We start from the raw sequence: 72,089 nt of genomic DNA, 5'->3' as shown, positions 1-72,089 counted from the left end.
ATGGACTTGCTCATGCCCAACCCACTAACCAATGGAATACATCCGATCACTCCCATTTTAGAGCTAACCGAGCCCCCTTACAGGAGATATATAACATTGTGTTTGACTAATAAATCCCTTCTTGGAGCTGAGCCACACATTGATCAAGGAGAGTTACAGCTGACTGTGTCTGGTGTATTTCTTTAGTGCACATAATCAATATCCATTAGGCCAGGAGTAGGCAACTAGAGAATTGAACATTATATTAATTGTTCAACCCTAATATATATATATATATATATATATATATATATATATATATATATATATATATATATATATATATATACATATATATATATATATATATATATATACATATATATATATATATATATACATATATATACATATATATATATATATATACATATATATACATATATATATATATACATATATATTAGGAAAAAATTGGAACAGCATCCGATATTACCTCAAGTATCATGCAAAGCTTTCCCAACCAGTAGTCCAATGGTTTCCAACAATAAGAACAAAAAATGGAAAACAGCACAAAAAAACTGAAGAAAAAAAGTGGACTTTATTGCCCAAACGGCGTGGCAACGTTTCGGATGTATTATCCTTTTTCAAGGCTTGAAAAAGGATAATACATCCGAAACATTTGGGCAATAAAGTCCACTTTTTTTCTTCAGTTTTTTTGTGCTGTTTTCCTTTTTTTGTGTGTATGTATGTATGTATGTATGTGTATATGTATATATATATGTATGTGTATATATATATATATATATATATATATATAAAAAAATGTAAAAAGAAAAAAGATTTTAAATGCAGCAGCTGATTACTTAATACAGCACCACCCTCGTCATGCCCTCGGAATGTCATGCAGTGTATTGTGATATCGCAGCCATGTCGTCATCACATCAGATTGTGTTGTCACGGGTCACTACTTACTGTATAGTTCTGTGTTCTACCTGAACTGCTCTGAGGGTTTTGTAGGAGAGAGGAGAGAGGAGAGCGTATACTGCTGAGAGACAAATTTAATTTCTGTGCCGATTTTCTGCAATTCAACATGTCCTTTTACCATCTATCTGCTCCATCCTATGCTTTAGCAAAGATGGATGGGAAATGGAACCTGTTCGGATGTTTCATGCTCAGAGATGACCTGGCTGGGTCATTTGATTCCATCCCTGACTCTTCAGGAAAAGAGACTAAAATCCCAGTAAGGTCATGGAATCCGTTCTGGAAACGGGATAAGAGGAGCAAGGCTTATGATGTTCCACCAGATGCTGCTCCTGAAATAGTGGAGGAAAAACCAAGCAAAGAGTCACCAAATTAGAACAAATAGAAGCGGGTCTTATTGAAATGCTGACCCTGTCAGTTAGGGAGGTAAATCCCATAAAAATATCAACACAACTTCCTAAGACTAAGAAAAGGAAGTTATTTGATTTTTTTTCAACAAAAAGTCTAGATCAGCAAAGGTTCATCCACTGGTCCCCAAATACAACACTGTTGGGACACAAGTAAGTGAGGAGGACCTCAATGACATCCAAATGGCTTCAAAGTGTACAAACCCTGATCCAGTCACTAAAGTCTCAGTATCAACACAGGTAGAGACCAGTGACCTAGAGATCGTCTCAAGGATGTCATCTTCACTTGTCACCAGAAAAAATATTTCCATCCTGCCATTAGTTGAAGCACCAACAATTAAACAAGAGCTCTGCGTATTTAAGCTGCTGCCACCAATCAGAAGTTGTTTCACTGTCATCAAAAAAGCTGAAGGCTGTAACAAAACAGTTGTAAAAATCTAGAACGGAAGACCATTACCAGCAAAAGTGACACCATAACAACTAAGCTTCATAATCTCAGTGCTGATGTGCTACTTCATGCACACGGTTAGTGTTATCTGCCTGATGAATCATCTATAACTTCGTTAACATCTTCTATAAATATGTTATATTTTTAATTATATTTCTAATAAATGTCTTTTTTTCTACTGCACTAGCGCAAACTTTATAGTATTGTGTTTAGGATTTGACAATGTTGTGGTATTGTCCTGTTTGCAGCTAATACCGTCCTCTTATTAATTGCACTTGCGCCTATAGATGTAAATTGTGCATTTCATATTATATATTGAATGCTATATGAGAGTTTATAGTGTATTTAGGAGGCTATATAGAGGCTCATACTGTATATAGTGTATATAGGAGACTGTGAAGGTTCAAAATGTATACAAGAGGCTATGTGAGGGCTCATCCTGTATAAAGGAGGTTGTGTAAAGGTTCATCCTGAATATAAGAGGCGATGCAGGGATCATACTGTATATAGGATGCTATGTGGGGGATTTTCCTGTATGTAGGAGGCTATGTGAGGGTTCATACTGTATAAAGAGGGCTATATGGGGGCTCATACTGTATACAGGGTTATGTAGGTGCTCATTCTGTATATAGAGAGGTTATGTGAGGGCTCATACTGCATATAGAGAGGTTATGTGAGCGCTCATACTGTATTGTATATATAGAGTTATGTTAGGGCTCATGCTGTATATAAGGAGCTATGTGAGGTCTCATTCTGTATATTGGAGGCTATGGGGGGCTCATACTGTTAGGAGGCTGTGTAGGGCTCATAATGTATATAAGAAGCTATTTAGGGGCTCATCCTGTATGTAGGAGGCTATGTGGGGTTCATACTGTACAGTGACATGTAAACGTTTGGACACCCCTGGTCAAAATGACACAAGTAAGTTGAAGATGAAATGATCTTTTAAAAGGCGTAAAGATAAAGATTACACATTCCCTTTGTATTTTATAAATGGTATGAGCTTCCACATAGCCTCCTATATACAGGGTGAGCCCCCACACAGCCCCCTATATACAGCATGAACCATAACATAGCCCCCTATATACTGTCAGTGCCCTCAAATAGCCACTATATACAATATGAGTCCCACATAGCCGCTCTATATACAGGATAAGCATCAACATTGCACCCTATATACAATATGAGCCCCCACAACGCCCCCTATATACAGTATGAGCCCCACATAGCCTCCTGTATACAATATGAGCTCTAACATAGCCACTATATATAGTATGAGCCCCCACATAGCCTATATACAGTATTAGCCCCGACATAGCCTCCCATATACAGTATGAACCCTCACACAAACTTCCTATATACACGATGACCCTCCATATAGCCTCTCTATATACAGGATGCGCCACCGCATAGACTCTCCATATACTGGACGAGCTTCCACATAGCCTCCTATATACAGCAGGAGCCCTTAAATAGCCTCCTATACACAGTATGAGCTCCCCCATAGCTTATCTATATACAGTATGAGCCCCTATATATCTTCCTACATACAGTATGACCTGCATATAGCCTTCAATATACAGGATGAAACCCCTGTATACAGAATAAGCTTTCACATAGCTTTCTATATACAGTATGAGCCTCCATATAGCCCCTATATATACAGTTTGAGCCACCATATAGTTCACTATATAATGTATGAACCTTCACATTGGCTCCTATATGCAGTGGCATTTAAAAGTTTGGGCACCCCTGGTCAAAATTACTGTTAGGCTGGGGTCACACATGGCGTAAGACAATACGCCACGTATTATACGTCCGTACTACGGCCGTAATACGGAGAAATGTTCCCAAAATAGTGATCCGTAGTCAGGGTGTGTCAGCGTATTTTGCGCATGGCATCCTCCGTATGTAATCCGTATGGCATCCGTACTGCGAGATTTTCGCGCAGGCTTGCAAAACCGACATCTAATGGATTTATGTGCTCAAATGTTCGGGAAAACATATATACAGTATATATATATATATATATATGTCATTGTGACACATATATATATATTCTGTATTTAGATTTCAATCAGCGCGATATCTGTGAACAGCCGGTAATTCAATTGCCGGCTTTTCATTTCTCCTGCACAAACCCGACAGGATATGAGACATGGTTTACATACAGTAAACCATCTCATATCCCCCTTTTTTTTGCATATTCCACACTACTAATGTTAGTAGTGTGTATGTGCAAAATTTCTGCGCTGTAGCTGCTAAAATAAAGGGTTAAATGGCGGAAAAAATTGGCGTGGGCTCCCGCGCAATTTTCTCCGCCAGAGCGGTAAAGCCAGTGACTGAGGGCAGATATTCATAGCCAGGAGAGGGTCCATGGTTATTGGCCCCCCCGTGGCTACAAACATCTGCCCCCAGCCACCCCAGAAAAGGCACATCTGGAAGATGCGCCTATTCTGGCACTTGGCCACTCTCTTCCCACTCCCTGTAGCGGTGGGATATGGGGTAATGAAGGGTTAATGCCACCTTGCTATTGAAAGGTGACATTAAGCCAGATTAATAATGGAGAGGCGTCAATTATGACACCTCTCCATTATTAATCCAATTGTAGGAAAGGGTTAAAAAACACACACACATGATTGAAAAGTATTTTAATGAAATAAACACAGCGGTTGTTGTAATAATTTATTGTTCTCTCAAATCCATTTGCAGTCCCTCGCTTGGCAACATAATAAACGCACAAGATACATACCTTCTGATGTACTGTCAGGTCCAACGAGGTAATCCATCTGAAGGGGTTAACTAATATTACAGGCAGGAGCCCTGCTAATGCAGCTGTGCTCCGTGCCTGTAATCCCCGGCGAATGAATGAAATGTAGGTCATTGACCTACATTTCATTCATTCGCGGTGAGGCGCCCTCTGGTGGATGTTCTCATGAACTGCAGCCTGGGAACTTTTTCCCACGCTCCAGGTCATATGAGGACATCCACCAGGGGGCGCATCACCGCGAATGAATGAAATGTAGGTCAATGACCTACATTTCATTCATTCGCCGGGGATTACAGGCACGGAGCACAGCTGCATTAGCAGGGCTCCTGCCTGTAATATTAGCTAACCCCTTCAGATGGATTACCTCGTTGGACCTGACAGTACATCAGAAGGTATGTATCTTGTGCGTTTATTATGTTGCCAAGCGAGGGACTGCAAATGGATTTGAGAGAACAATAAATTATTACAACAACCGCTGTGTTTATTTCATTAAAATACTTTTCAATCATGTGTGTGTGTGTTTTTTAACCCTTTCCTACAATTGGATTAATAATGGATAGGTGTCATAATTGACGCCTCTCCATCATTAATCTGGCTTAATGTCACCTTCCAATAGCAAGGTGACATTAACCCTTCATTACCCCATATCCCACCGCTACAGGGAGTGGGAAGAGAGTGGCCAAGTGCCAGAATAGGCGCATCTTCCAGATGTGCCTTTTCTGGGGTGGCTGGGGGCAGATGTTTGTAGCCACGGGGGGACCAATAACCATGGACCCTCTCCTGGCTATTAATATCTGCCCTCAGTCACTGGCTTTACCGCTCTGGCGGAGAAAATTGCGCGGGAGCCCACGCCAATTTTTTCCGCCATTTAACCCTTTATTTCAGCAGCTACAGCGCTGAAATTTTGCACATACACACTACTAACATTAGTAGTGTGGAATATGCAAAAAAAAAGGGGATATGAGATGGTTTACTGTATGTAAACCACGTCTCATATCCTGTCGGGTTTGTGCAGGAGAAATGAAAAGCCGGCAATTGAATTACCGACTTTTCACTAACAGCGCTGCGTATTTCTCGCAAATCACACTGCTGGTCCGTGTGGAATCCGTATTTTTCTCGCCCCCATAGACTTTCATTGGCGTATTATTTGCGCAATACGCTGACAAACGCAGCATGCTGCGATTTTGGACGGCCGTAGAACGCCGTATAATACTGAACCGTAATATACGGCTAATAGGAGCAGCCCCATTGAGAAGCATTGTGCCGTATGTAATGCGAGTTTTACGTACGTAGTTTTTGCGCTCTTACGTACGTAAAACACGCATGTGTGACCCCAGCCTTACTGTGAACAGTTAAGCAAGTTGAAGATGAAATGATCTCCAAAAGGTCTAAAGTTAAAGATGACACATTTCCTTTGAGGGCTCATACTATATATAGAGAGGCTAAGTGAGGGCTCAATATTGTATATGGAGAGCTATATGAGGGCTCATGCTGTATATAGAGGGCTATGTGAGGGCTCAAACTGTATGTAGGAGGCTATGTGGGGCTCAAACTGTATATAGGTAGGCTATGTGGTGGATCATACGGTATATAGGAAGCTATCTGGGGGCTTATACTATATATTGGGTTCATACTGTATATAAGTGCTATGTGGGGGCTCATTGTATATAGGAGGCTATGTAGGGCTCATACTATGTATAGGAGGCCATATGGGGGCCCATCATGTACATAGAGAGGCTATGTGGGGGCTCATACTGTATATAGGAGGCTATGTAAGGGCTAATGCTGTATATGGGAGGCTATGTGGGGGCTTATACTATATATGGGGGCTAATTGTATATAGGAGGCTATGTGGGGCTCATACTATGTATAGGAGGCCATATGGGGGCCCATCATGTACATAGAGAGGCTATGTGGGGGCTCATACTGTATATAGGAGGCTATGTAAGGGCTAATGCTGTATATGGGAGGCTATGTGGGGGCTTATACTATATATGGGGGCTAATTGTATATAGGAGGCTATGTGGGGCTCAAACTGTGTATAGGTAGGCTATGTGGTGGATCATACTGTATATAGGAAGCTATCTGGGGGCTTATACTATATATTGGAGGCTATGTGGGGTTCATACTGTTATAGGTGCTATGTGGGGGCTCATTGTATATAGGAGGCTATTTAGGGTTCATACTATGTATAGGAGGCCATATGGGGGCTCATCCTGTACATAGAGAGGCTATGTGGGGCTCGTAATGTATATAGGAGGCTATGTAAGGGCTAATGCTGTATATGAGAGGCTATGTGGGGGCTTATACTATATTTGGGGGCTAATTGTATATAGGAGGCTATGTAGGGCTCATTCTGTATATAGGAGGCTATGTGAGGGCCCATGCTGTATGTAGGGTTGGCTTTGTAGGGGTTCATCCTATACATAAAGAGGCTTTGTGAAGGTACATACTGTATATTGAGAGGCTATATGAGTGTTCATACTGTATATAGGGGGCTATGTGAGGGCTCATTGTAAATGGAGAGGTATGTTCGGGCTCACACTGTATATAGAGAGGCTATGTGGGGGCTCATACTGTATACAGCAGTGTTTCTCAACTCCAGTCCTCAAGACTCCACAACAGGTCATGTTTTCAGGATTTCCTTAGTATTGCACAGGTGATAATTTCATCACCTGCTCAAGCATTAATTCCATCGCCTATGCAATACTAAGGAAATCCTGAAAACATGACCTGTTGTAGGGTCTTGAGGACTGGAGTTGAGAAACACTGGTATACAGAGAGGCTATGTATGAGGTCTCATACTCTATATAGCAGGCTATGTGGAGGTTTATGCTGTATATAGGAGGCCACATGAGGGCTCTTTCTCTGTGTAGGGGGCTGTATGAGGGCTCCTACTGTATAAATAGAAGCTATGTGAGAGCTTATATTGTATATACAGAGGCTATATGGAGGCTTACACTATATAGAAAGGCTAAGTGGGGCTCATACTGTATATAGGGGGTCATGTGGGGGCTCATGCTGAATACAGAAGGCTATGTGGGGGCTCACACTGTATACAGGGGGATATGTGAGGGCTCATACTGTATACAGAAAGGCTATGTGAAGGCTCATATGGTATATACAGGGCTAAGTGGGAGCTCATACTGTATATAGAGGGGTTATGTGGAGGCTCACACTGTATAAAGTGGGCTATGCGGGGGCTCATACTGTATATAGAGGGGCTATATGGGTCTAAAACTGTATATAGAGACTATGTGAGGACCAATGTTGTATGTATGGTGGCCTTTGTGGGGGTTCATCCTGTATATCGCAAAGCTTTGTGAGGGTTCATGTTGTATATGGAGAGGCTATGTGGGGGCTAATACTGTGTATAGAGGCTATGTGAGGGCTCATATTGCAAATGGAGAGGTATGTTGGGGCTCACACTATATATAAAGAGGCTATCTGGGGGCTCATGCTGTATATAGGCAGCCACTTGGGTGCTCATACTGTATATAGGGGGCTATATGAGGCCTCATTGTGTATATATAGAGGTTATGCTAGAGCTGAGAGCTTATATTGTATATAGAAAGGCTATGTGTAGGCTCACACTATATAGGAAGGCTAAGTGGGGTTCATATTGTATATAGGAGGCTGTGTGGGGGCTCATTCTGAATATAGGAGGCTATGTGAGGGCTCATATTGTATGTAGAAAGACTGAGGGCTAAAATGGTATATAGGGGCTAAGTGGGAGCTCATACTATATATAGATGGGTTATGTGGGGGCTCACACTATAAAGTTGGCTATGTGAGGGCTCACACTGTATATAGAGGGGCTATATGGGGCTTATACTGTATATAGGTGGCTGTGTGTGGTGTCATACAGTATATAGGGCATGTCAGTATACTTAATTCTGCTCAATATTAAGTGATGATATTAATTTTAATTAATATGTTAATATTAATAAGCAGAATTAGTTCTGCTTATTAGTTCAGCCCTTCACAACAGTCCAGGTATCTCATGTGGCCCCTCAAAAAAATTTAATTGCGCACCTCTGGTCTAGTATGATGGCCATCCTGTGTCTAAACTTCACAAGAGTGTCAAAATGGCAGTGAAGGAGGCCTTCATCAGGCTCCTGACTGCCATAGCAATCCATGGATACACTGCAACTGGGTCCTGGGTGTCCACTCTATTTAAATGCTACTGTCAAGCACTGGCATCTAAATGGTTAAAGATCAGAGAGCATAATAATAATCTTTATTTTTATATAGCGCTAACATATTCCGCAGCGCTTTACAGTTTGCACACATTATCATCGCTGTCCCCGATGGGGCTCACAATCTAAATTCCCTATCAGTATGTCTGCATCTCCTGATAGTGACAGAAGCCAGCTACAGTGGGTACAGAAAGTATTCAGACCCCTTTAAATTTTTCACTCTTTGTTTCATTGCAGCCATTTGGTAATTTCATTAATGTATAACCTCCCCCCCCCCCCCCCCCAGAAATGTAGAAATTTTTGCAAATTTATCAAAAAAGTAAAACTGAAATATCACGTGGTCATAAGTATTCAGACCCTTTGCTCAGACACTCATATTTAAGTCACATGCTGTCCATTTCCTTGTCATCCTCCTTGAAATGGTTCTACTTCTTCATTGATGTCCAGCTGTGTTTAATTAAACTGATAGGACTTGATTTGCAAAGACACAAACCTGTCTATATAAAAGACCTCACAGCTCACAGTGCATGTCAGACCACAGGAGAATCATGAGGTCAAAGGAATTGGCCAAGGAGCTCAGAGACAGAATTGTGGCAAGGCACAGATCTGGCCAAGGTTACAAAAGAATTTCTGAGGTACTCAAGGTTCCAAAGAGCACAGTGGCCTCCATAATCCTTAAATGGAAGAAGTTTGGGACCACCAGAAGTCTTCCTAGACCTGACCATCCAGCCAAACTGAGCAATCATGGGAGAAGAGCCTTGGTGAGAGAGGTAAAGAAGAACTCCAAGATCACTGTGGCTGAGCTCCAGAGATGCAGTGGGGAGATGGGAGAAAGTTCCACAAAGTCAACTATCACTGTAGCCCAGGGCCGGACTGGCCATAGGGCACTTCTGGCAAATGCCAGAAGGGCCGGTGCCAGTGGTGGGCCGCTCAATCCGCCGCCCCCGCCGTCGCATTCAACTATACCGGCGTTACAGTTGAATGCAATGATGGAGGAGAGAGCGTCTACAGACGCTCCTCTCCCATCATTCCCCGCTCTGCCTCTGACACTGCGGGTGCGCGATGATGTCATATCATCGCGCACCTGCTGTGTCCCGGGCAGACTGCAGCTGCTGAGACAGGAGCAGGAACCAGGAAGCAACGCTGGGCACGAGGAGAGGTGAGGAGAGTTTTTTTTTTTTCTGGACTGTGGGGCCATTCTCGGAGGAGGTGAGGGGAGGAAGAGAAGAGATGTGGGCTGTATATAGTTCTCTGTGGGCTGTGCTCTGTGCTGTATACTGTACTGCTGTGGGCTGTATATAGTTCTCTGTGGGCTGTGCTCTGTGCTGTATACTACTGTGGGCTGTATATAGTTCTCTGTGGGCTGTGCTCTGTGCTGTATACTACTGTGGGCTGTATATAGTTCTCTGTGGGCTGTGCTCTGTGCTGTATACTACTGTGGGCTGTATATAGTCCTCTGTGGGCTGTGCTCTGTGCTGTATACTGCTGTGGGCTGTATATAGTTCTCTGTGGGCTGTGCTCTGTGCTGTATACTACTGTGGGCTGTATATAGTTCTCTGTGGGCTGTGCTCTGTGCTGTATACTGCTGTGGGCTGTATATAGCTCTCTGTGGGCTGTGCTCTGTGCTGTATACTACTGTGGGCTGTATATAGTTCTCTGTGGGCTGTGCTCTGTGCTGTATACTACTGTGGGCTGTATATAGTTCTCTGTGGGCTGTGCTCTGTGCTGTATACTGCTGTGGGCTGTATATAGTTCTCTGTGGGCTGTGCTCTGTGCTGTATACTGCTGTGGGCTGTATATAGTTCTCTGTGGGCTGTGCTCTGTGCTGTATACTGCTGTGGGCTGTATATAGCTCTCTGTGGGCTGTGCTCTGTGCTGTATACTACTGTGTGCTCTGTGCTATATATAGTTCTCTGTGGGCTGTGCTCTGTGCTGTATACTGCTGTGGGCTGTATATAGTTCTCTGTGGGCTGTGCTCTGTGCTGTATACTGCTGTGGGCTGTATATAGTTCTCTGTGGGCTGTGCTCTGTGCTGTATACTACTGTGGGCTGTATATAGCTCTCTGTGGGCTGTGCTCTGTGCTGTATACTACTGTGGGCTGTATATAGTTCTCTGTGGGCTGTGCTCTGTGCTGTATACTGCTGTGGGCTGTATATAGCTCTCTGTGGGCTGTGCTCTGTGCTGTATACTGTGTGCTCTGTGCTATATATAGTTCTCTGTGGGCTGTGCTCTGTGCTGTATACTGCTGTGGGCTGTATATAGTTCTCTGTGGGCTGTGCTCTGTGCTGTATACTGCTGTGGGCTGTATATAGCTCTCTGTGGGCTGTGCTCTGTGCTGTATACTACTGTGTGCTCTGTGCTGTATATAGTTCTCTGTGGGCTGTGCTCTGTGCTGTATACTACTGTGGGCTGTATATAGTTATCTGTGGGCTGTGCTCTGCTGTATGCTACTGTGGGCTGTATATAGTTCTCTGGGCTGTGCTCTGTGCTGTATATAGTTCTCTGTGGGCTGTGCTCTGTGCTGTATACTACTGTGGGCTGTATATAGTTATCTGTGGGCTGTGCTCTGTGCTGTATGCTACTGTGGGCTGTATATAGTTCTCTGTGGGCTGTGCTCTGTGCTGTATATAGTTCTCAGTGGGCTGTGCTCTGTGCTGTATACTACTGTGGGCTGTATATAGTTATCTGTGGGCTGTGCTCTGCTGTATGCTACTGTGGGCTGTATATAGTTCTCTGTGGGCTGTGCTCTGTGCTGTATATAGTTCTCTGTGGGCTGTGCTCTGTGCTGTATACTACTGTGGGCTGTATATAGTTCTCTGTGGGCTGTGCTCTGTGCTGTATACTACTGTGTGCTGTATATAGTTCTCTGGGCTGTGCTGTATATAGTACTCTGTGGGCTGTGCTGTATATAGTACTCTCTGGGCTGTGCTGTATATAGTACTCTCTGGGCTGTGCTTTATATAGTACTCTGGGCTGTGCTGTATATAGTACTCTGGGCTGTGCTTTATATAGTTCTCTGTGGGCTGTGCTGTATATAGTTCTCTGTGGGCTGTGCTGTATATAGTTCTCTGTGGGCTGTGCTGTATATATTACTTTGTGGGCTGTGCTGTATATATTACTTTGTGGGCTGTGCTGTATATATTACTCTGTGGGCTGTGCTGTATACTACTGTGTGGACTGTGCTGTATACTTCTACGTGGGCTGTGCTGTATACTACTGTGTGGTCTGTGCTGTATACTACTGTGTGGTCTGTGCTGAATACTGCTGTGTGGGCTGTGTTATCTACTACGCGAGCTGTGCTATAGTATGCAGGCTGTGCTGTATACTATGCGGTTTGTGCTATATAATATGCGGGCTTTGCTATATACTATGGGGAGTATATTATATTCTATGGGGGAGGCCATGTTATGTACTATGTGGCTGTGTTATATACTATTGTGGGGGTATATTATATTCTATGGGGGAGGCTGCGTTATATACTATGGGGGGCTGCATTATATTCTATGGGGGGCTACATTATATATTATGGGGAGGTGGGCTGTATTATATTCTATGGGGGTTACATACTCTGGGGTGGCTGCATTATACTCTGGGGTGGCTGCATTATACTCTGGGGTGGCTGCATTATACTCTGGGGTGGCTGCATTATACTCTGGGGTGGCTGCATTATACTATATGTGGGCTGCATTATACTGTATCGAGGACTATGGGGAATACGTTATACTATATGAAGAACTATGGGGTGCATTATACTATGGGAAGTGAATTGTACTACATGGATGACTGTGGCGGTGCATTATACTATATGGAGCACTATGAGGATTGTATTATGCTATATGGAGGACTATGAGGAGTGTATTATACTATGTGGAGGACTGAGCAGTGTATTTTAATATATGGAGGACTATAGGGAGTGTATTATACTATATGGAGGACTATGGAGCACATTATAATATATGGAGGACTATGGGGTGTATTTTACTAAACAAGTAAAATGCTGCATATTCGGATTGTTTTTGCTGGAACAAAAAGCCTTGTTGTCAGCAGCACATTGCCAGTGTAAACTGTAGATGTGCTGCTGAAAACATGATACTGTATGGTGATCTATTAGTGATCGTTCTGTCTCATCATTATTCCTCAGCTGGTGGAAAGAGGCCGGGAAACAAGCGTTGAACAACTTCAGTATTGTCGATCAAACTCGTTTAGCGGCCTAAACTCAGCGCACGTAAATACAACAGAAAGGCTTCTGTGTGATGTGCAATATGTTAGCATTTGGGGACCCATTTTAAACTTTACCTAGGGCCCCACTTTGCCTAAAACCGGCCCTGCCTACAAGTGTACAAAGATATTATACAGTCACCATGTGACAAGTGGGCCTGTGTAACTTCAAATGCCAGGGCTGAATTTTAGTCCCAGTCCGGCCCTGCTGTAGCCCTCCACCAGTCAGGCCTTTATGGCAGAGTGGCCCGATGGAAGCCTCTCCTCAGTGCAAGACATATGAAAGCCTCCATAGAAATTGCTAAAAACACATGAAGGACTCCCAGACTATAAGAAATAAGATTCTCTGTTCTGATGAGACGAAAATAAACCTTTTTGGTGATAATTCTAAGCGGAATGTGTAGAGAAAAGCAGGCACTGCTCATCACCTGCCCAATACAATCCTAAGAGTGAAACCTGGTGGTGGCAGCATCATGCTATGGGGGTGTTTTTCAGATGCAGTGACAGGACGACTGGTTACCATTGAAGGAAACATGAATGTGGCAAAGTACATAGATATCCTGGATGAAAATCTCTTCCAGAGTGCTCTGGACCTCAGACTTGGCCGAAGGTTCACCTTCCAACAAGACAAGGACCCTAAGCACACAGCAAAAATAACAAAGGAGTGGTTTCAGAACAACTCTGTGACCATTCTTGACTGACCCAGCCAGAGCCCTGACCTAAACCCAATTGAGCATCTCTGGAGAGATCTGAAAATGACTGTCCACCAATGTTCACCATCCAACCTGATGGAACTGGAGAGGATCTGCAAGGAAGAATGGCAGAGGATCCCCAAATCCAGGTGTAAAAAACTTGTTGCATCATTCCCAAGAAGACTCATGGCTGTACTAGCTCAAAAGGGTCTGAATACTTATGACGATGTGATATTTCAGTTTTTCTTTTAAAAAAAAAAAAAAATTCAAAAATTTCTACATTTGTTTTCTTTCAGTCAAGATGTTTTTTCAATTTACCAAATGGCTGCAATGAATCAAAGAGTGAAAAATTGAAAGGGGCCTGAATACTTTCCGTACCCACTATATATATATATATATATATATATATATATATATATATATATATATATATATATATATATATATATATATATATATACACACTACCATTCAAAACTTTAGTGTCACCCAGACAATTTTGTGTTTTCCATACTTTTATTAATCAAATGAGTTGCCAGATAAATTGAAAATCTAGTACAGACATTGACAAGGTTCGAAAAAAAGATTTTTATTTGGCCGGGGTCACACCAGAGCATAATACGGACGATTGCTATGCGATAACAAAAAAACGCATAGCACTCGGACCAATGTTAATCTATGGGGCAGCTCCTTTCATCCGATATTTTCTCGGCCGTATTCAGTGTGCGAGTGAAATATATACATACATACAGTACAGATTAAAAGTTTGGACACACCTTCTCATTTAAAGATTTTTCTGTATTTTCACGACTAAAAAAATTCTAAATTCACACGGAAGGCATCAAAACTATGAATTAACACATGTGGAATTATATACTTAACAAAAAAGTGTGAAACAACTGAAATTATGTCTTATATTCTAGGTTCTTCAAAGTAGCTACCTTTTGCTTTGATGACTGCTTTGCACACTCTTGGCATTGTCTTTATGAGCTTCAAGAGGTAGTCACCGGAAATGGTCTTGCAACAATCTTGAAGGAGTTCCCAGCGATGCTTAGCACTTGTTGGCCCTTTTGCCTTCACTCTGCGGTCCAGCTCACCTCAAACCATCTCAATTGGGTTCAGGTCTGGTGACTGTGGAGGCCAGGTCATCTGGCATAGCACCCCATCGCTCTCCTTCTTGGTCAAATAGCTCTTACACAGCCTGGAGGTGTGTTTGGGGTCATTGTCCTGTTGAAAAATAAATGACGGTCCAACTAAACGCAAACCGGATGGAATAGCATGCCGCTGCAAGATGCTGTGGTAGCCATGCTGGTTCAGTATGCCTTCAATTTTGAATAAATCCCCAATAGTGTCACCAGCAAAGCACCCCACACCATCACATCTCCTCCTCCATGCTTCACGGTGGGAACCAGTCGTGTAGAGTCCATCCGTTCACCATTTCTGCGTCGCACAAAGACACGGTGGTTGGAACCAAAGATCTCAAATTTAGACTCATCAGACCAAAGAACAAATTTCCACTGGTCTAATGTCCATTCCTTGTGTTCTTTAGCCCAAACAAGTCTCTTCTGCTTGTTGCCTGTCCTTAGCAGTGGTTTCCTAGCAGCTATTTTACCATGAAGGCCTGCTGCACAAAGTCTCCTCTTAACAGTTGTTGTAGAGATGTGTCTGCTGCTAGAACTCTGTGTGGCATTGACCTGGTCTCTAATCTGAGCTGCTTTTAACCTGCGATTTCTGAGGCTGGTGACTCGGATAAACTTATCCTCAGAAGCAGAGGGGACTCTTGGTCTTCCTTCCCTGTGGCGGTCCTCATGTGAGCCAGTTTCTTTGTAGCCCTTGATGGTTTTTGCCACTGCACTTGAGGACACTTTCAAAGTTTTCCCAATTTTTCAGACTGACTGACCTTCATTTCTTAAAGTAATGATGGCCACTCGTTTTTCTTTTCTTAGCTGCTTTTTTCGAGCCATAATACAAATTCTAACAGTCTATTCAGTAGGACTATCAGCTGTGTATCCACCAGACTTCTGCACAACACAACTGATGGTCCCAACCCCATTTATAAGGCAAGAAATCCCACTTATTAAACCTGACAGGGCACACCTGTGAAGTGAAAACCATTCCTGGTGACTACCTCTTGAAGCTCATCAAGAGAATGCCAAGAGTGTGCAAAGCAGTCATCAAAGCAAAAGGTGGCTACTTTGAAGAACCTAGAATATAAGACAATTTTAGTTGTTTCACACTTTTTTGTAAAGTATATAATTCCACACGTGATAATCCATAGTTTTGATGCCTTCAGTGTGAATGTACAATTTTCATAGTCATGAAAATACAGAAAAATCTTTAAATGAGGTGTGAAAACTTTTGGTCTGTACTGTATGTGTGTGTATATTATATATTTATTTAATAAAGGGCTAGATAGCATAAAAGCCGGTAATTCTATTGCCGGCTTTTGCCAAGTCCTACCAAACCTGACCGGATATGAGACGTGGTTTACATACAGTAAACTATTTCATATTTGTTATATTTTTACATATCCCTCACTAATTATGTTAGTAGTGTGTGTGTGTGTAAAATTTGGGAGCTCTAGGTGTTGAAATAAAGGCTTAATTCACGGAAAAAACTGGCGTAGACTCCCGCGCAATTTTCTCCGCCAGAATGGGAAAGCCAGTGACTGAGGGCAGATATTAATAGTCTAGAGAGGGACCATGGTTATTACCCCCTTTCCCGGCTATAACATCTGCCCCCAGCCACCCCAGAAAAGGCACATCTGTAAGATGTGCCTATTCTGGCACTTAGCCACTCTCTTCCCACTCACCTGTAGTAGTGGGATATGGGGTAATAAGGGGTTAATGTCACCTTGCTATTGTAAGGTGACATTAAGCCTGATTAATAATGAAGAGATGTCAATAAGACACCTATCCATTATTAAAGGGAACCTGTCACCCCCAAAATCGATGGTGAGGTAAGCTCACCGTCATCAGGGGCTTATCTACAGCATTCTGTAATGCTGTAGATAAGCCGCCAATGTTACCTGAAAGAGGAGAAAAAGACGTTAGATTATACTCACCCAGGGGCGGTCCCGCTCCGATGGGTGTTTCAGGTCCGGTACAGCGCCTCCCATCTTCATTCCATGACATCCTCTTCTAGGCTTCATGCCGCGGCTCCGGCGCAGGCGTACTTTGTCTGTCCTGTTGAGGGCAGAGCAAAGTACTGCAGTGCGCAGGCGCCGGAAAGGTGAGAGAGGCCCAGCGCCTGTGCACTGCAGTACTTTGCTCTGCCCTCAACAGGGTAGACAAAGTACGCCTGCGCCAAAGCCACAGCGTGAAGACCAGAAGAGGACGTCATCTGATGAAGATGGGAGGCACCGGACCGAACCTGAGACACCCATTTGACTGGACCGCAGCGGGACCGCCCCTGGGTGAGTATAATCTAACCTCTTTTTCTCCTCTTTCAGGTAACATCGGGGGCTTATCTACAGTATTACAGAATGCTGTAGATAAGCCCCTGATGACGGGAATTTTCCGTGTGGGGAATTTTCCGTGTGGGCATTTTTCCTGTGTGCAATTTTCCTGTGGGCAATTTTCCTGTGGGCAATTTTCAGGGAACCATTATAATCTTTATGGTGGTATTATTCGATCACTATTGGGTGGTTTTATATAGTCATGGTGTGGCGGTATTATTTGCCTATTGCATATGGTGTTTCTGTGATATTGGTCTTGTTACAGTGGTCTTTGTTCAGTAACAGGATGGTGATAATAATCAGACACTATGTGACGGTAATATGAGGTCCGGTCGTGATCGGGCGGTATTTGTCTCTTGCATGTGATATTATTGGTATATTGGTTTTAGTGCTGTGTTTTTCTGCCAGTTTTATATATTGTATGTGCTTTATTTTCTTCTTGGTGGCTAATACAGAATCAATCATCTCTATTGGGGACCACACATCTGAGCAACATGCTGTTATGGGGGCCCGGTCCGAATTTTGCCCTGGGGCCCATAGGACTCTAGTGACACCACTGGTAACATCTATAATGCACACAGTGCTGCTTAATACATTTTTTGAAGGATCCAGTTTATATAGGTTGATCAATATATAGCAATACAAACATAAGCAATTTGGGTCTGTGTTTCCATCATTCACGCTAAGGAATAACAAAAGAATTAAAAAAAAAATCTTAGTTTAAAACAAAACATTGTAAAAATTATTCTACTAATCTGAATACATAAGCAGAAAACATTACTCTCTAAATGAGTCATTGAAAGGATGTCCATGATTGTACAGCTCATAAGTTTCCACTTCACAAATTCCATGAATTCTTTCATTATTTATTGTTACTCTGTCCATAGATAAAACCTTAGAGAATAATCCACAAGAATTTCATCTACACAGTTTAGACAAAGGGGCTTTACAAAAAGATTGAGGATTTACTCCTGCCTCCTTATTCAACTATAGATTCACCATTAGAATCAGGCTGTTGTCTTTCTCAGCATCTGTATCTCTTTACACTCTAACCATGTACATTCTGGATGATTTTCCTTTCATCTGCATATATGTAAGATGCCCAAGCGAGATAGTCGTGGGCGAGCTTCTGTTCCCACTCGCTTTGGCATCCTACAGACAACTCATATCCCGGTGTGCTGCTGTGTGTGAGGGGCATCACACTTACTTTAGGGCTGCAGGCCTCTTCTGACTCCAGGAATCCCTCTTCTGGAACCAGGGCAGCAATTAATCCAGGAGACATGAGTTTCATAAAAGCAACCAAACTTTTACTTGGTGAATGCAGTATTTGAATGCAGATATTGAGGATAAGGCCCAAGGGGTTGTCATTGTCATCTTTCCCAAAGGTACCAGATACAACTTCCCTGGTTCTTGGTATAGGTAGAACATCCCTTTTACCATCTCTTCTAGTTCTAGGGATCTTCTTTTCTAGCAATATATCTGGATTCCATCTAACTCCGCTTCTCACTGAGTCCCATTTCTCTTGCAGCTTCACAGAAGGAGTGTGCCCCGACATCTATCTTAAGGTTCCCAGGCCGGCAAAGGAGGGACTCTTATGGAGGGGTTCTCTGGCAATCCACTGGCCCGAGGTTCTAGGCTCACGTTGTCCCTAGCAGCCCCAGTTCTGAGCCTATCAATTCTCACTGCTCAGCACTCACTGACTGTCTCTTCCTGTCTTTGACACTGACACACAGTTCTCCCTCCCAAACTGGGCCGGCCATTACAGTTAACCCTGTCTAAACTAACTGCAGCACCAGTGTCACCCTTTTAAAACATGCATAAACATCAATACAATTAACCCTTTAGAGTGTCACAGAGCAGACCATCAGCCTCACCACTCCTACATTCCCCACACTTTAATCATAGTCATCCCCGACCACGTCAGACCTTAAAAGAAAAGATAGAGTTTTATAATGCCTTATCTCTGCATCAAACATTATAAAACATCATACTGCAGGCTAGTACCAACGTCTTCTTCCTTGTGTAAATCTGGCCCTTCTCAGTTAAGGGTCCTGAAATGGCAAACGTTACAGTCCATAACCATGAAATGTTTTAGTAGTGCTGGTCCTTCTCGGTAAGGACTCTGAAAACAAAGTGTCGATGTCCATTTTATCAATAGGGCCCGTAGGCCAACACAGCAGTAGTCTTCCATTGAAACAGTCCAGGAACGTACTGTCTCTGTTGTTGAGGATCTCAAAACCATCCAAGAGTACCAGCGTCTGCTATTCCAGCAGAAAAAGAAGCAACAGGTGCAAAAAAGAAACCCAAAACAAAACTCAGCAGCAATAAAATTCAAACTCAGCCACAAGACCTTCCTGGCCTTCAAGGCAAAAGAACAACAGTGCCTCTGATTTCCTTAACCAGCACTTAACGTTGTACTCCATAAAATAAACCAGGGCAGTATGCCCCCAACAGGAAATTTTCTGTAGTCGTCTCACCGGCTTGATCTGAGACTGTTCCCTGTAAAAAGAAAAACTTTCACTTTAGCACGCTAAGTCCAGATCACTTCTCCTCAAGTTTTCTTCCAGCCAATACGCCTCTCCTTCATGAAGGCGGTCCAGACAGTGGGAGAAGGTCATCTTCTCCACTTCCACATCTGATCCAGAAACTTGGTAGGCCTAGGGTCCTCTTCGGGTGTAACACTTCCGCAGCCCACTTGGGTAAGGTCGTAACTCGTGACTCGCTGTGGCTCGGGTACCCTCTGTAAACTCTGACAAGCTAGGTGCCTGCTAGGAGATTCGGCTGAGCTATGGCCCTCGGAGAGATCCTAACACCACCCTTCGACTCCTGCTGCCGACTCCCCAAGAGTTGCCTTCTCTGTACTGGAACCCACGGTCCTTGGCATCATCAGGAAACCCTTAGAAGCCTCCGCCACCTTGTCCCATTGAGCCTCTCTTTCAGCCCTCCATTTGAAGACCTCCTGGTCCCGCTCTTGGATGCCTTCCCATGTATGAGGGTGCACCAAGGCTGCTGCATACTAGCCCTGCTGGTACCTGCATTTTACAAATTCCACAATCTCACCAAGACGTAGGCTGTGTAGCCGTGAGGGCAGGCATCTTCTCTTCACCATGTAATGTAGACCTCGTCGTCGGTTCTTTCATCCTCTAGGAATCCATACCCTCCCTTGATGTCGAAGTCGACAACCTGTCCACGGGTCTGGGACGGTTCTCTTGAGCGGCATTAGACCCTTCGAGCCACCCTCATAGGAACAGGTCAGTCCACTTCCTGTGTTCTAGTAGACTCATTGCGGGAGAATGCCCTGGCAGCAACCACGACTGGTAGTTAGGGTGACTCTCGACCGGTGGGGTACTCATTATGTCCCACTATTCCCCCAGTCAATAAATGAGGTCTTCCTCTTGCCTGACCACACCTCAGGCTTAACCGCTGCAACTCCATTCCGAGATCTACTTTATGAGAGCCAAAACTGGGACTGACCATGATGGGGTGCACTCATCCTTCTCCTCTAGACGTGCCGCTCCTGCACCCTCTGGTGTCTTCTCTCCCTCAGCTGAGGAAGTCTCACCCATTGGCATCCAGCTCCAACACATCACCCGCAGTTCGTGAGCCAAGAGGCCTATGTCCAGTTGCAGCACCATTGTCCACTGGACCAGCATCGGCGGCGAAAACAGCGGTCCCTGCTGCAACCCCAGGGGTGATGATCTCTACCATCTCCTTCTCATCGTCAGTGTCTATCTCGTGCGTTTTGTGCGATTTCCACTGGAGTCTCACCGCCACACTTCTTACTCCTCATGTGCGTTAAGGAAAACAGCGCCGTGCACTTCCCAGTGATGCGCTTCCTGCGCATCTGGCTCCACCTCATGCTCATCTCTTCCATCGCAATCTTCCATTCAGTGGGACACGCCTCACGGAATATACCTCCAATTCCTGGCTGAACTCTGGCTACTGGACCCATCCTTCTTCAGGCCATCATTCATGGGAACTGGACACATTTTTGCACTCTCAGGCGCCATCCACGCCCACGATAGGCGTTTGTTCTTTTCTTCACTACCACAGTCGCCATTCTGGAGTCCATGCTTCTGACCGCCATCTTGAGCTGCATGTCTTCCAATACGCTTCCGTCTGTATCATAAGCCATATCTTCCCTGCGTTCTTGCGAGGCACTCGCATCCTGCCAGCTGTGCCAAATGTAAGGTGCCCGAGTGAGGTAATCGTGGGCGAGCTTCTGTTCCCACTGTGAAGTGCATCAAACTTACTTTAGGGCTGCAGGCCTCTTCTGACTCAAGGAAACCCTCTTCTGGAAACAGGGCAACAATTAATCCAGGAGACACGATGTTCATAAAAACAACCAAATTTTTATTTGGTGAATGGCAGTATTTCTAGACAGATATTGAGGACTAGATGGTCGCCCGATTCTAACGCATCGGGTATTCTAGAATATGCATGTCCACGTAGTATATTGCCCAGTCACGTAGTATCTTGCCCAGCCACGTAGTATATTGTCCAGGCACGTAGTATATTGCCAAGTCAGGTAGTATATTGCCCAGCGACATAGTATATTGCCCAGCGACGTAGTATATTGTTCAGCGCCGTAGTATATTGGCCAATTACGTAGTATATTGCCCAGCGACGTAGTATATTGCCCAGTGACGTAGTATACAGCACAGAGCCACGTAGTATATTGCACAGCGAAGTAGTATACAGCACAGAGCCACGTAGTATATTGCCCAGCCACGTTTGTCACAGGTAAAAAAATAAAAAATAAACATATACTCACCTTTCCGAGGGCCGCTTGTAGTCCACGACAGCTTCCGGTCCCAGGGTTGGTCTGAGCGCAGGACCTGTGATGACGTCGCGGTCACATGACCGTGACGTCACGTCAGGTCCTTTCCGCGCAGGACTTGTGATGACGTCGCGGTCCTTCTGCCATACGATCTTTGCCACCGCAACCTGCAACGGAAGATGGCGGGCGGCGCGAGCGGCTCAGCGGACTACAGAGGGTGAGTATAGCAGGTTTTTTTTAAAATTATTTTTAACATTACATTTTGTACTATTGATGCCGCATAGGCAGCGTCAATAGTACAAAGTTGGGGACACACAGGGTTAATAGCGGCGGTAACGGAGTGCGTTACCCGCGGCATAACGCGGTCCCTTACCGCCGGCATTAACCCTGTGTGAGCGGTGACCGGAGGCGTGCATGCGGGCAGTGAGTGCGGGGAGTAAGGAGCGGCCATTTTTTTCCGGACTGTGCGCATCGCTGATTGGTCGCGGCAGCCATGACAGACAGCTGGCAAGACCAATCAGCGAACGAATAACCGCGACAGACAGACAGGAGGACAGACGGAAGTGACCCTTAGACAATTATATAGTAGATAAGGCACAACGGGTTGTCATCTTTCCCACAGGTTCCGGATACAACTTCAGCCCTGGTTCTCGGTATAGATATTACTATGCAAGAAAAAAACAAAAACGTTTTCAGCTCACTCATGTGGAGGAACTTGGATGGATTCCTTCTGCAAAGCATCGGATTAAGTCTCAGCTTCCAAAGCATTAAAAATTGAAAACCTTTATTTAGAAAATATTAAAAACAAAAGGTAGCGTTAATGCAAACATTACATGTGGATGCAGTTATTTAAGGCGGATACAGAGAAAATAATGGAAGAACAGAACGTGTTTCAAATACTGGAAGTGTTCTTACACTTGGTATTACACAGAATGACAATGGCGGCAGTTAAGGGTACTTGTTCCACAGCACCGAGAAATAAGGTTATAGCGCCCCCCAGCATTGGAAAATCTCCGGGGGTAGCTGAGACTACGGAAAACATGATTTGGGTCGGTTTTTACCGTCTCCAGTGTTGCGATTGCCGTTATTCACCGATTAACGGCGACCACAAAAAAAAAAAAAAAAAGGCAGATTTCCCATTTATTTCTCTCTCCTCTGATATGATCTAGCGCATCACAGGAGAGAGAAATGGGGTCCCGAGCCCCCCCGGTATCCCCTGGTCCCTCTGGCTCTGTCCTCCGGCATCTTCCTCCGGGGCACCCAACAACAGTAGGAGATTTTTGCTGTTGGTTTATTTTGATCACTGTGGTAGACCCTATCACAGCGATTGAAAAAAAAAGAGTAAATCAAACCCCCCTTTGTCACCTCCTTATATAGGTAAAAATAATAATTAAAAGTATTTTTTTCCGTTATAGTTATGGTTGGAGTTAGGGTTAGAGATAGGATTAGGGTTGGGCTAGGGTTAGGGTTAGAGTTGTTGTTAGGGTTATGGTTGGTATTAGGGTTATGGCTCTGTTAGGGTTGGAGTTAGAATTGGGGTTTTCCACTGTTTAGGTACCTCAGGGGTACCTCAATTAGTGCAATTTCTCTCGGGATCAAGTGTTTCCAATTGTATATGGAAGAGGAGTGTGAGGTGCTGCTGGAGGAGGCGACTATAAAGGAGAAAAGCTGTGCTGCAGAAAAATGCTGTGTACAAAACAGGAGCGTGAGGTGCAAGAGGAGGCTGTGTAAAAAGAAGGAGCATGAGGTGCAGGAGGAATAAGGCCCCTTAACTGCCACCGTTAAGTCGTATTCGCAGTTGTTAAGGGGTTAATATTGTGTTTAACAATAAAACCTTTGGCTTCAACAAAGTTTTTATGTGCAATGTTATAACTAACCACAGTTAGTTAGTACGCCCGGGCTACGGATTTATTTGATAAATCCATGTACAGTAAGCAACACAAGCAAGGCAATAATTCTAAACCTCACGGACATGTATATCATCCATCTACCTCATCTCTAACTATATCTTTGCACATCTTTAACACATTAAAATATTTAATTTCTATTCTGGTACGTGTCACACTCATGTTATCCGGGTGCACATGTACAGTACGTTTTGTCATTCGTGGTGTGCGAAAAATCGGACATGTCTACATGTGGCTTACACAGACATGTGCACCTCAGCTTATAATGGGTGTGCGTGTGTAAAATGACGCCACATGGACGTGCGAAGGGGGCCTTACTGTTACAGTTGGCAAACCCCTTTAACGTATTTTTTAATTAGACTGACTTACAATTCTGGCATATAGAAAGAACAGGGATCCTAAAATGCAAAATACCCTTTTTAAAAGGTTTGTTTGGGGCATTTTGCCTCTTTAGGCATGTAGACAGGGCTTGACTTTGAGCTTGAAAAAGTTTCCTGCAATAAAGTTTGTCTCTGAGAATTGACTGTTCCTTACTTATATTTTGGGGTGTCACTAGACAAAAGATGTTATAAACAACAGCACAAATCTCACCTCACCACTTACCTTTCCAGCCGCCCCTGCAGCTCACTGTCTGATCTTCCGCAGACCTTCTTTCAACAGAGACGTCCACTCCTTAGTCGTCCGTGTGCCATCCAACGTGGCACACATTGTGATGTTACGACCTTACCACATGCCACACTGACCTCCAAAGTCCTGACCTAGAATCAAGAGGCCAGAGGTGCGGCACGCGACAATGGAAAGAAGTGCGAAGGGAGGACTGCACGACAGGCAGTGAGCGTGGCCAGAAAGTTGAGCGAGGAGTCGGATATTTGATTATTTTTTTTTAACCTTTTTGCCAGCCCTCTATGATTCGTCAAAATGGCAACCGTTAATGTTACTCAACACAAGTTCAGCAAACTATTAAAAAATCTATTCTGGAGAATAGGAAATTCGGAATTTATCAGGCAATGAAACAAAAAGAACAATTTTTAGTACAAACTTGCACTTTTTATTAGACATATTAAGTTAAAAAAAAAAAAGAAATGTAACATCACATCGCTGGGAGCTCCGAGGTTAGAGGAGCAGTGCAAACGCTAAAAGAGGATTCAGGACTCAAATGTCGATCACAATTATCAGCACAGGAGACCCAACAAGCCACGTATTAACCCTCTATGTATGCAAGCCTGTGGGACTAAAAGTCCCAGGGAGCATAGCCATGCTCCGACCACTCCACAGAGAATACTTAACTCGTTCCATATCCGCTCACACAATTGCATTTTCCAGTAAGTTGGTCCTTTACAATTTATTACTGGCTATGTAGGAAGTAATTGGTTTACCTATCTGGTAATGCACATTTAACAATGCTGAACTACGAGACGGAGAGCTAAAAGCCTGATTGTAAGTGCTGTGATTTTAAATGCCTGTTTATTATGTTCTTGCAAAATGCTTTTTGGGGGAAGCAAATTGCACCTTTAAAGTAAAAATGTTTTATTCATTGCATTAAAATGATGCTCCCCTGTTTCCTGAAAACTTTGGCTTGTAAAAAGTACCAAGTTTCAGTAGAGATTCAGGAGAAATTCTTCAGTCTTGGAGTGATTTTAACATCTAGGCAGGTTCTCCCGTAGGGAGCAACACCTCCACTGCTACAAACGAGGCTATTATAAAGCGTCGGAAGGTGCCGTTCTCGTCGTGTAGGGGTAACCCGCCTCCCACCATCGATGCATGAGACATAAGTGCTGTGTCTATAAAAATGCTCAGGCGGGGGATAAGGCATAGAAAAAAAAGCCCTTTTGTATGGCAGCCTCAGCTATGATTTGGGCCACTTTCGCACGTAGCATTTTGTATCAGGAGAGGGTCCAAAACCAGCTAAGGTGCAAAGGTTCTTATTTTACATGCCCTGTGCGAGTTCCCTTCCTGGCTTTGGCTTATAAAACCAGATATAAAATAATGACCAAAGTTCAACCATGAAAAATGGCCTTCAGTCATGTTTGTAATACCTGAACGCAAGTGCCCCTTCTAGAAATGACCTCCGCCCCAAGAAGACTGCCATCACTTTATGGCGAGCACCGTGCTTCTGCCACCCTTGGCTGGTTTCAGAGGACTTTCATAGGTCATATTTCAGCATCGACGTTACAGGTCTAACACATAGACACCCAATGAACCAAACCTAGATGGCCATAAAACCAAATAGTGATCTAAGTTTAGCAGAGCTAAATTCCAAAGGGTATTACGGCTCTGTTCACTTCCACCATCGGGGAACGAACCCTAAGGGGTTGCGAACATGATCAGCATGTATTGTGCACGCTTCCTTTTCCGTATGGCAGCCATCACCAGTCGTGATGTCTCCGGCTACGCCAAACTCTCTATATGGAAGTAAGCAGAGCGGGAATACATGTAATACTACCAAGGTCCGCAGAACTGGAGATACGTAACAAAGACTTTATGGATTCCCTGTCAGTAAGATACTCCAGGACGCAATGGCTATAGGCAATAGAATGCATAGAAAGTGTAGGCGAGACAGGCTGTGGGTTCAGTGTCCATTTCAACAAAGAGTCCAGAAAAAAAAAAAAAGTACATTCTGTTTTTTGTTCTGCCCGAACTTGCTGTAGGCAACAAAGGTCATCCATGCACACGTGTAGACCAGCACTGTTTTGCTACATGAACAGTCACGACATAGAAGCAATATATAAATCCACACCTGGTACAAAGAATCAGAAGCAAATTATGTGGGATTTTCCTAAGAATTTGCACAAAAATAAGAAACTTAGCTCTTTGGGTAACCTACAGCAATAAATCTTTAAAGAAGGTTTCCAAGAATGCAATAAAATGGCCCTTGGACCGGAATTAAAACGGTAACTTGTCCTAGTCACGTGTCAGAACCAGCGACAGTCTGAAGAAACGCAGCTCCAAGACCTCTGTCTCAAGTGACTTAGGACCTGTATCGTAAGCACACACATTTGTGAGTGGCCAGTGAAGGGATGTGATAGGAGAAATAAATATTCTCAACAGAAGACGGAGGCAGGAGAAAAAAAAATCCTGTGTGCTCAGTCAACCGAGAAGATTTATTTCTTCTCCTATCACAGCCCTTCTCCTCAGCTTTGCTCCGTCAGTTGAGACAAGTCTCGAGAGCAGTGTGTCTTCAGACAGCAGCCCATCCCGACACATGACTAGGACGGGCTGCCGTTTTAATTAAGTGATGGGGTAATTTAATCACATTCTTGGAGAACCCCTTTAACTCAAGCACCCGCTAACAAGTCATGTCATAATAGCCGAAGTATCAAACAAATTACAAAAGTAATAGCCATGGGAGTTTGTCACCATCGGATCTGGTGGGTTACATAAGGATTTGAGTAGAGGTACCCTGATCTATAGTGCTTACGTTTTTTTTTTTTTCGATGCCGCTTCACTTCAGCATCAAGAGGTAATCAGAGCTGATGACGCCGCAAGTTTGTACTCGTCTCTGCAGGTAAGTGGGGGGTGCAACATCAATCATCGCAATGTGGAAATAATCAGCACCTAACAACCCCTCCAACATTCTGTGTTTGGCATAGATCCTGGATACCACCTGTGAATTATTATGCCTAACAATAAGTTGAAGAACGACTATGAAGTGTAGACCGGATCCTGTGGAGATTCCTTCATATGACCACGGGATGGGAAAGCAGACACTTTTGTAGGGTACAAAGCCAAATCAGAAGTCAAACTTCTCGACAGTCAGTCTTACCATAATTCTGAAAATGGACATACAAAATCCATCACCGATTCTTGTGATCCAGTAAAACAGCCCAGGCCGAAATAGGAAAGAAAAAAAAATCATTGTTGAATGCCAAAATGCTTCTATCTTCCATGCAACTGATCCCTAATTAATATTGTAGAAAGCTACCATGTTCTTACAGAGAAGTATCAGAAACCATTGTTGAAAGAGACACTTCACTGCAGACACAAATGAGTTTTCATTCCTGTTGGCGATGCCCACATTCACGGCTCCCTGCACTTGTCCACATAACATTATCCTGCGGCGGTGGAGGCAGTGCCTGGCACAAGCAGGGCATCTGGAGATGTTGTAAAAAGGCACAGATGGCCTCACAGGGATATTAAATAGTTACATTTTTGCTTGGCAGTAATACCGGGTTGAGATGCTGCTGCTTAGCTGGCATGATGCCTCACATTGGCCAGCAGCTGTGGTCACCAAGTCTAGCTTGCGGAGGTAAGGCAGGGCATAGGCTCGCCCATTATGCATAGTCCATCTGCGGGGCGGTGTGTGCTGCTGCAGGTTTTCGCTCTGGACTGGCTCTGGCTTCAGTGCCGCAGTCCTGAGGTCGGGAGGATATGTAATCTCTCACTTTGATCTCCATGTTTCTGGCGCGGAGTGTTGCTAGGTGTAGCTTCTCTAGAAAATCTGGCATCCCTGTAGAAGAAGACAGAGGGGTAAAGCATATTAAATACAGTCGATGACCATGCTACTTATATATCAGAGATGGTATACCCCTCGTGTGCTAAAGGACCCGCCCACCGGACACCAAGGGCTAAGGGGTCCGCCCACCGGACACAGAGCGCTAAGGCACCCACCGGACACAGCGCTAAAGGACCCATCCACCGGACACAGAGCGCTAAGGGACCCGCCCACCAGACAGAGCGCTAAGGGACCGAGCCACCAACCAGAGTGCTATGGGACCCGCCCACCAGACAGAGCGCTAAGGGACCCGCCCACCAGACAGAGCGCTAAGTGACCCGCCCACCAGACAGAGCGCTAAGGGACCCGCCCACCAGACAGAGCGCTAAGGGACCCGCCCACCAGACAGAGCGCTAAGGGACCCGCCCACCAAACACAGCGCTAAGGGACCCACCCACCAGACAGAGCGCTAAGGGACCCGCCCACCAGAGCGCTAAGGGACCCGCCCACCAGACAGAGCGCTAAGGGACTCGCCCACCAGACAGAGCGCTAAGGGACCAGCCCACCAAACACAGCGCTAAGGGACCCACCAGACAGAGCGCTAAGGGACCTGCCCACCAGACAGAGCGCTAAGGGACCCGCCCACCAGAGCGCTAAGGGATCCGCCCAACAGACAGAGAACTAAGGGACCCGCCCAACAGACAGCGCTAAGGGACCCGCCCAACAGAGCGCTAAGGGACCCACCCACCAAACACAGCGCTAAGGGACCCGCCCACCAGACACAGAGTGCTAAGGGACCCACCCAACAGACACAGAGCGCTAAGGGACCCGCCCACAGAGCGCTAAGGGACCTGCCCACCGGACACAGATCACTAAGGGACCCGCCCACCGGACACACAGCGCAAAAGTAATTTATGACGAAGAGGCAAAATGTATATTGGGGTGCTTTGTCAATCAGCCCTAGTTTTGATTCGCAGTGTCTAAAAGGTAATTAATGAATAATTATGCAGAACTATTAGTCTGAAGCATTGGGAATTGTAATGCTGCTTATTCTACCCTGTTTTCTCCCTTGTACTGTGGATCACATTGTGGAGAGTATATTGTATATAAGCAGGACTGGGTTTTCTGCTGTGGTTTTTATAGTTTTTTTTTCTTTGTATTGTTTTGTGGGTTTTATTTGTTCTTTATACATGGCTTAATGTACATATGTATGAAGTAATAATGGATACTTTCATTGTTTTACCCCTTTCTGACCTCGGACGGGATAGTACGTCCGAGGTCAGATCCCCTGGTTTGATGTGGGCTCCGGCAGTGAGCCCACACCAAAGCCGGGACATGTCAGCTGTTTTGAACAGCTAACATGTGCGTGCAATAGCGGCGAGTGGAATCGCGATCCACCCACCGCTATTAACTAGCTAAATGCCGCTGACAAATGCTGACAGCGGCATTTAACCGGCGCTTTCGGCCGCGCGGCCAGAAATGCGCTCATCGCCGACCCCCGTCACATGATAGGATTGCCATAACAACCAGAGGTCTCCTTGAGACCTCTATGGTTGTTGATGCCGGCTTGCTGTGAGCGCCACCCTGTGGTCGGCTCATAGCAAGCCTGTAATTCTACTACATAGAGGCGTTCTATGCTTCGCCTCTATGTAGCAGACCTGATCCAGTTGTGCCAGCTTCTAGCCTCCTATGGAGGCTACTGAAGTATGGCAAAAGTAAAAAAAGAAAAATGTTTAACCCCTTCCCGACCCATGACGCCTATGTGGCGTCATGGAATGATCGCGTCCCTGCAGATCGGGTGAAGGGGTTAACTCCTATTTTACCCGATCTGCAGGGAGAGGGGGAGTGGTACTTCAGCCCAAGGGGGGTGGCTTCACCCCCCCCGTGGCTACGATCGCTCTGATTGGCTGTTGAAAGTGAAACTGCCAATCAGAGCGATTTGTAATATTTCACCTAAAAAACTGGTGAAATATTACAATCCAGCCATGGCCGATGCTGCAATACCATCGGCCATGGCTGGAAAACCTGAAGTGACCCCCCCCACCCCACCGATCGCCCCCCCAGTGCTCCGTTATGGGGTCCGGTCCCCTCCGTCTTGTGCTCCGCTCCCCCGTCCTCCTGCCCACTCCCCCCCTGCTCCTATGTCACCCCTCGGTGCTCCGACGCCCCCCCCCGTGCCCCGATCTCCCCCCCCCTTATACTTACCGAGGCTCCCGGTGTCGGTCCGTCTCCTCGCTGGGCGCCGCCATCTTCCAAAATGGCGGGCGCATGCTCAGTGCGCCCGCCGAATCTGCCGGCCGGCAGATTCATTACAAGTACATTTTGATCGCTGTGGTAGGTTCTATCACAGCGATCAAAATAAAAAAATAAACCCCCCCCCCCCCCCCCCTTTATCACCCCCATAGGTAGGGACAATAATAAAATAAAGAAAATATATTTTTTTCTTTTTCCACTAGGGTTAGGGTTAGAACTAGGGTTAGAACTAGGGGTAGGGTTAGGGGTAGGGTTACGGGTAGGGTTAGGGGTAGGGTTATGGCATGTGCACACAGAGCGTATCGGCCGCGGATCCGCAGCGCATCGGCCGCGGATCGGCCGCGGATCCGCAGCGCATCGGCCGCGGATCCGCAGCGGATCGGCCGCGGGTCTGCAGCGGATCGGCCGCGGATCCGCAGCGGATTGGCAGCGGCTCCGCAGTGCATTGGCCGTGGATCCGCAGCGGATTGGCAGCGGATCAGCAGCGGATTGGCCGCGGATCCGCAGCGGATTGGCCGCGGATCCGCAGCGGATTGGCCGCTGCGAATTCGAAGCAGTTTTCCATCAGGTTTACAGTACCATGTACACCTAAGGAAAACCAAATCCGCTGTGCCCATGGTGCGGAAAATTCCGTGCAGAAACGCTGCATTGTATTTTCCGCAGCATGTCAATTCTTTGTGCGGATTCCGCAGCGTTTTACACCTGTTCCTCAATAGGAATCCGCAGGTGAAATCCGCACAAAAAAACACTGGAAATCTGCTGTAAATCCGCAGGTAAAACGCAGTGCCTTTTACCTGCAGATTTTTCAAAAATCGTGCGGAAAAATCTCACACGAAACCGCAACGTGGGCACATAGCCTTAGGGTTAGGGTTGGAATTAGAGTTAGGGTTGGAATTAGGGCTAGGGTTTGAAATTGGGTTAAGATTAGGCTTGTGGTTAGGGTAACGGATAGGGTTAGGGGTGTGTTGGGGTTACAGTTGTGGTTAGGGTTGGGATTAGGGTTACGGTTGGGATTAGGGTTAGGATTAGGGTTGGAATTAGGGTTACGGGTGTGTTGCGGTTAGGGTTGTGGTTAGGGGTATGTTGGGGTTAGGGTTGTGATTAGGGTTATGGCTACAGTTGGGATTAGGATTAGGGGTGTGTTGGGGTTAGTGTTGAAGTTAGAATTGAGGGGTTTCCACTGTTTAGGCACATCAGGGGTCTCCAAACGCAACATGGCGCCACCATTGATTCCAGCCAATCTTGCGTTCAAAAAGTCAAATGGTGCTCCCGCCCTTCCAAGCCCCGACGTGCGCCCAAACAGTGGTTTACCCCCACATTTGGGGTACCAGCGTACTCAGGACAAACTGGGCAACAACTGTTGGGGTCCAATTTCTCCTGTTACCCTTGCAAAAATAAAAAATTACTTGCTAAAACATAATTTTTGAGGAAAGAACAATTATTTTTTATTTTCACGGCTCTGCGTTATCTAGATGTGTGGTGAGCACTTTGAACCCCCAAGTGCTTCACAGAAGTTTACAACGCAGAGCCGTGAAAATAAAAAATCATTTTTCTTTCCTCAAAAAAGATGTTTTAGCAAGCAATTTTTTATTTTCACAAGGGTAACAGGAGAATTTGGACCCCAATATTTGTTGCCCAGTTTGTTGTGAGTACGCTGATACCCCATATGTGGGGGTAAACCACTGTTTGGGCACACGTCAGGGCTCGGAAGGGAAGTAGTGACATTTGAAATGCAGACTTTGATGGAATGGTCTGCGAGCGTCACATTGCATTTGCAGAGCCCCTGATGTGCCTAAACAGTAGAAACACCCCACAAGTGACCCCATTTTGGAAACTAGACCCCCGAAGGAACTTATAAACTTCTGTGAAGCACTTGGGGGTTGAAAGTGCTCACCACACATCTAGATAAGTTCCTTCGGGGGTCTAGTTTCCAAAATGGGGTCACTTGTGGGGTGTTTCTACTGTAACACCATGGGTGTTATGCTGCTGTCCACTAGGAGGCGACACTATGCATAATCTGATTAAAGATTAACTGTGGCTCCTCCTGTGCAGTATACACCCCTGGACGGCATCAGCCTTCTCCAGTTTTGTGCCAAAGCAGTAGGAGGAACGTAACATGAATAACATAATTATGCCTGTAAGAAGGCAACTATGTACGAGCTCAAGAAACAATATGAGAACTCAACAGTTACAACAGCCCGGAAAGGGCAACAGGGTGGGAGCTGTGTCCCCCAATTAGAGGCTAAGAGAAAGAGATTTTACGGTGAGTACACAAAAATCTCCTTTACTCTGTCGCCTCATTGGGGGACACAGGACCATGGGACGTCCTAAAGCAGTCCCTGGGTGGGAAGCAATGGACGAATATTGTGCAGACAGGCCCGTACACATAGGGCACCGCCGCCTGCAGGACACATCTACCCAGGCTCGCTGAGGACTGGGTATGAACCCTGTAGTGTTTAGTAAATGTGTGTAAGCTAGTCCAAGTGGCCGCCTTACACACTTGTTGTGCCGAAGCCTGGTGCCGAATGGCCCAGGAGGCCTCTACCGCCCGTGTAGAGTGTGCCGTAATACCGGCTGGAAGAGGAGGATTCTTAAGGCGGTACGCCTCTTGTATGGTGGATTTGATCCACCTGGCAAGAGTAGCTTTTGGAAGCTGGCCTACCCTTGTGGCCGCCTTCCAGAAGGAAGAAAGGAGAATCAGACCTCCGGAAGGACGCAGTCCTAGACACGTATATACGCAAAGGCCTGACAAGGTCAAGCGTATGCAGAACCTTCTCCACTCTATGAACCGGAACTGGACAAAGGGATGGTAGTGAAATTTCCTCATGGAGGTGGAAGTCTGACACAACCTTCGGAAGGAAGGATGGGACCGTACGAAGAACTACCTTGGCCTGGTGACAAGCCAGGAAAGGCCGTCTGCATGAGAGTGCTGTCGGTTCAGACACCTTGCGTAGCGAGGTGAGTGCCACCAGGAAAAAAACCACCTTCTGGGAAAGAAGGCGGAGCGGGACCTCCTTAAGGGGTTCGAAGGGTGGTTCCTGCAATGCTGTCAGGACCAGGATGAGGTCCCACGTTTCTAGTGGTCGTCTGTAGGGGGGAACCAATCGGGGAACCCCCTGAAGGAAAAGGCCTTACTTGCGGCTTGGTAGCAATGCGCTTTTGGAAAAAGCACTGAGAGGGCTAACACCTGGCTTTAGGCGAGCCCAATGACATACTGGCCTCCAGACCCGCTTGGAGAAAACCAAGAGCTTTGGGTAGGGAATAAGGGAGTGGAACCTAGCCACGAGATTTGCACCAGGTAAAGAAAACTTTCCAGGTACGGTAATACATCTTGGCAGAGGCTGATTTCCGTGTTCTGATCATGGTTGCAACGACCTCTGTCGAGAACCCTGCCTGGGTTAGAACCCAGGTCTCAAGGGCCACGCCATCAAGTTGAGAGCCCTTGAGTTCTGGTGGTAGAACGGCTCTTGTGATAGAAGATCGTGGCGGTCGGGGAGACGCCAGGGGGCGTCTGCTGTGAGTTGTACGATGTCGGCGTACCATGTGCGTCTGGGCCAGTCCGGTGCAATGAGGATAGTTGAAACTCCCTCTTGTTTGATCTTCCTCACCCTCTGGATATCAGGGGGAGAGGTGGAAAAAATATACAGAAGCTGGAACTGAGTCCAGTCCTGAACCAGAGCGACTGCTCCGAGCGACCGCGGATCGTGAGTTCAGGCAATGAAGTTGGAGACCTTGGCATTGAAATGGGATGCCATTAGGTCCACATCCGGGGTCCCCCAGCGGAGACAGATCTGATGAAAAATTTCGGGATGGAGAGACCACGCTCCCGAGTCTATTCCTTGTCGGCTGAGGAAGTCTGCTTCCCAGTTGTCCACACCCGAACGTGGACCGCCGAAGGACCGACCCTGTGTCCTCCGCCCAGCGGAGGACATATGACACTTCCCGCGTCGCTTGGGTACTGCGGGTCCCCCCTTGATGAGTCACATATGCCACAGTCGTGGTATTGTCCGACTGTATCCTGATGTAAGAGGCTGCCAGTAAGTGATGGAAAGCCCTCAATGCCAGAAGGATGGCACGAATTTTCAGGATGTTGATGGGCATGGACGCTTCCGCTGAGGACCACTTGCCCAACAGGAGCCCACAGCTGAGCCGGGGTCCCTGGATGCAGGCGCAGTGTGCTGGCCTATTGCTTGGAGGTGTAGGATGCTGCCTGTACAGGCCCTACCTGAGGTGTCTCAACCTATACCCCCAGAGAGTGAAAGGGAAGGTGCTATTGTCACCTTCAGGGGCCTTTATCCTCGCCTCGACCTCAACCCAGAAACCAAAAGGAATTGGGGAAGGGAGTCTCGACTTCGAACCAGCACCCGAGGGACTGGGGAAGGAGCAGCATGGGGAATAGCCATCTCAACTTCAACTGGGCACCCCATAATAGGGGGCTGAGGAAGGAGCCATGCCGGGAGTCTCACAAGAGACCCTCTTTTCTTCATCTGCTAGTCGGAGGGCCAGTGCCTTGTCCTTGGGAAGGAGCACTAGACCCCTGGAAGTGTTGAATAACATTCCCAGGAAGGTCAGGGACTGACTCGGAGTTGGTGATGACTTTGTAGGTTGATTAACCAGCCCATACGACTGAGAGTATCGGTTGTGATTGAGACGCTGAGCTCGCAAACCTTGAAGGTGGGAGCCTTGATGAGTAGATCGTCCAGGTATGGAACGACTACTATGCCTCTGGAATGCAGGACGTCCATGGTTGCTGCCATGACCTTGGTGACACTCTGGGAGCCGTGGCGAGTCCAAAGGGGAGAGCCACGAATTGGTAGTGGTCCTGGCCTATTGCGAACCTGAGAAACCTCTGATGGGCAGGTGCAATGGGTATATGCAGGTATGCGTCTTGTATGTCTATGGAGGCGAGATATTCTCCCTTCTCCATGGACGCAGTGATGGACCGAAGGAACTCCATGCGGAAGTGACGGACCCGTACATATTTGTTGAGCTGTTTTAGGTCTAGTATGGGCCGTACGCTGCCTCCTTTCTTGGGAACTACGAACAGATTGGAGTAGAACCCTCGGAAGCGGTCGGTCGTGGGTACCGGTACTATGACTCCTGATTAATAAAGCGAGGAGACCGCTTGGTGGTAGGCTCGAGCCTTGGCTGGCAGTTTTGGGGGGACAGAGAGGAAGAACCTGTCCGGTGGGTTGGAGGTGAAGTCTATTTTGTATCCGGAAGACACTAGTTCCATGACCCACCTGTCTTCTGTAATAGGCAGCCATACTTGATGAAAGAGCAAAAGTCGGCCGCCTACCGGTGTGGTGTCTTCCGGAGTCCGTAAGTCATGAGGAAGAGAAAGTCTGAGATTTTCCTCCTCTGGGCTTAGACTGGCCTGCTTTTGACTGCCAGGTCTTGTCCGACCTTTGCGTCGATCGTGAGTTGTCCCTGCGTGGGGAACGGTTACGATTTTGTACTGGACGTGAGACGGACCAGCCGGAGGAATTCCGAAAGGATCGGAATCGAGTTTGGTTACGCTTCTGGTAAGTGCGTTTAGGTTTCAGTTGGGGAAGAGAAGTACTCTTACCCCCTGTGGCGCTGGATATCATAGTATCCAACTGTTCACCGAAAAGTCTCCCACTGAGGTAGGGGAGGTGCGTGAGGGACTTCTTTGAGGCTGCGTCCGCTTTCCATTCCCGCAGCCAGAGGATACGCCTGATGGGGTTTGATGCTATCCCCGCGACTCCCCTTGCTGAAACCAGAGCTGCATGGAGCATGTAATCTGCTACAACTGCAATTGAACCGCTTGGTCCGACAGTTGAGGAGCGGATGCTTGGAAGGCTTGTAGATTCTTTGCCCAGGCCAGGATGGCCTTGGCAGCCCAAGCTGAAGCGAACGCAGGAGCCATGGATGCCTTTGCTCCCTTGAAAATTGAACGAGCCATGCGTTCTACCTGCCAGTCTGCTGCGTCCCTGAGGGTTGAGCTATCTGGCGGTGTAAGGAGGGTCTGTGCTGCCAGCCTAGAGACTGGGGGATCCACTTCAGGTGGATCTGTCCATTCCTTGGTGTCCTTCTGTGGGAAGGGGCACCTCGCCTCCAGATATTTGCGATTAGCGAATTTTTTCTCAGGCTGTGAGAGCTGTTTTTTTTTTTTTTTTTTTTTTTAAGGATCGCCTTAAACTCTGGTGGTTAGAGAAAACCTTAGGCGGCTTCAGAGTTCCTTCAAAGGAAGTCTGATGTTCCGGGGCCCCTGATGGCGGATCAGAAATGACCAGCACCCGATGGATGGACGATATTATGTCCTCAACTAGCGCTGTATTGCTAGGAGGGATTGGGATCAGGGACCCCTCCGTTTCTCTGTCTGAGTCAGAGACGCAGATGCCTTCCGAATCCTGTGTATCACTGAGGCATCCCCTGCTAGGTGAGCAGGGGAGGAGACCTTCTCTGGTTGGGGATTGCGGAGATCTGCATTGTCTGTCCCTGGAATAGGACGGTCTAGATGACCTGGAGCAACGGTGTCTCTCCCTAGAGGGGGATGACCGTGTGCTATGGGATGACGCAGATGGACTTGATGTATGGATCCGCTTGCGTCGTGACCTAGACGTGGATGTGCCAGGGGCATCTTGTTCCTGAGTCAAGCTCTCCCTTTGCTGGGTAACGTTCATAGCCGGGGCATGACCCTGCAGAGCCTGAAGCAATGTGGAAGTTAGGTTATCTATAGACTGCGTCATAGATTGCGATATCTGAGTAGCCCATTCCGGTGTGGCATTAGACACCGAGGCATTGGCAGGGGCTTCTTGAGGCTGTGACACAGTAGTTTGTATACAGTTCTGACAATGCGGGTACGTGCTACTACTGGGGAGAGCGGTCCCGCAGGCTGTGCAGAATGCATAATAGCAGTTCTGCCTGGTTCTCTTAGACCTTGAGCCCGGCATAGTGCACAGAGTGCAGAAGGGCTGCCGGCAGAGGACCTTACAGGGGTAGAGAACCTACAGGGGAGCCTTATAGGTAATATGGATTCACAGCTGAGTAAAGATAACCCAGCTGTGATCTTACCCCACCAGTGTACCCCTAGGTCCAGCGCCGAAAATCCACAGTCCTGTGCCCCCCGGAGACTGGCTGCCTGGTCCTGGTCCTGCAGACCGGGAGATGCAGGGTTAATCTGCAGCCGAAAATGGCTGCAGAGACAGAGGAGAGAGGAGGAGAAGGGGGCGGAGAGCTGGAAAAAGGCGGCAAGGCTATAAAAAACCCGCCCTTTCTGTCTCGATCCGCCCCTTGTATGACACTGTAGAGTGTCATATTTGTCATCCGGGGGGCGGGGCGGGGGGCGGAGAGGAGGCTGCTGCTTCAGCTAGGCCGAAGCCAGGGCCTAAATTAGATGCCTGAGGCCCAGAAGGGCTCCAGGCCGGCGCGAAAGTCCGGGAGGGGGTCGGATCTGAACCGGACCCCTCCGGATTTGAAGGCAGGATGGCGGTGGGGCTATAAGCGGAAGGGGGAGCCCGGTGAGGGGTCCCCCTGAGGCAGTATAGAGCTGGTGCTGCCGCAGAGACAGGGACGCTGGGAGCCCTGTGTCTGTATGTGCCATGCCTGCCTGCACTCCCCCCGGCCCCAACAGGAGCCCGCAGCTGGGCTGGGGTCCCTGGATGCAGGCGCAGTATGCTGGCCCATTGCTGGGAGCTGTAAGATGCTGCCTGTACAGGCCCTACCTGAGGAGTCTCAACCTAATACCCCCAGAGGGGGATAGGGAGGGTGCTTTTGTCACACCTTCAGGGGCCTTTATCCTCGCCTCGACCTCAACCCAGAAACCAAAAGGAATTGAGGAAGGAGGGGGGTCTCGACTTCGAACCAACACCCGAGGGGTTGGGGAAGGAGCAGCATGGGGAATAGCCATCTCAACTTCAACTGGGCACCCCATAATAGGGGGCCGAGGAAGGAGCCATGCCGGGGGTCTCACAGGAGACCCTCTTTTCTTCATCTGTAATCCCATCGGAAAACGGGAAACGGAGTAAAAACGGAGTAAAAATCTTTAGGTGTGCCTCCTTTGCGACACTAAGCAAAAACTGGAGAAGGCTGATGCCGTCCAGGGGTGTATACTGCACAGGAGGAGCCACAGTTAATCTTTTTCAGATTATGCATAGTGTCGCCTCCTAGTGGACAGCAGCATAACACCCATGGTCCTGTGTCCCCAATGAGGCGACAGAGTAAGAAAAATTATTTTTTATTTTCATGGCTCTGCGTTATAAACTTCTGTGAAGCACTTGGGGGTTCAAAGTGCTCACCACACATCTAGATTAGTTCCTTGGGAGGTCTAGTTTCCAAAATGGGGTCACTTGTAGGGGAGCTCCAATGTTTAGGCACAAAGGGGCTCTCCAAACGCGACATGGTGTCCGCTAATGATTGGAGCTAATTTTCCATTCAAAAAGCCAAATGGCGTGCCTTCCCTTCCGAGCCCTGCCGTGCGCCCAAACAGTGGTTTACCCCCACATATGGGGTATCATTGTACTCAGGACAAACTGGACAACAACATTTGGGGTCCAATTTCTCCTATTACCCTTGGGAAAATAAAAAATTCTGGGCTAAAAATCATTTTTGAGGAAAGAAAAATTATTTTTTTATTTTCACGGCTCTGCGTTATAAACTTCTGTGAAGCACCTGGGGGTTATAAGTGCTCACTATGCATCTAGATAAGTTCCTTGGGGGGTCTAGTTTCCAAAATGGGGTCACTTGTAGGGGAGCTCCAATGTTTAGGCACACAGGGGCTCTCCAAACGCGACATGGTGTCCGCTAACGATTGGAGCTAATTTTCCATTCAAAAAGTCAAATGGCACGCCTCCCCTTTCCGAGCCTTGCCGTGCACCCAAACAGTGGTTTACCCCCACATATGAGGTATCGGCATACTCAGGAGAAATTGCCCAACAAATTTTAGGATCCATTTTATCCTGTTGCCCATGTGAAAATGAAAGAATTGAGGCTAAAAGAAATTTTGTGTGAAAAAAAAAGTACTTTTTCATTTTTGCGGATCAATTTGTGAAGCACCTGGGGGTTTAAAGTGCTCACTATGCCTCTAGATGAGTTCCTTGGGGGGTCTAGTTTCCAAAATGTGGTCACTTGTGGGGGAGCTCCAATGTTTAGGCACACGGGGGCTCTCCAAACGCGACATGGTGTCCGCTAAAGATTGGAGCCAATTTTTCATTCAAAAAGTCAAATGGCGCTCCTTCCCTTCCGAGCCCTGCCGTGCGCCCAAACAGTGGTTTACCCCCACATATGAGGTATCAGCGTACTCAGGACAAATTGGACAACAACGTCCGTGGTCCAGTTTCTCCTTTTACCCTTGGGAAAATAAAAAATTGTTGCTAAAAGATCATTTTTGTGACTAAAAAGTTAAATGTTCATTTTTTACTTCCATGTTGCTTCTGCTGCTGTGAAACACCTGAAGGGTTAATAAACTTCTTGAATGTGGTTTTGAGCACCTTGAGGGGTGCAGTTTTTAGAATGGTGTCACTTTTGGGTATTTTCAGCCATATAGAACCCTCAAACTGACTTCAAATGTGAGGTGGTCCCTAAAAAAAATGGTTTTGTAAATTTTGTTGTAAAAATGAGAAATCACTGGTCAAATTTTAACCCTTATAACTTCCTAGCAAAAAAAAAATTTGTTTCCAAAATTGTGCTGATGTAAAGTAGACATGTGGGAAATGTTATTTATTAACTATTTTGTGTTACATAACTCTCTGGTTTAACAGAATAAAAATTCAAAATGTGAAAATTGCGAAATTTTCAAAATTTTTGCCAAATTTCCGTTTTTTTCACAAATAAACTCAGAAATTATCGACCTAAATTTACCACTAACATGAAGCCCAATATGTGACGAAAAAACAATCTCAGAATCGCTAGGATCCGTTGAAGCGTTCCTGAGTTATTACCTCATAAAGGGACACTGGTCAGAATTGCAAAAAACGGCAAGGTCATGAAGGGGTTAAAAAAATATAAAATAAATAAAACAAAATTTTTTTTAATCACCCCCCTTTCGCCCCATTCAAAATAAAACAAAAATAAAAATCAAACATAGACATATTTGGTATCACCGCGTTCAGAATCGCCCGATCTATCAATAAAAAAAAGGATTAACCTGATCGCTAAACTGCGTAGCGAGAAAAAAAAATTCGAAACGCCCGAATGTTTTTTTTTGGTTTAAAATGCAATAACGGGCGATCAAAAGAATGTATCTGCACCAAAATGGTATCACTAAAAACACCAGCTCGGCACGCAAAAAATAAGCCCTCACCCGACCCCAGATCACGAAAAATGGAGACGCTACGGGTATCGGAAAATGGCGCAATTATTTTAGCAAAGTTTGGAATTTTTTATTACCACTTATTTAAAAAAATAACCTAGACATCTTTGGTGTCTATGAACTCGTACTGACCTGGAGAATCTTAACGGCAGGTCAGTTTTAGCATTTAGTGAACCTAGCAAAAATGCCAAACAAAAAACACGCACGGGATTGCACTTTTTTTTGCAATTTCACCGCACTTGGAATTTTTTTCCCGCTTTCTAGTACACGACATGATAAAACCAATGATGTCGTTCAAATGTACAACTCGTCCCGCAAAAAATAAGCCCTCACATGGCCATATTGACAGAAAAATAAAAAAAGTTATGGCTCTGGGAAGTAGGGGAGCGAAAAACGAACACGGAAAAATAGAAAATCCCAGGGTCATGAAGGGGTTAATAATGTGTTTAATGATACTGGGTCTGATGTGTAAGTTGCGTCATGAAGAGGGACTGGGACGTTGGATCACAGTACAAGGACGATTACTAGCCTACACCTATGTAACTCCGGCAGCAGGAGTGACTTGCCAAGTGCTAACATTACTCCAGGCCCATGCGTTGCCCAAACTCCCACAACTTTAATATGGATTACTAAAGATACCACTATGATCCATGCTTTTTTTTCTTTGCCGACTTGGCTCTATTCTCTTTTTCCTGTGTAGAACCTGACATGGGAGGTCGTGTAGCCATAAAGTCTCACAACCCCCAGTGAATAACTGCAATGTATCTCTAAAAGACCTTCCAACATCTAGCAAAAAAACCAACAACTGTACAGCGGGATTTACACTGGCCAAGAGTCATTGTTACATGACCGTAGATTACCTACATGTTTGCCGATCAGCAGTCATTTGATAGCCTGTTTAAACAGGCTGACTACTCTTCTTCTATGCACAAAGAGTGACCGTTAATAAGATTGTTCTGTGCACAGTCTGTCATTGTTCTCGGCAGCACATGCTTACCCATGACTATGTGCTGCCAAGAATGATTACTTTTAAGCAAGTTTCACCTGACAAACTATTGTTTTACTTTATCGTCGTGTGATTTTAAGCCTGTTTACACCAGCCGATTATCAGAAACGAGTGTTCCTACAAATGTCAGCTCCTGATAAATAGCCACTGTAAATGGCATTAACTCAAACTAACGTTGGCTGATTTCAGACTGCATTTTATTTCATTTTCTGCAAGATAAGACAACGCCAGAGACGTCTGTCAGTGGCTCTATCATAGAAAGCACAGGAGCGGCATGAAGGAATCAGGAGAGATCGCGCATGGACAAACGATTGCCCGACAGCCATCTGCTGTGTGCGGCATGCTGGGTACAATCATCCTGTATGTGTGAATAGCGGCAGAAACAGTATTGCTCAAGCTCGCCTCTAGTGTCAGGAAAGAGCAACTGCTGAAGCACTCACACTGAATACACAGGAAAAATCTGAGCATGCACGCCCTGTAACTACAGTGGCACGGTGTGGGTTACTTGGGGTAAACTTTTCTTGCAAACTATACAATTTTGAAAATAAATACACGGTATATAATGATATTTTGGAAAGTATTATTCCATATACCATGATCTATGTTGTGGGTGTACCCCCTTTAAAAGGATTGCACAAAAATTACCATTTTTTTGGGACTATAAGACATACTTTTTAGCAAGTAAAAAAACCTTGCTAAAAAGTGCGCGTCTTAATAGTCCTGAGGCAGCTTCATCTGATCGTGGATAACGTTGCCAGAGTCCTTCCTATCACTGAGAACTATTCTCTCCTCCTGCCAGACACTAATCTGTTTGATCCGTGTAGGGCAGGAAGCTACCGGGACCTGCAAGGATGCCGCAAATACTGCTGTTAGTAGCTGAAGGACTTTTAAAAGTCATATGATCAGTCCCATGCCTGAAAGGAACTTCATAATGTGGCAATGTATACAGTGGCTTGCACAATATCCACACCCTTTGCGCTTTACTACCTCACAACCGGGAACTTCGCTTTTTTTTTTCCCCTTTTTTTTGGGAGAGTTTGCACCAGTTCATGTAAAGAACATGCCTACAACTTTGAACATTTGGTTTTCTTTTTTTTGTGTGAAGCAAACAATAAATGGGACAAGATAGCTGAAAACTTCAGCATGCGTAACTATTCACCTCCCTAAAGTCAGTACTTTGTAGAGCCTCCTTTTGCAGCAATTACAGCTGCATGTTGCTTTGGATAACTGTCTATGAGCTTTCCGCATCTTGCCACTGGGATTTCTGCCCATTCCTCAAGGCAAAACTGCTCCAGCTCCTTCAAGTTAGACGGTTTCCTCTGACGAACAGTAATCTTCAAGTCTGACCACAGGTTCTCAACTGGATTAAAGGGGTTGTCCACTACTACGAGAACCCCTTCTCGATCTGAATGTTTGACGCCGATACAATAAAAATGCCTATATTCACCCCCCACTCACGGTTCCAGTGTTCTCATGTGGTCATCATGACACATGGAGCCCAGCGCCCAATCAGCGCCGGTGTCACTGTCTCCACCTTTGTACGAATTGAACATGAAGAGTAAGTCAGATCAGCCGCAGCCCGGACTTCCTCTTCATGTTCAACTAGTATGAATGCAGAGACAGTGACACCAGTGATGTTCGGGCACCGGGGTCACGTGTCATTGCAACTGCACGAGAGATCCGGGACAGCAAGTGCCAACACCGCTGGAACGGCACCAGCATGGGAGGTGAGTATAGGCTTTATTATTTTAGCGGGACCAAACACTTAGATCAAGAAGGGGTTGTCCTAGTAGTGCTAACCACTGTAATGTCTGCACTTAGACTAGGCCATTGCAAAACATTTACATGTTTCCTTAAACTACTCGAGTGTTGCTTTAGCAGTATGCTTTGGGTCATTGTCTTGTTGGAAGTTGACCCTTCGTCACAATGTCAAATCACTGAGACAAACAGGTTTTGCTCAAGAATATCCCTGTATTTCGCACCATCAATCTTCCCCTCAACTTGAACCATTTTCCCAGTCCCTGCTGCCAAAAAACATCCCCACACAAAGATGCTGCCACCACCACCATGTTTTACTGTGGGGATGGTGTTCTTGGGGTGATGAGATGTGTTGGTTTGGAGCCAATTTATGCCTATATTTTTCACTCCTCCAACTTAGGCTATTTAGTGCTGATGCATCACACACAAATCAGATTACAAAAATATTTAAACACAGGTTGTAATGTAACAAAATAGGTAAAAAAGCCGAGGGGGTGAATATTTTGCAAGCCACTGTATGTTTGTTCATGAAGAGGAGTTGCGTGTGCATATACGGCACAGCTGAGTTTGTGAATGCAGCAGTGTCATGTATATAAAAAACATGCTGTAATGGTTATGTATGTGTGTATATATACAGATATTGCTGCAGAGAAATACTAGAAATAGATTTATTACCTCTATTCTACCCTACCTTAAAAATAGGTGGTATTGACCTCTCCACTTTTTTACACCACCAAGGAAGTTTTAACCAGAAAGAAATATATTTTTCCTATTTTTTTCTGTCTACACTTGGGGTGCATCCTATAGTCCTAAAAATAATGTAGTTTAAAAAATAAGAAAAAAGAAAATTCCCTTTTAGAAACAGCACCACTCCTGTTCAGTGGCCATGTTATGTATGGCATCTTGGATGATCGCATTTTTATGTCAGGAGGTCATGACTTTATTTTGAAAGCTTAGATTTAGACCTTAATAAAAAAAAAAAACATCCCAGCATCCATGTTCAGATGAGAGATCAGCAGGAGAGGTGACCATGTAACGCTTTCGGAGAATACTGTGCCCCACTCACTATTGGAGGGTTGGGTATTGGCGGTAATTGGCAATTATCTCTCATTGTGTGACCGGAGGTGATCATACGACGCCATTTCTACACCCGCCGAGATGTTGATCTGTAGTAACCTTACCGCTGGAAACCATCCAATTCACACAGTAGCGAGGAAACACGGTCTGCGGGTTGTCGCTGTAGACCAGCAGGTAATCAAAGCCGTTCTGAAAAGGAGAGGGCACGGTTAGCGGAGAGACTCCTTCCCATACTGTGTATAAGGGCTCGGTCACACAGAAGCAGACGGGGAACACCCCCACGGGTTAGAATAAATGAGACGCACACAAGATACAATATGGGCCCCGGGTCTGTAATAAAGCTGTGTGCCAGGGCAAACTACAAACAGAAAAGTACCCGACTCTTAAAATCAGGTTTCTGCTATCCCATCAGAAAGACCCCGATTCCAGCAATGTGCCACTTACTGGACTTCTTGCTGTAGGTTTGATCAAATCTCAGTTTTCTCAGCTGGAGATTTGCCAGTTCTCTCAATGCTGAGCTTTGTATAAGCCCCCACCAATGATTGGCAGCTTTCTGCCTATGCAGAGGGTACACAGAAAGCTGCCAATCAGTGGTGGTAGCGAGAGCTCCTAAATATGGAGGACTACATGGGAGCAGGTTTACTAGTCCTCGAGTGACAATCTGCTGATAAAATAGCTATTTCATCAAAACTACAGCAAGCAACCCAGTAAGTGACACATCGCTGGAATCAGGGTCTCTGAATTTTGCTGCTCTCAGCTTAGGTTGAAAAAAATATGGTGACAAATTCAGTTTAACGACACCCCTCCAGATTATTTTGCACTTTTTACCTAGGGTGCACAAACTTATGGTTTTCCACATAACCGGAGTATATACCGACTACTATGTATAGAAATATTCACATCTCACCATTATTGGTCTGCAGTCGGTGACCAGACTGGGCAAGGATTAAGAAAACCACTAAGGCGCCACTGGCCACAATTACTCATCTGAACACACACTAACTTTAGCATTTAGTAGGGGCGCAGCCAAGCCCCTCATTCCTTTACCAAAACTATCTGTTGCTCCCTGACTGAAAAATCCAATGTATTAAAGGGGTATTCCCATCTACAAAATCCTATCCCAATATGTAGTAGGGGTAGTAATAATAATATTAGCAAATACCTCCAATTAGAAACATAGTATAGTTTTTCTGATTAGCCATGTCTATTTTCTCATATGCAGGCATTGCAGGACCTTAGGTATCCATGGTTACGACCACTGAACCATGGAGACCTAAGACCTAAGGTCCTGCAATGTCTGCACATGAGTAAAGAGACATAGCTAATCAGAAAAACTATATTACGTTTCTAATTGGAGGTATTTGCTAATATTATTATTACATATTGGGATAGGATCCTGGGGATGGGAATACCACTAAGTGCTCTGGGTGTGACAGCAGCACTTCCTAATTCCCTTTAAATTAATGAACATACACGTGACTAACCTTAAAGGGTTACAGACTGACTTTTATAGCGCTAATGCATGTATTTTTGGCAATAGGGATTCATTAAAGGGGTTGTCCAGGCTAGGAACAAAAGTCTGCTGCCATTCAGTATGACTGCACACTGTCACGATTTAGCAGTGTTCCTCATACCAGCAGGCAGTCATGTGACCACACGTATGTAATTTGCATAGTTGGGGTCCTGTGCTGACTGCGAGCATTTTGCTCCTCTCAATACAAGCTAATTGAAGCCAGCTGAATCTGGTCGGCACGTGAATGTAAGTTACTACAGGTAATACAGGGGGATCATGACTGCAAGCGCACCCCACACTGTCAGGATTTGCCAGCCTGCAGTCATATAGAGTGAACAATGCCTTTAAAAAATGTTTGGCTTCTACAGCCTCTATGTATCACAGTACACAGAAACCTGCAGAATGAGTTCCTCTGATTCCAGGGTCCGTGATCGTTATCTTACAACATTCCAAGAGACAATTTAGGAAAAGAGATAAGGATTACAGACTCTGCCATCTGAGGAGCTTAAGGATATATTCACTGTTAACTCATTCTGCTATGTACAGGAATAGAGGCTGCAGAGGTCAAACCAGTCTTTTTTTATCCAGAAAATACAAGTACTAAGGAGAAAACAAAAAAAGGCAACGGTGTCCATATCCCTTAAGGGCACAGGAGTATATTATAGCGCCTTACAACATCCAATTTCCACTTTGTAGGGCTGTAGTACGGTACGCGCACGTCTATGAAGCCCTCCTGTGCTCCTGAGTGCCCCCCTGTGTCATGCAGAGACATATGGGGTCTTAAGCAGACGTACCTCATCAAACGTGGTGTGTGGCCTGATCACCATCTGCGACTGATAATTACGAACTCGGACATAGTTAGGAGATTCCGGCACCTCAGGATGTTCCACCGCCCTATGGCAAAAATTATAAAAGAGGTTGTGTTACAGCAGAAAAAGGTCTATTTATACATGTCTGACCTCAGAATATAGCCCCTTTTGGCCATGGTCTTTGCCTGCTATTGTTGGTTATTCCCAAGATCCTGTCCCGATATGTAGCTGGTGGAATAATAATAGAAAATACCTCCAGTTAGAAATGTAGTACAGTTCTTCTGATAAGCTATGTCGCTTGTCCAATGTGCAGGGCAATGCAGTACCTTAGGTATCCATGGTTATAACCACTCAGTGACAGGTAGCGATCGTAACCATGGATATCCAAGCTGCTGCAATTCTGTGCACATAGAGTAAGTGACATGGCTAATCAGAAGAACTATGCTAATATTATTATTACTACATCCTATACATACTGGGACCGGATCTTGGAGATGAGAATATTGCTTTAAGTCTCATTTACGACAAGAATGGCTATTTTGGACTCTCGGAGCTCTCTGGAAATCCTGACCTGGGATGATATCTGCTTTTTATAGCAAATCCGTCAGGAAGCCGGGGAAGCTTTAGGTTACCCAATGTAACCTGTTCTCCGTGCCAAAAGCTGCTTAGTGCTAGCAGTAGGGTCTGTAGGGGGCGATCTCGCTCTGCGGACGATTCCCGGCCCTTCATTTCCATATACATACATTGTATACTCGTACGAGCCAATATGGCCACCAATTGTCACATAAGGCAAAAATACAAATACACGCTTGCCCGGCAGACTACCCATAGTCTTCTCCTGGCCGGCCATAGCCCTGATAATATAACTGAGGAGCAGCAGCAGAAGCCACCAGGAGATAGTATCAGAAAGAGCTTAAAGAGGTATTCCCATCTCCAAGATCCTATTCCAATATGTAGGTGTAACAATATCAGCAAATACCTCCAATTAGAATAATAGTATAGTTCTCCTGATAACCTATGTCGCTTACCTCATGTGCAGGGCACTGCAGCAGCTTAGGTATCCATGGTTCCAACCACTCATACAGTCACAGTTAGTTGTCGTAACCATGGATACGTAAGCTACTGCAATGCCCTGCACATGTGGTAAGCGACATAGGTTATCAGGAGAACTATACTATTATTCTAATTGGAGGCATTTGCTAAATATTATTACACCTACTACATATTGGGAATAGGATCTTGGTGATGGGAATACCCCTTTAAAGGGAACCTGTGGTCAGATTCATGCTGCCTGAACCACGGAAAACACTTATTAGACACCCACTGTGTGACTTCAGCCAGAGGCATTTTACTCAAATGCTGCCGAGTTTCAGAAAAAAACAACTTTGAAAAGCCGCCAGGGAACCATGTGTGTCAGATGACTAGTCCGAGGCTGACCCCGGCTCCTCATGAATGGCAGCGCTCTAACTAGGTGTTTACGGGAAGCCCAGCCGATCATCTGATGTGTATGCGGCCTCCATGTCTGGAGAGAAGGATCAGGTGCGGGGGGAAATTCAGCACCTGACCCTTGGTTACAGAGAAGAGTGTCGGACCCGTCTGCCAGCGCTTTATTGACTCTACGCGGGATTATCGTGAAAGGAGATGGCTTGGAGTGAAAGACTAGGCGCAAAATCCTGGAGGACAGCAAGAAAATCAGAAGAGGTGTAAAGTCCAACGAGAAAGTCAGAAAGGGCAACAAATGTATCAGACTGCGCCAACCTCTGCTAAACTTGGCATTTTGTAAAATGGGTGAGGCCTTAGGCTTCTTTCACACTTCAGTTGTTTGGCGTCAGTCTGCTGCGACATAGTGACGGATCCGTCACAATTGTTGAGAAAACGGTTCTAACGGATCCGTTTTTTTGACGGATCAGTTACTTGGGGGTTGTCTGGGAAAAGTATCTACTTTTTGGAGCATGCGCAATTGAAAAAGCGGATTGGGGCGACGGATCCGCCGAAATGACGGTCGCGACGGATCCGTCGCCCATAGGCGGCCATTCTATGGAATGACGGACGCGACGGATCCGTCGTGAACCACCATTTCGGCGCAGACAAAAAACGTTATAATGTCCGTCAATGTGTAGACAACGTCCGCCAAATTTCGCATGGTGGATGGAACGGACGACCATCCGCCACAATCCGTCGCTAATGCATGTCTATGGGAAAATAGCGGATCCGCAAAAAAAAATGGTGGATCCGCTATTTGAGGAAAATGGCGGTTTCAGACTGACGCCAAAAGACTGAAGTGTGAAAGAGGCCTAAGTCTACAACTTAGATTTAGCAGATGTAGCCCACTGAGCTTTCCATATTCTGTAACACGCAATCTGCAGACAAGGCAACAAAGTGCAGAATCCGAAACGCCGGAGTTTTTGCCTTGATGCAATATTTTTAATGTACCTGGAACCCTTTAAGATGTTCTAATAAATCAGTGAAGTTTTATATCCAAACGGCTGGATACCTTCATTCGCTTTCTCTAACAAAGTATATAACGCAGAAACCTCACCACATAACTATTCATCAAAATTATACTGGGCTGTATGGGTTTCGGCAGACATGGGCAAACTGTGGCCCACATGTGGCTCTTTGGCTGTTCTTGGGCGGCCCGCGGACTGAGACAGCTAAGGGCTGGATACAGTAACTTCCCGCACCATGTGGCCGCCCCTGCCCGACGTCTCAGTTTCACCGGTATCTGCATGATTGGGGATCCATATACTGGGGCCCCCCAATAAAGGAGCAGGAAGCCGTCAGCTCCCTCGTCCACCATTGAGTCTGTGAGCCCGAGAGCGCAGTAGGCGTGAGGATGTCACTACACCGCGCCAGCCGGGCCCCCGGACACCGCGCCAGCCGGGCCCCCGGACACCGCGCCAGCCGGGCCCCCGGACACCGCGCCAGCCGGGCCCCCGGACACCGCGCAGACCTGAACAGCAGTGGGAGAGGGTTAGGCAAGTTACATAGTTACATAGTTATTAAGGTTGAAGGAAGACTGTAATTCCATCTAGTCCAACCCATAGCCTAACCTAACATGCCCTAACATGTTGATCTAGAGGAAGGCAAAAAAACCCACGTGGCAAAGAGTAAGCCCCACACTGGGGAAAAAAATTCCTTCCCGACCCCACATACGGCAATCAGACTAGTTCCCTGGATCAACGCCTTATCAAGGAATCTAATATATATACCCTGTAATATTATACTTTTCCAGAAAGGCATCCAGTCCCCTCTTAAATTTAAGTAATGACTCACTCATTACAACATCATACGGCAGAGAGTTCCATAGTCTCACTGCTCTTACAGTAAAGAATCCGCGTCTGTTATTATGCTTAAACCTTCTTTCCTCCAGACGTAGAGGATGCCCCCTTGTCCCTGTCTCAGGTCTATGATTAAAAAGATCATCAGAAAGGTCTTTGTACTGTCCCCTCATATATTTATACATTAACATAAGATCACCCCTTAGTCTTCGCTTTTCCAAACTAAATAGCCCCAAGTGTAATAACCTATCTTGGTATTGCAGACCCCCCAGTCCTCTAATAACCTTGGTCGCTCTTCTCTGCACCCGCTCCAGTTCAGCTATGTCTTTCTTATACACCGGGCGTTAATTCTTTTTTTTAATTAACAGTACATTGTGAGAAACTATAGGGACATCATACTTCATGAGGGGCTGTGCGGGCACATCATATTGTGTGGCAAGAAACATAGGGTCAGTATGATTCAATGTTTTACATAAACTACGGTATATAAAAAGCAATAAATTATATGGTCTTGATTAGCTGCTACAGGTAAGAATACACATTACAATGAAATAACTTCGGCCTGATGCAGAGAACACAGACCTCCTGGTGAACAAGGCGCACCACAGCCCCCCACCTCCTGGTACACAGGCGCGCCACAGCCCCCCACCTCCTGGTGCACAGGCCACGCCACAGCCCCCCACCTCCTGGTGCACAGGCCACGCCACAGCCCCCCACCTCCTGGTGCACAAGGCACGCCACAGCCCCCCACCTCCTGGTGCACAAGGCACGCCACAGCCCCCCACCTCCTGGTGCACAGGCGCGCCACAGCCCCCCACCTCCTGGTGCACAGGCGAGCCACAGCCCCCCCTCCCCCCACGGGTGTGAAAAATGGTGCAGAAAAAGGAATGAACATGTTTTTTGCAGGACTACCCTTTAAATTCATTCTCAGTATAAATTATGGAAAATGGAATAGTCATAATTACCGGGAAACCAAAACCATGAGGTTGTTCTCCTGGTCAACATGATACTTCCTGACGTAGACATAATCCCGGGAATACATGGGATACTGTAGAGAGGGGAAAACAAACATGTAAAAAATGGTGGCGGTGACAGAGGGGACCCAGTGTAGTGACAGCTGTGTGCGGTGTAGCGGCCTGGCTCACTGTGCCTCCACTGCGCCCATAGATCTCTGTGTAGTGCTCTGGAGGTCCGCAGCTGTCAGGACTTAGCCCCAGATGACACGAGCAGCCTTCATTACAGTGGAGCCCGGCCCAGAGCTCCCGTAACACGATTACAGAAGCTTAAGCCAATCTGCTGCTTTAGGATTAGCTTCTTTAGGGACTACACCAGAATATTAGCACTGATTACACTGATGTTTAGTCTGATAAAATATGCTTTAGTGATGGGGTCCCACTGCTGCAAGAACCCTGCGTCTCCTATTGGTGCCCCAACACCATGCATGGTCCTCTATTCTCTGCTTCTTCACCAAGACAATGGACCACTGTACTCCCCCTAAAGTAGGGGTCTCAGAAAAACTGGCTAGAGAAGAAGACTAAAGTCTATTTTCTCAACTTCACATAAACACAAAAGTTTTTTTGTTTCAATGGACATCATGTAATACTTCACTTCCCCTCCGGGGGAGCTGCAGGGGAATTAAAATACTTGTACTGCCAATCACTGAAGGTCCAGTGGAACGACGGATGATCAGCCCCCATACATTAAAGGGAATCTGAGAACAGCATGATGTAGAGACCCCGGTTACAAACATGTGCCAGTTAATAGGCTACATGCTGTAATTTTTTTTACTCCTTTATCAGTGTTTTATCAGCAGGAGATTATCACTACAGGACTAGCTGCCTCCGTCTCTGTGTAACCCCGACCCCATCACTGGTTATAAGCTTTCTGCCTAGGCACAGTGTACACAAAAAAGCTGCCAATCAGGGATGTGGGCAGGGTTATACAGAGCTCAGCATTCAGAGCTCTGCTACATCAAGCAAGTCACACATCACCTAAATCAGGGTCTCTGCCACGACATCATGATGATCTCAGATTATAGAGCAGAAACCTAGTGACGGATTCCCTTTAAATAAAAGACTAATTGGACTTACAGGAAAATGAGTGACCCAGTGAATGACCTCAGATCCAGAGAGCACGTCTCTCTCAACCACTTCCAGTTTGATGACCAGTGCGTCCCACTTCTTGCGATACTCTGTGTCCAGCTGTGGAACAACGTATAACGCTGAGCTGTGGAACATAGAAAGTGTCCAGGAACGCGACACGTAGGAAGGAAGGACGTCCTACCTGTACATTAAAGAACTGCCGAGGGGTCACATCCCGGTACGAGCCGAACACTGCGGGCAAAAAATATATACAGAGATTATTAATAAAACAGGAAAGCTGCAAACGGCAAGTACGAATCAATAATGGCTCCACAATCAGTGATGGTTTGGGGAGCCATGTCCTGTGCTGGTGTAGGTCCACTGTTCTTTATCAAGACCAAAGTCAGCGCAGCCATCTACCAGGAAATGTTAGAGCACTTCATGCTTCCCTCTACCGACAAGCTGTTTGGAGATGGAAATGTCATTCTCCAGCAGGACTTGGCACCTGTCCACACTGCCAAAAGTACCAATACCTGGTTGAAAAACAACAGTATCACTGTGCTTGATTGGCAGCAAACTCGCCTGACCTTAACCCCATAGAGAATCTATGGAGTATTGTCAAGAGGAAGATGAGAGACACCAGACCCCACAATGCAGATGAGCTGAAGGCTGCTATCAAAGCAACCTGGGCTTCCATAACCCCTCAGCAGTGCCACAGACTGATCGCCTCCATGTCAAGCCACATTGATGCAGTAATTGATGCAAAAGGAGCCCTGACCAAGTATTGAGTGCATTTACTGAACATACATTTCAGTAGGCTAACATTTTGGATTTTAAAATCACTTTTCAAGCTGGTGTTATAGAGTATTCTAATTAGTGTGTACGGTGTGCGTACTGCCCAAGAAAAAACAGATCGCACACGGATGCGTTGCAGGCAGGTGTGAATGCAGGCTTACCTGCTCTGGCTCTCGGGAGGAGTCCAGCCCTGGATTACAATCACAGTGTCCAACATCGGATTACCTGGCTATAAGTAGCACTATGTCTCCGGCCTAATCTATGCTGTGAATGTCGGCCGAGTAGCCACATATAGTAAGGCCTCTTTCACACTTCCGTATTTCTTTTTCCGTAACAATCCGTCGTTTTGTGAAAAAAAACGGATCAAGCAAATGTTTCTGCTGGATCCGTTTCTTTCTCATAGACTTGTATTAGCGTCGGATTGTGACAGGTGGCCACACGTTTCATCCGTCGTAAAATTACTGTCCGTCGGGTGGAGACAACGCACAGAGGAATGTTTCTGTATGTCGGAAAAATCGCTCAGCGACGGATCCTGCGCTGCCCGTCATTGGCTATAATGAAAGCCTATGGACGCAGGATCCGTCGCTGACTGTGAAAAGCAGGAATACAGTGATGGATGCCGTCTTTAGAAACTGAGCATGCGTGGAAGAATTTCCAGTCAGTGAAATTCTCTCTCTTTTTACTATTGATGCTGCCTATGCAGCATCAATAGTAAAAAGATATAATGTTAAAAATAATAAAAAGAAAATAAATCGTGATATTCTCACCTTCCGGCGTCCCCGCAGCCTTCCCGATGCTGCCGGCAGTTCCGTTCCCAGTGATGCATAGCGAAATGCATCACTGGGAACGGAACTGCCGGCAGCATCGGGAGCATCAGGAAGCCTGCGGGGGAAGCCGGAAGGTGAGAATATCACGATTTTTTACATTATTTTTATCATGGGTCGTGTTGTGTATGCGTTTTCGCAGAGAAAAACCACGGTGAAGACGCATACACAACGTGTGCACATAGCCTTCTAGGATGCACTGGAACCGTCAAAAAAATGGCTCCAGCGCATCTGTTTTTTACAATCAGCAGATGTGCAGATTGTAAAACGGAAGTGTGAAAGAAGCCTAAGAGACGGGTATGAATAAAAAGGAGATAACGATTACTGTGAGCACAGACTTCGCTGCGCTGTACAGCAGCACACTGACAATGCTGGACTCCAGGCAGGCACGGACTGGGGCTAAAATTCAGCCCTGGCATTTGAATTCACACAGGCCCATGTTGTCACCATCTTCAAGCACCAGATGGGATATATTACTAATATTACCCTGGATGGAGGAAAGGAAGATTTACTACAAGATCAATATTTCTAATGATACTGGTGGCCTGCTGGGGTAAGTGACGAGTCAGAGACTTTGTGCTCCGTCACAACTGTTAACAGTATGGGTGTCTTGAGAACACTGATTCTGTTAACAATGTAGCAGACAAGGCAGCCCACAACCAGACAGGCCCTTCTGGCATTTGCCAGAATTGCCAAATGGCCAGTCCGGCTCTGACTCCAGGGTACAAACAAGTCCACCATGGCAGCCGGACCAGGGCAGTCCTCACCACGGCGCCCAGAATCCTTGACACCTCTGGTGTTTTCTAGCCCAAACATACATCATGGGGCTAACCCCAGACGTGCTCACAATGTCCGGCCAAGGATGCCGATGGCAGGAGTGAAGACTCCCTGGTCAGACTGCCACGGGGACTGCGACCAAAACAGAGCAGCGAAAATGATCATGTTCAGCTCCAGCAGCTAACAAAAAATGGACACACTGATGGAAACCTGTCCTTTTTGCATATACAAGAAAAAAAAACAACAAACAAACAATGGTTTCCTCGGAGGTGCACAGTCTCCGATCCATTTACTGTCTATGGGACGGACAGCCGAGCGCTGCACTAGTCAGTCCCATAGACCATGCATTCAAAGTTCAGCTCTATTCAGGACAGGGCTCTACATCCCCAAATTCAGGATGCCCAGCAACCAGCGAACTATCCCCTACTGCATAGATTAGGGACTACTTGTTCTTTTGGGCATAACCCTTTATATAGAGCGGCGGCTGTGACTGCGCCACTGGCACTGACTGACAGCAGGCCCTAATGCAGAGCCAGTGTCAGCCATCGTGGGGGACACAGTTACCGCTCTCTAGCTCACAGTGGGGACTGAACCAGCGTCAGCACCGCCCCCCCGCGACTGACACCGAAACACTGCCGGGGGGGAATAAAGTCCATTTTCTCCCTGCACTGTTCAGGTAAGTGCGGGCGCGGGGCAGTATAATAACGCCATTAATCTGCAGGTCAATTGCATTATTTCTGCTCACAGGTTCCCTTTAAAGACTTCAAGATGGCGGCAGTCACTTGTGAAGACCACCGGCTGCTGATGTCTGACGCGGTCCTGCTCTGTGATTAACTCCAATATCCACCTATGAGCTACAAGCCAAGGACCCCCAGCCTCATCCTCCCAACTTTACAATCAATTATCTGGTGACAGCAGAGTCTGAACTAAAATCAGCAAATTAAGACATTTTCTACTAGAGCGCCGCCGCCCCTTCTCCCTGCCGCCCCAGGCACATGCCCTCAAGTGCTCTATGGACCTGGCACGGACACTGGGATTGTTCATCACAGATGTGCGAGCACCTGCCCATAAATACGAGTGGAGCGGCTCCATTACTGGATAGATTTTCTACGACTCAGTAATCCTTGTGCGGCTGCTGACAGATGGCAGCGGTCCAGGGATAAGCGGCGCCCCTCACCTCTGTACTGATACAGGTGCGTGCCCTCGATTGGCCGCCTCCACAGACGGAAGTCCTTCTTCTCCATCACCAGCTCCCAGCCTTCTTCACTGTCCTCAGACCCCGGGGTCTGGTCCGGAGACACGCGACACGCCAGCTGCATCCGCGTCATCTCCTCCGACGGCCTGCAGACAATCAATATCCGTGAGGAGCTGGAGAGGTCAAATCACAGGCACATGTAAGGCGATTAATGGAGCAATATCGGGCAAGTGATCATCATCTCATCACGTCATGGCTGCTAATGGGCAGAGACAAGATGTTCTGCAGCTGCTGTCCGCCCCATGGAGATAAGCGGTGCCCGCGACACCATTGATGAATGTGCAGGTGGCAGCCGCCCTCCATGTCTGCCTCCGTGCGGACGGGATCGGCCAGCAGACCTGTCACCGGCTACAAAGGCAAAGTACAGCGCCCACGGGTACAAACTCCAGACAGGGGCGAGGGCAGGAGCCACAGCACGTCCCAGTGTAATACTCCGGAGCTGCACTCACACTTCCTCTGGTAGACACCGGCGTCCGTGGGAGACAGCAGGACACTTAACTGCAGTGGTGACATCACATCACCGCTGCAGCCAATCACCGAGTTTCAGAAGCGCCGCTAATCTTAGTGATTGGCTGCAGTGGTGATTTGATGTCACTGCTGCAGCCAAAACACCGAGACCGGAGACGCAGTGAAAAGCCGGGGAGGGAGAGTATAAATATGCCCTATACAAGGGTTCAGCTCCTCTTTTCTATCCCTTTAAGGCCCCATATACAGCAGAGTCTCCCAATTCCCCCCACACAGGAACATTCAGCGCCACTGGGGGGGTCTCCAAGATAAAGTGAAGCCGCCAGCTCCGCCATTCTACGGATGAAGCATAAGTCTCCCCAGGGCCCATATAGGGCCCGGCTGTAAGGACCACACATCCCAGAACACCAATCATCAGCAGAGCCCGCAATGAATGCTGGGAGATTTCAGCTCCGCCACCTGCAGGACTGTGAATGCAGCTCTGGTTTTCATTCATGGGATTTTGGCTGCATGAGATCCTGCTCCTCCTATCAGTAAGCGGACTACAGGTCGCAGCATGGCCTGTCACTCTCCACCTGTCAGAGCATGCTGGGACTTGCAGTGCCTGTGTGTAGTAGCGGCTGTCAGCATCCCCGCCCTCACCTGAGGATCTCTTCCTCCCGCACACGCTCCTCTTCCCATAGGAAGGCCCCGGTGAGCGCCGCCAGCAGCCTGCCCGTCCTCCCCGGCCTGCCCCTGTAGCGCAGGCCCCGGATGAGAGCCCGGGCATTGCGCTCTCCGTGGCGCTGCTGTGCCCTCCCGTAGTGGCACAGTGGAGGCAGGCGGGTGCGGAGCCATCCCACGATCCCCGCCGACACACCGCGCACGACCTGCTGCCACATCCCGGGACAGAGCGGCCAGTGCCGGCCTGCAGCAAGCCAGAGCACGGGAGGCCGGGGCCACGCCTACCGCAGCTGCCATTGGTGGCTAGCTCTCAGGCTTGTTCGCTGATTGGTGAGAAGTTCTGTCACTCATGAGCTGACTTCCCCCAGCGCCGCCGAGCACAGCGTGACAGCCGAGCCGTCCTCAAGGGCAATGAGAGCAGCAGAAAACGTGCCGGTCCCGGCCATGTGAGCGCCGGCTGCTCCTCGTGGAAAATACCACTACTGCTGTGCCGGCAGCTCTGCATGTGGTGGTGTCTGGCAATGCCCATGAAGAGCTCCCAAATGTGCCCTTCATACACCCTACAGTACCTACAGTGTGCACGCAGGGCCGACCCTTAGGGGACCGCAATGGGCTCCCACACCTACCCAGGTCAACCAAAGTTATTACGGGGCAAAACAGAGGTTCCCCAATATTTGCTGATTTAGGGTAAAACTCCCAGCGAAACGTGACAACATATTATGGACAAACACTACAAAAATATTTTGTTTTACTTTTTTCAAAATGCAAATGTTAAAAGAAATTACAGTCACTTCTTCCAAAGTGATCTGGTGCGGTAAACAAATCCTAGTAAAACTTACAGAAAGTTGGATAGCCCCTTTAAAAGGGGGTTGCACCTATTAGGAAAATGGACCCCAAAGTCGTCCTGTGCAGACAGCCGGTGTGCTGATACATTAGAATGACATGCAGGCTTATCCCCACATACAGTGTCAGCAGTCAGTCTGAGATCAGCCTGCAATACATGGACTGGCCGAGGGTCATTCAACCCAAGTGTAACAGTTTATGTACTTCTATGAGGCTGTCAGGAGAGCTGTGGCCAGTCCGTGCATTGCGGTCCCAGCTCAGACTGATGTGTACAGACTTCTGAATGAAACGTTAAAAAGAACCTGTCACCCCCAAAATCGAAGGTGAGCTAAGCCCACCGGCATCAGGGGCTTATCTACAGCATTTTGTAATGCTGTAGATAAGCCCCCGATGTATCCTGAAAGATGAGAAAAAGAGGTTATATTATACTCACCCAGGGGCGGTCCCGCTGCGGTGGGCGTCTCAGTCCGGTCCGAGGCCTCCCATCTTCTTACAATGACGTCCTCTTCTTGTCTTCACGCTGCGGGAAAGGTCAGAGAGGCCCAGCGCCTGCGCACTGCAGTACTTTGCTCTGCCCTCAACAGGGCAAATCAGTACACCTGCGCCAGAGCCGCAGCGTGAAGACAAGAAGAGGACGTCATCGTAAAAAGATGGGAGGCCCCAGACGGGACCGCCCCTGGTTGAATATAATCTAACCTCTTTTTCTCATCTTTCAGGATACATTGGGGGCTTATCTACAGCATTACAGAATGCTGTAGATAAGCCCCTGATGCCGGTGAGCTTACCTCATCTACTATTTTGGGGGTGACAGGTTCCCTTTAAAGAGTGGAATGATAAAACCAGGGACAAGAGACTTCCTGTTTCTACATAGAGCAGAGAAAAGAGAGGAATTAGCTGAGTAGAAAGGCAAAATGAGCAATTGTAAGTGTACAGTGCTATATAAAATGAGGACTGCAATATATTAAGAGGATAAAATCTTTGATGAGAGGAGAAGGAGGGCTTCTTTAAGACAGCGCTTCAGGAGCACACCATCTTCTCGGTAAGCATTAACCTGGGAGTCAAGGGAGCTGTGAAATGCTATGTTGAGAGTAACCCACTAAATATCTATATATTCTGTAGTTTTGTCTACAGCTATTAAAGGAGTTTTTCCTCAAGACCAATCTTCAGGAGCACACCATTCCCCTGCCTGCCCCTTGATGGGGGCAGTGTGCTCCTGAAGATTGACGCTTTGGCCTAGCAGCATGGTTGAGCCGCTGACCTGAACGGTGCACTCTGCCATGCTCCAAACAGAGGAAGCCTATCCGTCACACGTAACTAGGTGTTCAGAGGTGTTTATTAACTACGTATAATTTTGGGTTATACATTTATATATAGCAGGGCAGGGAGAAACAATGCCAAGGTAAACTCTGACTCACTCACTGGTATTAATACTCTTATTAGCCATGTGAATAGCCGGTATTGTAGCTATCTCTAGCTCACATACAAATGTGATTTTTTTTCATTCTGTCATTATATTTGCACAAGTCTTTATGTATGTCTAATCTACAGGCTGATACAGTATTCCCAGGGTGGTTTTCCTTGTACTGATTATGTGTACTTTATATATGACTGATAAAAGATGATTTTAGAGTACGTAAACATTTAACATTTTTTTTTTATATATAATTTTTTTAAAATATTTTCCAGCCACTTTAATTGCATGAAGATCAAGGCAGCGTGTCCAGAGAACTTCAACAATCGCTGAAAAGATCACTGAGACATGCTTAACACAGAAGACCGGAAGGCACAGCTGCAGCCTGAGCGAGTGCACACAGCGGATGGATGCCATAGAAAGTCAGAACACCCCATTCATCAAGACCGTTGTTCATATCAGTCTTGATGAGGAGGTGTGCTGGAGTCAGACATTCCTGATTCATGTATCTTCAAGTGTCTGCATCGTCAGACGAGGGGCGTACACCTCTGTAAGTGTCTCACCATGAATCTTATTCCAGTCCCTGCTGGAGTAAGATTTGTGGAGTAGTGAATGCCGCCGCTCATCATGAATTTGACAGGTGGCGGTCACCACGGCCCAGCTCTGACAAGTGGATGGCGTGAAAATGGCATGAGAAGGCCAAAAGTTTAAAAATTTTTGTTGCGCCAAGACTATATAACTTTTGAAAGCCCGTTATGCCGAAATACTGGAATAAAAGCTTTGCTGTATCGGGCCCATAGACTTTCTACAGCATCCATACTATGCTGTGTGTGAGCTCAGCGATCTCCCGAGCGATCCGGAGAGCCTCAGGACGTGGTAAACGTTTTCTTACTCTTTAAGAAAAGACAGGTACACTATTTCTCTTTTTGGATTGATGCCATTGATCTTGAAGCACAGTACCCAGTGACCACTGGTTTGGTTGTCCCTTCCCTAGTGCCTGCTGTTCTGTTCTTGCTCCTGATCCTCTTGCTCTCTCATTGGTTTGGCGGTCCTGTCCCTAAAACCAGTAGTTCCCAGCTCCTGTTACCCATTGGTTTATTGTCTAATCCTATGGTTTGTCTTTGTCACTGCTAGTCAGTAGTTTGGATGCCTGGTTCCTTGTGTCAGGTAATTCCTTTTGATCAAAATTTCAGATTTTCAGATTTTCTGTTTTAGATGGTCTCTAAGGGCTCATTCACGCAATCATGCATCAGTTTTTCACTTACGAGTGCTATCCATGTTTTTCATCAATTGCATTTGTAGCAGTGACAGTCTGTGTTGCTGTTCACTTCTCAGTGATTTTTTGCCGACCGAATAGTCTGTGCAGAATTGTGGAGACATGTCCGATATTGATGTGAATATCAGATCAAACTCGCAATAAAAGTCCAAGGGTCCGTGAAAAAATCAGACAACGCTCTGATGCCGTCTGTGAGCTGTCCATATTTCACTGACAGATAGGAGAAGATGGAGAAACTTTTTTGCATCTCATTAGTGAAAAAAACTTATGAAACTCTGACCGAACTGTGATGAAAATCACTGATGAAACTCAGTTCGTGTTTTGCTCATAAAAAGGCTGGAGTCACACTGGCGATTTTAAAATGGGTCCGATTTTATTCCTGCAAAGTCGGACGAGTGTAATGCAAGTGTCATGCGTTTTTCATGCAAGTACAATCTGATTTTCACACCTAGCATCTGATTTACATCCGAATGCAGTGTGACTGCTATCCAACTGTAATGCGATTTTAACATGAGCTTTTAGGCTACTTTCACACTAGCGTTGTGCACTGCATGTCGCTATGCGTCGTTTTGGAGAAAAAACGCATCCTGCAAAAGTGATTGCAGGATGCGTTTTTTCTCCATAGGCTTTTATTAGCGACGCAGTGCGATGCATTGCCACACGTCGCAACCGTCGTGCGACGGTTGCGTCAGACCGTCGCCACCAAAAAACGTTACATGTAACGTTTTTTGGTGCGTCGTCTGCAGCATTTCCGACCGCGCATGCGCGGCTGGAACTCCACCCCCGCACCTCACAATGGGGCAGCGGATGCGTTGAAAAACAGCATCCGCTGCCCCCGTTGTGCGGCGCTTGCACATTATGCGTCGGTGCGCCGCAACGTCGCATTGCGACGTGCAGTGCACGACACTAATGTGAAAGTAGTCTTACATAGAGCAATTCTCTATGTCATTTACACATAGTTTTCAAAGGAAATATTCATCAAAATATATATATATATATTCACAAAAAAGGAACAGCACAAACTTTAAACTTATCTCCGGGTTCAATTTCCTCCAGGTAACCTGTTCACCGGTTAACTCAAATGCATAAAGTCCAAAAAAGAAGGCAGCACTCCATTTTCCATATAACTGTGCAGAGGCTTGAGAAAGGCTCATTCAGAGCCGAAACGTCGCTGCACAGACATGTGGTCTGATTAAACTCTGCACAGTTACAGTATATGGAAAATGGAGTGCTGCCTTCTATTTTGGACTTTATATATATATATATATATATATATATACATACAGTAAAGACCAAAAGTTTGGACACACCTTCTCATTTAAAGATTTTCCTGTATTTTCATGACTATGAAATTAGTACATTCACACTGAAGGCATCAAAACTATGAATTAACACATGTGGAATTATATACCGTATTTTTCGCTTTGTAAGACGCTCCGGATTATAAGACGCACCCCAAATTTTGAGGAGAAAAATAGGAAAAAACTTTTTTTAATAAATTGAGGGGGCTTCTTATAATCCATGCGTCTTATTGCTTACCAGGGGTTGTGGCTGCGGTGGATCAGGGTCCCAGGGTCGTTGCTGGAGGCAGGAGTGGAGCATTGCTGCAGGCTGGGATGATGGGGTCTGCAGGGGGGCTTCGGTGCTGCATGGGGGCTGCTGTGCTGCAGGCTGGGATGAGGGGTGCTGCAGGGGGCTCTGGTGCTGCAGGGGGCTCTGGTGCTGCAGGGGGCTCTGGTGCTGCAGGGGGCTCTGGTGCTGCAGGGCTGTCTCCAGTGCTGCAGGGCTGTCTCCAGGGCTGTCTCCGGTGCTGCGGGGGGCTCTGGCAACATTTTGTGAAAGACCAGAGCCCCCAGCAGTTCGTCCATGCGTTCCTGTATGACTGACTCCGGGAAAATGGCCGCCGGAATCTCGAGAGATGAGATCTCAGTGCTGAAATCTCATCTCCCGAGATTCCGGTGGCCATTTTCCAGGACTAAGTCATACTAGAACGCATGGACGAACTGCCGGGGGGCTCTGGTCTTTCACAAAATGTCGCCAGAGCCCCCCGCAGCACCGGAGCCTCCAGCATCACCCGGGGCAGCAGCGGACAACCCCGGCAGTGGCGGCGGGTGACAGCGGCGGCGGGCGACAGCGGCGGCGGGCGGTAGCAGCGGCGGACACCCCCTCATCCCAGCCTGTAATGGTAAGCGGTATATCCGCTTTGTTAGATGCACCCACATTTCCCCCCCAAATTTGGGGGAAATAAAGTGCGTCTTACAAAGCGTAAAATACGGTACTTAACAAAAAAGTGTGAAACAACTGAAATTATGTCTTATATTCTAGGTTTTTCAAAGTAGCCACCTTTTGCTTTGATGACTGCTTTGCACACTCTTGGCATTCTCTTGATGGGCTTCAAGAGGTAGTCACTGAGAATGGTCTTCCAACAATCTTGAAGGAGTTCCCAGAGATGCTTAGCACTTGTTGGCCCTTTTGCCTTCACTCTGCAGTCCAGCTCACCCCAAACCATCTCGATTGGGTTCAGGTCTGGTGACTGTGGAGGCCAGGTCATCTGGCGTAGCACCCCATCACTCTCCTTCTTGGTCAAATATCCCTTACACAGCCTGGAGGTGTGTTTGGGGCCATTTTCCTGTTGAAAAATAAATGATGGTCCAACTAAACTCAAACCGGATGGAATAGCATGCCGGTGCAAGATGCTGTGGTAGCCATGCTGGTTCAGTATGCCTTCAATTTTGAATAAATCCCCAACAGTGTAACCAGCAAAGTACCCCCACACCATCACACCTCCTCCTCCATGCTTCACGGTGGGAACCAGGCATGTAGAGTCCATCCGTTCACCTTTTCTGCGTCGCACAGACACGGTGGTTGGAACCAAAAATCTCAAATTTTGACTCATCAGACCAAAGCACAGATTTCCACTGGTCTAATGTCCATTCCTTGTGTTTTTTAGCCCAAACAAGTCTCTTCTGCTTGTTGCCTGTCCTTAGCAGTGGTTTCCTAGCAGCTATTTTACCATGAAGGCCTGCTGCACAAAGTCTCCTCTTAACAGTTGTAGAGATGTGTCTGCTGCTAGAACTCTGTGTGGCATTGACGTGGTCTCTAATCTGAGCTGCTGTTAACCTGAGATTTCTGAGGCTGGTGACTCGGATAAACTTATCCTCAGAAGCAGAGGTGACTCTTGGTCTTCCTTTCCTGGGGCGGTCCTGATGTGAGCCAGTTTCTTTGTAGCTCTTGATGGTTTTTGCCACTGCACTTGGAGACACTTTCAAAATTTTCCCAATTTTTCGGACTGACTGACCTTCATTTCTTAAAGTAATGATGGCCACTCGTTTTTCTTTACTTAGCTGCTTTTTTCTTGCCATAATACAAATGCTAACAGTCTATTCAGTAGGACTATCAGCTGTATATCCACCAGACTTCTGCACAACACAACTAATGGTCCCAACCCCATTTATAAGGCAAGAAATCCCACTTATTTAAACCTGACATTGCACACCTGTGAAGTGAAAATCATTCCCGGTGACTACCTCTTGAAGCTCATCAAGAGAATGCCAAGAGTGTGCAAAGCAGTCATCAAAGCAAAAGGTGGCTACTTTGAAGAACCTAGAATATAAGACATAATTTCAGTTGTTTCACACTTTTTTGTTAAGTATATCATTCCACATGTGTTAATTCATAGTTTTGATACTTTCAGTGTGAATGTACAATTTTCTTAGTCATGAAAATACAGAAGAATCTTTAAATGAGAAGGTATGTCCAAACTTTTGGTCTGTACTGTATATATATATATATATATATATATATATTATATAGATAGGTAGAATAAAAGCCAGCACTTCAGCAGCCGTATAGTGTAAAATCACAGCAGGAGCTGACGACATAAAATAGATGGATTACATACAGTAAATACATATAGAATAGGTAGATATATAGATGTCGGTGACAAATACAATTAGAACAGTGTGTGCAGCTTACTGTACATGTATTTAATTAATAAAAGATTATTTTTCTGAAAAAAATGGAGTCGGCTCCCGTGTAATTTTCTTAACCAGCAGAAAGAAAACAAATGGCTGGCGGACGATGTTTATAGCCTGGGAAGGGGGTAATACCATGGAGCTTCCCAGGCTATTAATATTAGCTCACAACTTTAGACATAGCCTTTTCGGAGGGGTGGGGAACCTTTTCATGCGGCCCGCAGGCAGGTCCCCGGAGTCTGCAATGCTTGAGCAGCCGCCGTATTCTGCAGGCCCTTTAACTTCCAAGTGCACGGCATGCAGCGTTTATTACAAAATGTTGCCTACCTGCACATGAATGATTACGTTATCGTGGTGGGCGGGGTTAGCGCCTAATGTGCTCCCGTCCTCCTGTCCCGGAAGAAGAGCTGCTGCCAGAGAGTCCAGAGTGATCTCTGGGCCCCGCATCTCTGTGCCTCCCCAGGGATCTCTATGCCCCGCAGCTCTCTGCCTCCCCAGGGATCTCTGTGCCGGCAGCTCTGTGCCTGTCTGCTGGTGATCTGTGCCCCTCAGCTATTTGCCCCCCTGTGATCTCTGTGGCCCCCCAGATATGTGCCCCATGTGATCTGTGCCCACCCAGCTATATGCCCCCTGTGATCTCTGTGCTTCCCAGCTATATCCTATGTGATCTATGTGCCCCCTTGTGATCTGTGTAACCCCTGTGATCTGTGCAACCCGTGATCTGTGCCCCCCTGTGATCTCTGTGCCACCCTGTGAGCTCTGTGTCCCCTAGCTATATGCCCCCTGTGATCTCTGTGCCCCCTGGCTATGTGCCCCCCTGTTATCTCTGTGGCTCCCAGCTTTGTGACCCCCTGTGATCCCTGTGCCCCCCTGCTATGTACCCCCCTGTGATATTTGCGCTCCCATGTGATCTCTGTGCCCCCCAGCTATGTGCCCCACTGTGATCTTTGTGCTCCCACCATGATCTTTGTGCCACTCCTCTGATGATCTCTATCCCCCGGTGATCTATGTGCCTCCCTGGCGATGCCTGTCCTACCCAGTGCTGTATATCCCCTCTCCCCAATGAGGGGAGGATAGTACGAAAAGTTAACTGCTCTCCTGGCCGAAACAAACCTGGAAAAGCAGCTGTGAGAAGCAACATGATCAGTATCACCTAACATCACAGCAGCACCAAAGAGAAGCAGCTCCAGCCATCACATTAAGGGTGAGTTACCATAATTGTTTGACTAAATATACCAGGGTAATTTTTAAGGTGATCATTTCTGTGTGGCCCCCGATTGATGGTAGAAATTTCCAAATGGCCCCTGGCTGGAAAAAGGTTCCCCACCCCTGCTTTACGGGCTATTAAAATGGGGGACCCCCCAAAAAATGCCGTAGGGTCCCCCTATAATTAATAACCAGCAAAGGCTATGCAGACAGCTGCGGGCTGATATTAATAGCCTAGGAAGGGGCCATGGATATTGCCCCCTCAGGCTAAACACATCAGCTCTCATGCACCCCAGAAAAGGCGCATCTCTAAGATGCGCCAATTCTGACTTTTTTTATCGGATTGCATTTATCTGATTTTATTGCAAGTGGGAAGGAGCACAAACACTGACATCTGAACCAGTCCTACAGCTCAATCTTAAGACCGATTTCTTAAAAGGTTTATTCATAAACTGTCGCTTTGGCAGGTATTACCTAGGTGTCTCAGCGAGTGTGGGGTGGTAAAGTCATCATTCTGATGGAGAAGTCAGCAGCACTGGATGGTGCCAGATAAACCCTTTAACTGGTGTGCAAAAATGAATGACCCTGTTCAAGATGCTCAACTTTTTTTTTTTGCCTCAAATGTGGGCATTGCTGAGCAGTAATTTTGTTAAACTAATTAGGGTGTACCACTTTTTTTCACTGCAATTTAATAATTGAAAACAAGCTCAGAGTTTGGAGTCTGAATCCTATCAAGATATGCAATGTCACAAACCACGTGCCGCCAGGAACTTCCAGAAGGCCTGGACTATTAGATATTAGTAAATGTGGGCCAGTGCATTTTAAGAGGTTGTTAAAAAAACTCAAAATAAGGATAAACTGGATAGTCAGCATTTTACAAATATAAAAACATCGGAGGTTTTGCTAAATTTTAAAATACCTGTGTTCTTACACGATTGGACCATATGAACTAAAAGTTATAGGGAGATAGGAAAATGGTATTCGCCCTATTGGCTGGTAATTAGCATGCTGACCGATGATCGGGATCATGTTAGGACTTCTGCTTAACGAGGGGAAAGTACGGCTGCTCATGCCCTGGACTGTCCATATGGCGTGTGCGGGGATTGCGCACTATGAAATACTGAAGAAAGTAAAAGAACCTCCTAAAATAATACTGTAGATCCCAGGTACATAACATGCAGGAGTTATTTTTCTGTGCGCGGGAGGGTAAGATGTCAACATGCTCTACAAATATACTTTATAGTTTCCCTTTTTGGAAGCGTCCTGATAATCGTTCCTGGAAATTTACGTGATGGGATTTGCCTCTTTATGAAGAAAACATTGCAGCATGAATCATTACCAAAAACACCCACAAGATATAGTAATGTCAATGCAAAGACGTGAAATGCCAAATAAATTATTCTCTTTTTAACTCGTAAACTTTGAAAGCAATTTAAGATACATGACTTTACGTGAAGGCGTTCGGGGAAACTTTGTAAGGCTATTTGCACACAACGTCTTTTTCAGGTACACTTGATAACCCGCCTGAAAAAGCGCAAGAGAAACACACAGAAATTGGAAAATACGCGCCGCAGTGTAAAAAATCACTTGGGGTCTGAGCTTCTTATACAAGTGCTTCTCAAACAATATTAGAATATTATCAAAAAGTTCATTTAGGCCAGTTTCACATTAGTGTTTTTTTGTGCAGCGTAGACCTGCGTACTGTCCGCATGCATCTTGCGTATACCTATCTTCAACATTATGTATGCAGGGACATGCTTTGGCATCAGGTTGTATGCGGATGTGTCCCCGTGCGTCGTTTCGCGATGTCCGGCGAAAAGCAACACGTTGCATTTTTTTGAGGCACATGCATACGCATGCGGATGAGTGCGTATAAACAACGCATTACTGTCTATGGGAATGCATTGGTATGCAAGGATATGCGTACGCATGCGTTCGATGCGCTTGCGTACTTCGGACTGCGCATGTCCAGGAACTGATTGAGACACGCCCTCCTGGAAATATTGAACACATGTGCATAAAAAACGTAAACGCAGGCAAAAACGCATACAAATGCATGCACACGCAGCGTTTTTTGGCTTCACGAGTAAGCTGATGTGGACAAAAAACGCAGCGTAAGCATGAGTTTAAATGCGTTTTGGCTTGCATTTGCAGATGATACGCTGCACACAGATACGCTAATGTGTACTTAGCCTTATTTCAGTTCTTTAATACAAAAGTTGAAACATATATTATAAAGAGCCATTACAAACAGAGTGATCTATTTCAAGTGTTTATTTCTGTTAATGTTGATGATTATGGCTTACAGCCAATGAAAACACAAAAGGCATTATCTCAGTAAATTAGAATACCGTATATACTCAAGTATAAGCCGACCCGAGTATAAGCCGAGGCACCTAACTTTTGCCACGGAAAACTGGGTAAGCTTATTGACTCGTGTATAAGCCGGGTATGTATTGTCCCCTCATTCCTATCACGGTATGTGTGGCTCCCCCTGTTGCATGCATGGCTCCCCCATCCCATCCTTGTATGCATGGCTCCCCCCATCCCATCCTTGTATGCATGGCTTCCCCCATCCCAACTTGTATGCATGAATGAAGGAAAGAATGTGCGGTCAGGCGGAGCGCTGGGCATATAGATAAGGACAGAAGGTTATAAAATGTACAAAAACACACAATGCGTTTTGGTGGCTGAATGCAGCCTTCATCAGGTGATGATCATCCTAATCCTAGGAGTGCCCCTTGCTCTGTTTTTTATTACATCTTGTACGCATGGCTTGGCTCCCCTGTCATACTCACTCTCCTTGCGCCATTGCTGAACGTCCCTGCATCTCTGTTGTCCCGGTGCGGCAGCTTTTTCCTGTGCTGAGCGGTCACGTGGTACCAGTCATTAAGGTCATGAATATGCGCTCCACACCTATCTATGGGAGTGGAGACATGTCCATATTCATTCTTAGGGCTAGCAGAATGCACCAAATAATTAGGAAGATGGTATATGGTGCGTTCGCAGCCCGGGGTCCACCGAGCAGAGATGGAACCTGCTGCTGAGTAATGACGGACTATATGGTGGTATAATCTGGATACACATGGGTTAGCCTCACCCGGTATGAAGGAAGCAAACCCTGTTGCGTCACAGGGCCACGGTACCGCACAAAGAGCGCAAGCAAGGAGTCACAGAACTCTATCCCAAGACACAGGGAAAGAGTTCCTCTAGACCTCTTGCGCTCAACACCACTACTGGGGTGTCAGAGTTTAACTGACATAATAATTTATTGCACAAGAGTGCGTGCAGTGCTGCTCTGGCGGACGCCACTAACCACCCAGACTTGGGTCAGGAAAGCGCTCTAATAGCGCACGGCGCCGCACTGGCAGTCCCAGCAATAAGACGCTGTATCGTGTGTTAGGTGCAGATAGCACTGTCGGGCGCTAGATAGCAAGCATCCACCATACGCGAGCAGTCAACAAGACTAGGAAGGGAATGATTAATGAGCGACTTTCACACATCTGCACACACGTTTTCAAGTATACACTAGCGCATGGCCATGCGAACCTTTTATAGCGGCAGTGCTACGGGACCTTCCAGATAGGAGCCACAACAGGACCTGAGCATGTGACCCCCGACCTCCAATGGGAGGTCATCCCGTGGGCATGCTCAGTATGGGAAAAGCAGGACTTAGTCCCAGAAAGCCCTGCTCGCTGCTGATCAGTGCTGGCTACAAAGGCTGAGCCTGGAATGGCAGCAGTAACCAGTCGCACAGTATCAGCTTGAGCCAGACACTGGGACCGATGTCTCCGCTGAGCAGGCTCCACTGTGGCTGGAGGGGAATGGGAGACCGCAGCGGAGATGGTTCGAGATTCCCCCTGTGCAGATGTGGGAACTCGACACCTAACATTCATTACCTTAATGAGTGGTACCGCTGAGCACAGGAAAGAGCTGCTGGGATGGAGATGCAGTGACGGAGGGTGAATATTGATGTCTTCTGGAAGCTGGCGGCTGCAGCTGTCACTGTGCTACAGCTGCCATCTCCCCGCTCCCCCGCCAGCTTTCTGGACTGTGACTCGTGTATAAGCCAAGGGGGGCATTTTCAGCACAAAAAAAGTGCTGAAAATCTCGGCTTATACTCGAGTATATATTGTACTTTAGAACACCAGCTTGAAAAATGATTTTAAAATCCGAAATGTTGGCCTAGTGCAATGTATGTTCAGTAACTGCACTCAATACTTGGTCAGTGCTCCTACTGCATCAATGCGGTGAGGCATGGAGGCGATCAGTCTGTGGCACTGCTGAGGTGTTATGGAAGCCCAGGTTGCTTTGATAGCAGCCTTCAGCCTGTCTGCATTGTTGGGTCTGGTGTCTCTCATCTTCCTCTTGACAATACCCCATAGATTCTCTATGGGGTTAAGGTCAGGTGAGTTTGCTGGCCAGTCAAGCACAGTGATATTGTTGTTTTTAAACCAGGTATTGGTACTTTGGCAGTGTGGACAGGTGCCAAGTCCTGCTGGAGAATGAAATTTCCATCTCCAAAAAGCTTGTCGGCAGAGGGAAGCATGAAGTGCTCTAAAATTTCCTGGTAGGCGGCTGTGCTGACTTGGACCACTGAGCAACAGCCCAGTTCTTTTTCTCCTTGGCGTTGTCTATTGGTCATGAGTGGCTTGGCACAAGGAATACGACACTTGTAGCCCATGTCCTGGATACGTCTGTGTGTGGTGGCTCTTGAAGCAATGACTCCAGCAGCAGTACACTACTTGTGAATCTCCCCCAAATTTTTGAATGTCCTTTTCTTAACAATCCATTCAAGGCTGCGGTTATCCCGGTTGCTTGTGCACCTTTTTCTACCACACTTTTCCCTTCCATGCAACTTTCCATTAATATGCTTGGATACAGCACTCTGTGAACAGCCAGCTTCTTTAGCAATGACTTTTGTGGCTTACCCTCCTTGTGGACTGTGTCAATGACTGCCTTCTGGACATCTGTCAAGTCGACAGTCTTCCCCATGATTGTGGAGCCTACTGAAACAGACAAAGGGACCTTTATAAACGATTAGGAAGCCTTTCCAGGTGTTTTTGTTAAGTATTCTAATTTACCGAGATAATGACTTTTGGGTTTTCATTGACTGTAAGCCATAATCATCAACTTTAACAGAAATAAACACTTAAAATAGATCACTCTGTTTGTAATGACTCTATATGAGTTTCACTTTTTGTATTGAAGAACTGAAATAAATTAACTTTTTTATGATATTCTAATTTTGTAAGAGGCACCTGTAACTGCTTCAGATTTCCAAAGCCACAAAGCGGTTAAAAGAGGTGACCTGACCAATTTTCAGGCTGCTTCTACTTGTAAGCCACTCACTATTTTATACATACAAGTAAAAAAAATAAAAACACGCTGGTGGCCTCATAGTTGCGAAAAAAGATGTTTCAGAAAAAAACAATGCCGGTGTCCTTAAAAAGAATCTATCAATAGGACCGACCCTTATAAGTTGGATATATGAGCATGTAGATCACAGGATGCTGAATAAAGTGGTACCTTGTTATCTGCAATCTGATGTCTTATTCCAGAGAAATCCATAGTTTTCTTATGTAAATGAGCCCTTAAGATCTATGGACCGGACATAGATCTCCCTGAGAATCTTAGCCTCCATATAATTCCAGGTCTCGTTCTCCCACCTTTATTACCTATGTCAGACTGTAGATACCGACCTTCCAACATCTTACATCACAGGTCCCAATTTCAATGGGGAATCCATGTAATGCACAGAGGAGAGGAGCCCTGCAAAGAGCCAAAATACCAGCTCACCAGTCTATGGCCCATGTGCCCGAACAAGGCATATGAGCAGAGGATGTACACGCACTGTGAACCCTTACAGTGTGGATCATGTGTACCACGGTATCATGATGCAGTCCACATTCACTGGAGACTTTCATTAACATGCAAGATGCAAACTTCCAGACTGGAGAAAGTATCAATTTAGGAAAAGGAAGTGAAAAAATATCAATAAATAAAATTGTAATCTAATAATGGATGGATCTTCTGAGACTTCATGTTTATTAAAGCTGCAGGGAATCCTAAAGTGTCACTGCCATGTCCTGTATTGTGGTTTGGGGGGTTGGGTGGGACTGGTTGTCATTGAGACCAGTGGAATATTTAGTCTTTATTGCCATTTTTCCATAGGAAATTATACTATCGAAACAGCCATCTGTAGATGGGTGTCTGGCTTGGCAAATATTCTGGTTATGTTACAATGCTCATCAGAGGTCAATACATTGTCTCAC

The 72,089-nt window shown here is 46.3% G+C and overlaps 1 protein-coding gene across 1 annotated transcript; it reads right to left on the bottom strand.

Moving 5' to 3' along the window:
* Positions 1 to 24,862: 24,862 nt before the first annotated feature.
* STARD7 (StAR related lipid transfer domain containing 7) lies at positions 24,863 to 57,395 on the bottom strand. The gene is made up of 8 exons (XM_077262920.1): positions 57,084 to 57,395; positions 55,899 to 56,062; positions 52,528 to 52,577; positions 52,335 to 52,445; positions 51,210 to 51,292; positions 46,949 to 47,048; positions 44,746 to 44,830; positions 24,863 to 28,289 (listed from the first exon to the last, which is right to left on the bottom strand). Exons 1-8 carry the CDS (start codon positions 57,320 to 57,322, stop codon positions 28,114 to 28,116), a joined length of 1,008 nt encoding a protein of 335 aa, XP_077119035.1. The 5' UTR covers positions 57,323 to 57,395; the 3' UTR covers positions 24,863 to 28,113.
* Positions 57,396 to 72,089: the final 14,694 nt, after the last annotated feature.

The sequence above is a fragment of the Ranitomeya variabilis genome, chromosome 5 (genome assembly GCF_051348905.1).
Source record: "Ranitomeya variabilis isolate aRanVar5 chromosome 5, aRanVar5.hap1, whole genome shotgun sequence".
In the NCBI taxonomy this organism is placed as follows: Eukaryota; Metazoa; Chordata; class Amphibia; order Anura; family Dendrobatidae; genus Ranitomeya; species Ranitomeya variabilis.
Note: the sequence above shows the minus strand (reverse complement) of the source record. Positions and strands in the feature narration are given on the sequence as shown.

Bases quoted from the DNA above. Each gene is read 5' to 3' on its own strand.
- STARD7 (XM_077262920.1), bottom strand. From the start codon at position 57,322: ATGTGGCAGCAGGTCGTGCGCGGTGTGTCGGCGGGGATCGTGGGATGG. The intron at 52,578-55,898 runs GTGAGGGGCGCC...TTTTGCCCGCAG, and splicing joins GCACCTGTATCAGTACAGAG to TGTTCGGCTCGTACCGGGAT. The intron at 44,831-46,948 runs GTACGTCTGCTT...TCTCCTTTTCAG, and splicing joins CACACACCACGTTTGATGAG to AACGGCTTTGATTACCTGCT.